This window comes from Trichomycterus rosablanca, chromosome 3 (assembly GCF_030014385.1).
Source record: "Trichomycterus rosablanca isolate fTriRos1 chromosome 3, fTriRos1.hap1, whole genome shotgun sequence".
NCBI classification, from domain to species: Eukaryota; Metazoa; Chordata; class Actinopteri; order Siluriformes; family Trichomycteridae; genus Trichomycterus; species Trichomycterus rosablanca.
The window spans coordinates 42476262-42548350 of record NC_085990.1 but is presented as its reverse complement, the minus strand read 5'-3'; the positions used below and the strand labels follow the sequence as shown (position 1 = coordinate 42548350).

The 72089-nt window shown below is 40.1% G+C and overlaps 2 protein-coding genes across 2 annotated transcripts; one reads left to right on the top strand and one right to left on the bottom strand.

Moving 5' to 3' along the window:
- Positions 1–23743: 23743 nt before the first annotated feature.
- Positions 23744–59296, bottom strand: trmt11 (tRNA methyltransferase 11 homolog). The gene is made up of 12 exons (XM_062992127.1): positions 59254–59296; positions 57622–57695; positions 57249–57330; positions 57071–57163; positions 56433–56567; positions 55612–55768; positions 51224–51304; positions 48817–48981; positions 44895–44967; positions 41239–41373; positions 28544–28664; positions 23744–23921 (listed from the first exon to the last, which is right to left on the bottom strand). The coding sequence occupies exons 2-12, from the start codon at positions 57642–57644 to the stop codon at positions 23778–23780; spliced, it is 1209 nt and encodes a 402-aa protein (XP_062848197.1). The 5' UTR covers positions 57645–57695; positions 59254–59296; the 3' UTR covers positions 23744–23777.
- A 5821-nt stretch (positions 59297–65117) lies between these two features.
- si:dkey-29b11.3 (actin-binding Rho-activating protein-like) lies at positions 65118–65584 on the top strand. Its single transcript, XM_062992312.1, has one exon. The coding sequence runs from the start codon at positions 65118–65120 to the stop codon at positions 65571–65573; it is 456 nt and encodes a 151-aa protein (XP_062848382.1). The 3' UTR covers positions 65574–65584.
- The last annotated feature ends 6505 nt before the right edge of the window (positions 65585–72089 follow it).

The following is a 72089-nucleotide window of genomic DNA, read 5'->3' as shown; positions in this document are numbered from 1 at the left end:
GCTGCTGTTTGAGTTGGTCATCTTCTAGACCTTCATCAGTGGTCACAGGACACTGCCCACAGAACGCTGTTGGCTGGATATTTTTGGTTGGTGGACTCTCAGTCCAGCAGTGACAATGAGGTGTTTAAAATCTCCAGCAGCGCTGCTGTGTCTGATCCACTCATACCAGCACAACACACACTAACACACCACCACCATGTCATTGTTAGTGCAGTGCTGAGAATGATCCACCACCTAAATAATACCTGCTCTGTAGTGGTCCTGTGGGGGTCCTGACCATTAAAGAACAGAGTGAAAGGAGGCTAAAAAGATATGTAGAGAAATAGATGGACTACAGTCAGTAATTGTAGAACTACAAAGTGCTTCTATATGGTAAGTGGAGCTGACAAAATGGACGGTGTGTGTAGAAACTAAGAGGTGGTTTTAATGTTATGGCTGATCTGTGTACATATAATGGATAATTTTTCTTGGATCAATTATTAACTTAAAAACAGAATTAGAAGTATAAGTGTGACAGAGTAGAATACCAGGTAATGTAAGTGCTGCACAGATTTAGGGTCCTGGGGTTACATCTTAGCCCCAATTATTATCTCTTTGGCATGTTTTTATCACCTATATGTGGGTTTACTTTCCAAAAATACACAGCAGGAATATTGATTGTAAGTGAGTGATACCCTGATGCTCTTGGACGCATTTTCAAGGGCACTCTTTATTTCTGGAGATGCTCCTGATGCAACATTACCATGATCCAGCTGAAGTGGTTAAGTAAAGAGTAAGTTAGTAAATACATTTGAACTGAGTGACAATCCATCACAAGTCAACTTCTTTTCTAGGAAACAGTATGCGAGTATGCAAAGGACACTCACACAGTCACGGGGAGTTAGCAGGGCAGAGCATCAATCCTGGTCATCAGGACCCATGTTGCATCATGATGCCACCCACATCCTTTTAATTTTCATACTCTGACATTTGTCAGAAGTAATAATGTCTGGGATTTCACATTGTTCAATCTTCACCTTCCAGCATGGTGAGCTGGCACTTCTCGCCAAATACCCCCCCCCCCCCCCCCCCCCCTTTACAGGCCAGTGGCCCACACTCTTCGACACCACACATTTCACTTTAACTCAGCAATAAGTCACTTTATTTTACATGACCTCTCCCACTTCTGACACCAGTGTAGCAATGCCAGAGTCAAGGATGAGGCAGTAGGAATTCTTTTGGCCATTTTATTTGGGAACACTAAACTCACACTTACATCTCGTGAGGATGATAAGGGTTATGTAGAGCAGAAGAACACATGACCACTTACACATTAAACAATGGTGAGATAACCCATTTTGCAGCTTGAAACAAAACATTTCCTACACCTAAGGGTAAGGACCATGGACCGAACCACTAAAACAACACCAGATCATTAATTCTCTACCAAACGTTACAACTTTGCATTCATATAGCAGCCAGACTTCCACCATCTACAAGGTAGTACAGCATGATTAATTTCCAGGGGACCATTTTCACTGCTCCAGATTCCAGAGGCAGGGCTTTACCCCATTCTATTTAAAGACTGGCATAGGGTATAGTTTTGGCTACAGTGCTTTCTGGCACTGTGTGCTTTCACTGGCAGTTTGAAATTTGTGTTTGTGTGGCATATTGCCTCAGAGCTGAGCTGTTGTTGCTCCTAAACATTTTTGCTTTATGGGAAAACACTTTTTCACACAACAGTTAAGTTAGACACCTCTAGCATAATGGGTTTCTCAAACTGCTTTGTTATAAAGGTGGTATCCTAAGGACTTGTACAAGTAAAAGCAAGTGAGCTTTTCACTATGTCTCCTGCTGCCAGTGTTTATCTGGGGAGCTTGCATAGCTAAACATATCACTTTAAACCTGTGTCCTTAAATGTTTGGCCATCAAGATCTATAAAGATCCTATTTACCTGAACAGCATCTGAACCATCTTTAAAAATGGGTTCACAGAGGACATAAAGAACCATTTATTTTAGGGTGCAGCAGTGTTTGGTTAGTTTTTGGTTTAGGATTTGGCAATGGCTACAGGTAGGTCTGTAACTCACCTGTGGGACGCTGGCAGGTGGGAGTCTGCTTACGCCAGTGAGAGCAATGTTTACCTACACAGATGTTCCTACCTCTATAAGGGTGTGAAACGAAAAGAGAAAACAAAATCTGAACAGCCTACGTATTTCCTGCCCTCACCTAATGCATGCCCCCATGACAAACACATTCCACCACGCAAGGCAGCCATGAGAGCTTAAGTTTGGCGGCAATGCCTCCCTACACTTTACACACACACAGCACACTGGTGCACCCTCCCCGTATGCACATAGCCGAAATTTAAACCCAGTGACCCTTACAGCAAACACTTTGTAACTTATAACTACAGACTGTTTCACTTGTAAACAAGTCATGTATCTTAGATCTGCAAACAACAACATTATGGAAAGTTGAGTATACCATATTTTACCATAGTGAGAGGGTTGAGGGCATTTACAATAAATAAAAATGTTGTCATTTATTCTTTTAGTTTATAAATCTAATTTAAATGTTCAGGCATAATGTATAAACCCCATTTCCAAAAAAAAGTTGGGACATTTTGTAAAAAGAAGACATGTTAATTCTACTGACAAAAATATTTAACTTCATGGTATTCTGTAGATATAAACACATTTAGAAGCTGATGCCTGCAACACAATCCAAAAGCATTATTTCATTTCACAATAAGCAGGTGAATTGGTATGAGGTGAGGGAATCATGATTGGGCATTAAAGAAAAATCTTTACAAGCAGCTGACCACTTTGTGCCAAACTTCAGGAGAGAACTGGCAATCAGTTTAAGAAGAACATATCTCAATGCAAAATTGCAAATAAGTTAGTCTTTCACCATCTACTGTTCATAAATGAATGTGCTCCCAGATGGCATTGCATGAGAAACCGTCAAGCTACTGTGATAAATATAGCCACATGGGCTTTGGAGTGCCTCAGCAAACCATTGTCACTTAACACAGTGCACTGCTGCACCAAAAAAAATGCAAATTGAATATCTATCAAACAAAGAGTAAGTCGTACATCAATTCTATGCAGCAACACCTCTGGACCTGAGCTCATCTCAGATGGTCTAGAAGGACAGTGGAAATGTACAATGATGAGGCATAACATTATGACCACCTTCCTAATATTGTGTTGGTCCCCCTTTTGCCGCCCCATACGCAACAAACTGCGATGCACTGTGTATTCTGATACCTTTCTATCAGAACCAGCATTAACTTCTTCAGCAATCTGAGCTACAGTAGCTCGTCTGTTGGATCAGACCACACAGGCCAGCCTTCGCTTCCCACGTGCATCAATGAGCCTTGGCTGCCCATGACCCTGTCGCCGATTTACCACTGTTCCTTCCTTTGACGATTTTTGATAAATACTGACCACTGCAGAGCGGGAACACCCCACAAGAGCTGCAGTTTTGGAGGTGCTCTGACCCAGTCGTCTAGCCATCACAATTTGGCCCTTGTCAAACTCGCTCAAATCCTTACACTTGCCCATTTTTCCTGCTTGTAACACATCAACTTTGTGGATAAAATGTTCACTTGCTGCCTAATATATCCCACCCACTAACAGGTGCCGTAATGAAGAGATAATAAGTGTTATTCACTTCACCTGTCAGTGGTTATAATGTTATACCTGGTCGATGTATGCTGTGGTCAAATAATTCCATGGTACATCAGATATGAAAAAGAACACCAGACTGTTATCAGTAAAGGGTCCAAAAACCACTTTCTCTTTCTCTTTTCATTTATAAATATGAACAAAAATGATGTATGAATACTTTTTATTTTTTACTTTTTGCTTTTAAATACATAAGTTTTTGTTTAGATTTATATAAGCGCTTCGTCAAGTAACACTGTGTGTGAATTGGAAGTCAACATATGTACGTTGTTTATATTAAACTTCATATTTGCATACATTTATTTATCTATCTTTGTAATGGCTTTATCTGGATCAGGGTAGCTGTGGGTAGCCCACCCGAAGACACAATCTGTAAGGTGGAATACAATCTGTTAAATGCAGTGCACAAAATGCTCACTACCCCTACCAACTTGTTTTTTTTTTTTTGTGAGGGCAGAGAACACCTGGTAGTCAGAGGAGAGATATCCTGGATTCCAGCTGAGTGGCAACAACACTATTTACTGTGACACCTACAATTTAGCATTACACTAAATACATTTGCAGGTGGTTACGAGATAACATCTAGATGAAGTCTACATTTACAGACTTTTTTATCCACCCTGTTTAATAATTTAGGAGTTTACATGACATTGACAGTGCTGTTAACATTGTTATTATTATTTTTAATTATTGCAGTTCTGAAATGCTGTTTTGTTCGCATCCTTTTTATGGGTAACAGTACACCACTTAGCTCTAGGGAATTGTCCAAAATATAAACAGCAAAGACACAGCACAGTTTTTCACCTTCACAAGTCAATTTTTCAACTGCATGTAATGTGTTTTCTTTACAAGACATAATATAAATAACATGTTATCTGGTGATTATGTTGCCATGTTTGCTTACATTCATGTAGATGACAGGGAAACAGTGTTTAGTTTTTGATTGCATTCTTGTCTGCCCCCCAAGCCTCATACTTCATAGCTACATTGTATCTAGCTTCATGTTGGTAGTGCACTAATTAGACCTACAATTTAATACCATAGGCTCATTTTTTTTTTAATTAAGCCAACAGTGTCCTAAAGACGATGAACACACACTGTGCATACGAAAAGGAAATAGCTTTAGGTTTTAACTGTACACCTACAACAAGTGGTAACGAGGTACAGCAGGCAAGCTGTAGCCTAGTAGTTAAGGTGCTGGACTAGTAATCAGAAGGTTGCTGGTTCAAGCCCCACCACTGCCAGGTTGCTGCTGTTGGGCTCTTGAGCAAAGCCATTAACCCTCAATTGCTCAGACTGTAACTGTACTGTAAGTCGCTTTGAATAAAGACGTCTGCTAAATGCCTAAAATGTAACTCAACGTCCTGTAAACTCAAAATGTTTGAAATTTGTCACCTTTTGTCGAGAATTTTTAACCCTCAACGAAGTTTCCCTTAAACTCAACATGTGTGCGACTGTTGCTTTACTTCAAATAAATGAGCATAAAAAAACCCTCAAATGCTTTGCTATCATTGCAAAATGAGAACACACAGTAAACAGCAGCACCCAGACCCAGATCAACCACACAGCAGCATAAAATCATAACCGCTGCTTACCTGAGCTTCTCTTTTTCAATTTGAAACCAAATGTACTGTACAGCCGCATGTTGTTCCATTAGAGATATAATCCACTTGTTTTTCTTCTTGGTGGCCATCTTGTATGTTTCCAGAATATTTCCAGAATATATAAACCTATATCCAACTGTGTTTGTTCACCTAACTAATGAAAACCATTATTTTTCGCGGTAAAAAAGCTGAAACTGGTCATTCGTTAACTAAGCTGTCGCTTACATCTCTACAACCAATAAAAAGAGTTTTTTTTATTATTGCTAGCTTACCTAAATGACGCACATTTAGCATTTATTGCTTTTGATTAGAGGAACAACTGAAATTCCGCCCAAATCTGAATTTGGAAGCTCTGATTGGTTTATTATTATTTTTTTTTTCAAAGCCTGAACCACGAATGAATCACTGAAACACATTGCTGCTGTTTGAGTTGGTCATCTTTGAGATCTTCATCAGTGGTCACAGGATGCTGCCCATGGGGCGCTGTTGGCTGGATATTTTTAGTTGGTGGACTATTCTCAGTCCAGCAGTGACAGTGAGGTGTTTAAAAACTCCAGCAGCATTGCTGTGTCTTATCCACTCATACCAACACAACGCACACTAACACACTACCACCATGTCAGTGTGACTACAGTGCTGAGAATGATCCACCACCCAAATAATACCTGCTCTGTGGTGGTCCTGTGGGGGTCCTGACCATTGAAGAACAGCATGAAAAGGGACTAATAAAGCATGCAGAGAAACAGATGGACTACAGTCAGTAATTGTAGAACTGCAAAGTGGTTCTATATGGTAAGTGGAGGTGGTTTTAATGTTATGGCTGATCAGTGTAGGTGTATCTAATAAAGTGCTCGTTAAGTGTACATGTGAACACTAAAGTGAACGGACAAGTAATTTATACAGTAATAATCTTCTAACATGATGTCAAAAACAGACCCCCTTAAATACCAAGTAAACCTTGTTTCATAATGGTAATGTTTTTGAGCCAGGATAGCGGAAGAAAGAGTTGTAAGACAGGCCGGTCATTGACTCTCTTCATTTCCAGATCACTGACCTGTCCACTTCCACTGTACTATCTTTAAAAGCAACTCGTATTCTCCACACTGGTCTGTGCTTTTTCAAAAAAGACACTTTTCTATTTCAGGATTATTTTTCATATCTTAAGTACTCCAGGCCTTTGTCACTTCAACTTGAGTAGAGAAGTGTGAAAATGTCTGGGTGGCATTGAAACAAATAACTGAACAAGGACTGACAAAATGTTTTGTTTCTTACATTTATCTTGACTTTTATTTGATTGCAGACAGGATGAACCTGAGATATTTCATGTTTTATCTGCTCAACTTCATTTCATTTATTAATAAACATCCATTCCTGCATTTCAGGCCTGCAACACATTCCAAAAAAAGTTGGGACGGTAAAGCATTTACCACTTTGTAATGTTGCCATTCCTTTTCACCACACTTAAAAGACGTTTGGCACCGAGGATACCAAGTGATTTAGTGTTTCAGCTTTTATTTTGTCCCATTTTTCCTGTAAACACGTCTTAAGATGTGTAACAGTACGGGGTCGTCGTTGTCACATTTTCCATTTCAAAATTCTCCACACATTCTCTATTGGGGACAGGTCAGGACTGCAGGCAGGCCAGTCCAGTACCTGTACCCTCTTCTTCCACAGCCATGCCTTTGTAATGTGTGCAGCATGTGGTTTTGCATTGTCTTGTTGTAAAATGTATGGACGTCCGTGGAAAAGATGACGTCTTGAAGGCAGCACATGTTGCTCTAAGATCTCAATGTACTTTTCTGCATTAATGCTGCCATCACAGAAGTGTAAATGACCTTTGCCAAAGGCACTGATACAGCCACATACCATGACAGACCCTGGCTTTTGGACTCGTTGATGATAACAATCTGGATGCTCCTTTTCATCTTTGTTCCGGAGCACACAGCGTCCATTTTTTCCAAAAAAGACCTGGAATGCTGATTCATCTGACCATATAACTAGTTCCCACTGTGTGATGGTCCATCCTAGATGCCTCCAAGCCCAGAGAAGTCAACACCACTTCTGGACATTGTTAACAAAAGGCTTCTTTTTTGCACAGTAAAGTTTTAAGTGGTATTTGTGCATGTAACTCTGTATTGTAGTGCTTGACAAAGGTTTGCCAAAGTAATCTCTCACCCTTGTGGTTATATCAGCTATTGTTGAGTGGCGGTTCTTGATGCAGTGACGTCTGAGGGATCGAAGATCACAGGCGTTAGGCTTAAGCTTGCGCCCTTGGCCTTTACGCACTGAAATTCCTCCAGATTCCTTGAATGGTTTAATGATATTATGCACTGTAGAGGGAGAAATATGCAAATCCCTTCTAATCTTTCTTTGAAATACATTGTTTTTTAACATTTCAATCATTTTCTCACACAAACTGGAGATCCTCTGATCATCTTTGCTCATCTAAGACTCAGCCTTTCCTGGATGCTGCTTTTGTACCAAACCATGATTACAATCACCTGTTGACATCACCTGTTTGAAATCACATCATTATTTAGTTTTATCACCTCATTACTAGCCCTAAATTGCCCTGTCCCAACTTTTTTTGGAATGGAGGTTTATTAACAAATGAAATGAAGTTGAGCAGACAAAACATAAAATATCTTGGGTTCAAACTGTCTGCAATCAAATAAAAGTCAAAGTAAATGTAAGGAACACTGCATTTTTATTTTATTAGCATTTTATACTGTCCCAACTTTTTCTGATTTGGGGTTGTATAACAGGTATTCCATGTTTGTTGAATGAATTTAGTGACAAACTATATTGAGTCAATTTTTATACAAAACAGGGTACTAATTGAAGACTAAGTAATTTTTATTTGGCCTGAATATTACTCTAGTATGTCTCCTGTACAGAGTATAGAACACATGTTCTCATGTTACCATCTGCAGGGCAGTGTGAGTAATCACAGGAGACCTTTATGGGATCAGTCAGAAGAAAACTACCACTCTTGGTCATTTTCTGTCTTTTTTTTTAAAAACTGGCAGAATCACTGGACATTATACCCTATCCATTTAGGGTTAAATATTAGTAACACTAGTTTTAGCAGTATGCACTCTTGTTGAGTACCCTCTTTTGGAGAGGTGAGATTTTCTTTGGACTACAAACCCCATTTCCAGAAAAGTTGGGACACTTTCTAAAAATGCAATATTAACTGAAACCTGGAATTTGTCAGACAAAAGGAGAAATAAACGATTTCCAGTGTTTGTAATGTCACACTTAATTCTATTAGTTAAATTTGTACAAATTTAGAAATTGATGCCTGTAACACACTGAAATGGCTGGGAAAAGGGCTTGTTAATCACTGGGTGCTCTGAGAATAAAGATACTATTTATTGAGTATCAATATTTTGCTGGTGGAATTTTTGGCTATTGTTGCCGTAAATAAGATTTGTGCTGCTCAACAGTCTGTGGTTTATGTTGTCTAATTCTCCTCTTCATTATGCACCATACATTTTCAACAGGAGACAGATCTGGACTGTAGGCAGGCCAGTCAAGCACACGCACTCTGTGTCTACGAAGCCAAGCTGTTGTAACTTGTGTAGACTGAGGCCTGACATTGCCCTAATGAAGTAGACATGGAGTTTCTGGAAAAAGTTGTTGTCTTGATGGCAGCATATATCACCTTTACATCAATCGTATCTTCACATATATGCAGATCACCCATGCTGTGGGCACTGATGCACCCCCATGCCATCACAGATACTGTTTTTCTGCTCTTTTTCATTGGTAACAATCTGGATGTTTTTTTCATCTTTGGCTTGATGGTTATGTACATTCAGCAGCAATTTTTGTCCTTAGCCTGTACGTACCAAGATTGACATGACTCCCTTAATCTTCTCATGGTATTATGAACTGTAGATGGTAAACTACCTAATATTGTCTTTAAACTAACTGACAATTCTCCTATGAAGTTTGGTACAAAGTGGTGAACCACCACCCACACTTGCTTGCAAAGTCTAAGCCTATAGTAGATGCTCATTAAAGGGCAGTTGTAGCCTAGCAGTTAAAATACTGGACTAGACTTGTACTGGACAATGTACATAACTTATACTCAGCGTGTTTTTTTTTACTATATCTAACTTTTATTTCTTAATTTAATTTTATTTTATTATTATCTTTGTACTTTGTTACATCATGTGTGGACAGCAAAATAAGAATTTCATTGTACAGGGAAACACGTTTCCTACTGTACATATGACAATAAAGCTTTGAATCTTTGAATCTTAGTAATTAAAAGTTCATTGGTTCAAGCCCCACCACTGCCAGGCTGCCACTGTTGGGCCCTTGAGCAAGGCCCTTAACCCTTAATTGCTTAGACCATATACTGTCACAGTACTGTATTTCGCTTTGGATAAAAAGCGTCTGCTAAGTGATCAAAATGTAAATATACACAATCTTGATGAGTATACCAGTATACTATTACTAGTTAAACTGATAATTGTGGAATACTCCAGAACAGTGTTACTTGTATTACCCAAGTCTTATTTTACCTCTGCTCCAACTTTTTTTCAGTGGGTTGCAGGCATCATATCTTTAGGTTTTTATTTTTACAAAATATAATTATGTTGTGTTTTGTACTTTTATCTGTTAAATAAGAGTTCAAGTGATTTAACAAATTAGTTTTTAGTTTTAATGCATTTTTAGAAAGTGTCCCAACTTTCTGAAAATTAGGTTTCTAGTACAATGCACAACAGACATGAGTGCTTCTTACAACTGCTGTTAGTCTTTGTGCAGAAAGGCATAGCACCAATAGTGGGAATTTATCATACTGGACACGGGCACCTAATTATTCCCTTCACTTCACCTCAAGCAGCCCTCCCTGAATCTCAGAGGGAGTGGTGACTACATCAGTTCGGCCCTAGTGGTTGCTGGTTAACCATGCCAAACGTCTCTTGGGTAGATCTGATTCAGCATTTCAGAGAGGTTTTTCACATGAATCAAATGGCAGTGGTTACAGAGCACATTGTCATGCTGACCAGAGAAATTCACCCCCTCAATCATGTAGAGCAGATTAAAGAAACTGTTTACTGAACCATTTAAAGGTGGTTACGTTTTCTTTTTAAGATAAAGAATTGAACTAAGAGAAATAATTATATGTAATAAAAATTCAATGACACCAAAACAAAACTTGGGGTCTACTGTTATATCTACTCACTAAACATTTACACAACATGTTTACAATACTACTTACCTTGATTTCACATTTCTATTTCCCAACATTAGTTATTCATCAGAAGTCTGAAGGTTATTTAAAGGTCACACAAACACACAACTAAAATAAAATGCTCTTATTTTTGGATGCTGAATCCAAAAATGTGCCATAGACTCAGAGTCTAAATTTCCAATAATATACAAATTAAATCAAGTCACCAATCAGATGCAGAGAAATCCCCCACTCAACTCAACGTGTGAGGACTTTAAACAAACAAGCTGCTCAGGCAGTTAAAAGCACATCATTAGAAATTAGAAATGTACTTACACAAGTACACAGGAAAGTTTTCAGATGAAGTCAGGGAATCTATAAAAAACACTATATGCTGCTGATTTTTCTGTTCTTGGGTCAGGTGGGGTCATGGCGAAGGTCATCTTGTTGAACAGCTTAAAGGAAAGAGGAAGGACACAACTACAGATTCCGTGGGTGCAAATACATCAGCATAACACAAGTTTCTTATGATAAAATAAATAAATAATTAAATAAAATAAAAAATAAACAATTATCAGAGATGACGCACGTGGCCCTGATGGAGCGATTGAAATGTTGCAAAAATAAAGCTCGGAGGCTTTTTCATGGGATGTGAAGCAGGTTTTAGAACAGATTAGGGGGACCTTAAGTCATTTTATTTTATTTATTTATTTATTAATTTTTTTTTCTTCTTCTGATTTGCTCATTTCTTATTCCTTGTTATTTTCATCGCTGTGTTAAACTGTTTGTGGGTGGGGAATAAATGGGGTTGTGTGTTTCATGTTTAAACTGATAAAACTATGAATGAAATATTTTTTTAAATTAAATAAAATGAAAGAAAACCCAATTAAGCTATTAATCCCAAGATCACTCAGCTGGCGCAGCGGTGAAAACACACGCTGGAACCAGAGCTGGGATCTCGAATACATCGTATCAGCTAGGGCTGAGCGGCCACATGAACAACGATTGGCCTGTTGTTCAGATATGGGCAGGACTAAGCAGGATGGGGTCTCTCTCTCATGACTGGTGCAATTACGACCTGGCGCCTGCACAGAGATGAGAAAAGAGTGCTCTCAGGGTGTGTCTCTCTGTACACAACGCTGAGCTGCACTGCACTCGCCAAAGTGCAGGTGATAAGATGTCGGAGGGGGCATGGGTTAGCTTCGTTCTCCTCAATCAGAGCAGAGATCGGCATTGGTGGAAAGGAAGCATGACACAATCGGGCAATTGGACGCGCTAAAACGGGAGAAAATATATTTTTTATAATTTTTTACAATTTTATACAATTTTATACAATTTTATAAAAAAAAGTTTTAGCACTGAAAATAAATTTAATAATATGTATTTTACTTGCAGTATAGTGATGAGTTCCCTATAAGGTAAGATTATGGAATATTCATCCTGTCCAAGATATTGGTAGGTTTGGTGGCACTCAAAACACCGGGAGCAAGATGGGAACACAGACTTGACTGGGTGCCAATCCATCAAAGAGCAACACAAATAATCACTCACTCCCACACTTTGGGGCAATTTAGCTCAGCTAATTAACCTTCTATTGGCTTTTGGGATGAGACAGAAACCTCGGGAGAACCCATGCAAGCAGCGAGGAAATGGGCAACCTCTTTAAGATAGAGACTACAAGTTTGGATCAAACCCAGGACCTCAGGAATCATGATGCTGGGCAGTGTCCTCTCTACCAGATGTATCACTATGCCACCACTATTACAAAAAAACTTTTACTGTATTAAAAAGCTTTACTATATTAATGGAGCGGATAATCATATGTCCTACTCTAAGTATCTTACAGTAGACTAAGTTCTTAAAAACAGGAATTCCTAAACCTGGTCTTAGTTGTCTAAAGGTGCCAAACTTCTATCTTGAGCCCGAGTAAAAAAAAACTTGGAGTGCACATCTGTTCCTGTGCAGGCACTGTTTGTTTACTTGGGCCGAATTGAGGGAGAGAAGGGGAAGTCCTCATAGCTTATCCCAGCGAGCCAGATTGGGAACTTGAAACTATGCACCCTGAGAAAACTGTTCATCCAACACCAAGTGACTGGCTTTCTTTTGGCCGGCACATCTGAAGTAATCGCTCATTGCTAAACATTTGCGGAAGCAGTGGGCACAGCGAATCGAGGTGGAGAATTCTGAGGTGAAGAACTGTGAGGCCACATGTAAACTGTGGTTGGAAAAACAAAAACTGCTGACGAACTGTGAAGAGAGTTGGAATTGGAGAAGGGATTTTTGGTCTCACCCTGGCTATTTGTTCCCTTCTTCCTCTAAACATATTGGAGAGGGTGGGTGAAGGAGAAGCGTTTGTTTTCACTAGCATCTGGATTGAATAAAGCAGTCTCAGCCGGCCTGCTCAGCATGCTCAGGAGCATGTGCTTGTTGTTTTTGCCGCTTATTAGTTTTATTGGCTGTTCATGAGCACCCAATTTAAACTTCACAGCTCATTTACAAACAAAAAGGAGGTATGCAGATTAACGTCTATTAGGAGATTTTTAAGCACTTATAATAGGGAAAAGCCCAGCCACACAAATAACACTCACACAGAGGGAAGTTAACATATGTGGCTTTTAATTCACGCAAACAAGGGCTCAAGTGCAGTTGTTAAACTCAAAAGTTTCCTAACACACTTCATTTAAGCAACACAGCTATTTGGTCTGCATGTTCATTCAATTTATTCATTAATTTATCCATTCATGTTCATAAATGAATGGATCATCCTAGAAACACTGGGCAGTGGTAGCTCAGTGATTAAGGTACTGAACTAGTAAACCGAAGGTCACTGGTTCAAGCTACAATTATTGACTGTAGTCCATCTGTATCTCTACATACTTTTTTAGCCTGATTTTACCCTGTTCTTCAAAGGTCAGAAACCACACCCCCCCAACCCCCAACCCCCAGGGCCACCACAGGGTAGGTATTATTTGTGTGGTGGATCATTCTCAGCACTGCAGTGACAATGACATGGTGGTGTGTTAGTGTGTGTTGTGCTGGTATGAGTGGATAAGACACAGCAGCGCTGCTGGAGTTTTTAAACACCTCACTGTCACTGCTGGACTGAGAACAGTCCACCAACCAAAAATATCCAGCCAACAGCGCTCCATGGACAGCATTCTGTGACCACTGATAAAGGTCTAGAAGACGATCAACTCAAACAGCAGCAATAGATGAGCGATCGTCTCTGACTTTACATCTACTAGGTAGGAGTGTCTAATAGAGTGGACAGTGAGTGGACACAACTTTAACAACTGTAAGTCGCTTTGGATAAAAGTTACTGCTAAATGCTATAAATGTAAATTTCACACTGACTTACTGATATTTCTTGGTGGCAGTGGTAGCTCAGTGATTAAGGTAATAGACTAGTAATCAGAGAGTTGTTGGTTTAAGCCGCACCAACACCAAGTTGGCACTGTTGGTCCCCTGAGCAAGACCCTAAATCTCAATTGCTTGTATTGTATTAGGTACAATTGTAAGTATCCATGGATAAAAGTTACTACTAAATGTTATAAATGCAAATTCCACACAGTCTCATTGATATTTCTTGGTGGCAGTGGTAGCTCAGTGGTTAAGATAATAGACTAGTAATCAAAAGATTGTTGATTCAAGCTGCACCACCACCAAGTTGCCACTGTTGGTGCCCAAGCAAGGCCCTAAATCTCAATTGCTTGCATTGTATCAGCTACAACTGTAAGTCACTCTGTATAAAAGTTACTACTAAATGCTATTAATGTAAATTTCACTCTGTCTTATTGGTATTTCTTGGTGGCAGTGATAGCTCAGTGATTAAGGTCATACCTAGTGATCAGAGAGTTGTTGATTCAAGCTGCACCACCATCAAGTTGGCACTGTTGGGCTCTGAGCAAGGCCCTTAACCCTCAAACCCTCAATTTCAGATCAATTGGTATTTATAGATCAATGATTAAGGTCATAGACTAGTAATCAGAGGGTTGTTGGTTGAAGCCCTACTACCGCCGATTTTCCACTGTTGGTCCCCGAGCAAGGCTCTAAACCCTCAAGTGCAATGTACAATGTCACAAGGTGCCAACCCATTACATAGTGACAAACACAAGGCAAAAACACTACACAGAAAGGGTGCCAATCTAAAGCATAGACAGTTATCAAACTGTTTAACATTTATTTATTCATCTACAGTAACAGAATCCTAACCAAACTGATGCAGCTATACTTACAAAACTGTTAATCATTCATTCATCTACAGTAACTGCTTTATGGGGGGTCAGAAATGCATCCTTATCAGGAAAAACAGAAACACCCCCTGGAGAGGGTACCAATCCAATGCAGAGATACACTTATATTACCTATATCATTCATTCATCTAGAGTAACTGCTTCATTCTGATTAATGTCCCACTGGGTCAAGATCGGTCTGGGTCCTTTCTGTGTGGAGTTTGCATGTTCCCCTAGTGTCCGTGTGGGTTTCCTCTGGGAGCTCCGGTTTCCTCCCACCTGTCCATGATTGTACAACCCCTGGCAAAAATTATGGAATCACCACTCTTGAAAGATGTTCTTTCAATTGTTTAATTTTGTAGAAAAAAAATAAATCACAGACATGCCACAAAACTATCATTTCTCAAACTGTCAACCCTCTGGCATTAAGAAACAATAAAAAAAGAAACAAATATAATAGTTGTGGTCAGTCACAATTGCTTTTTTTTAGATCAAGTAGAGGAAAAAAATATGGAATCACTCAAATCTGAGGAAAAAATTATGGAATCATTAGAAAACACTGCACCATTATTACTTTGTTGCACCACCTCTGGCTTTTATAATGGTTTAAACTCTCTGAGGCATGGAGTTAACTAATGACAAACAGTATTCTTCATCAATCTGCCTTCAACTGTCTCTTATTGCTGTTGCCAGATCAGCTTTGCAGGTTGGAACCTTGTCATTGACCATTTTCTTCAATTTCCACCAGAGATTTTCAAATGGATTGAGATCCGGACTATTTGCAGGCCATGCCATTGACATTATATGTTTTCTTGAAGGAAAGTTTTCACGTCCTTTGCCCTATGGCAAGATGCATCATCATCTTGAAAAATGAAGTCATCATCACTAAACATCCTTTCAACTGATGGAATAAGAAAAGCGTCCAAAATTTCAATGTGGACTTTGGCATTTATTGAAGACCATCTCCCCTGTGTCTTTACCCGTCATGCAGGCCCATATCATCAACAACTGTGGAAATTAACATGTTTTCTTTAGGCAGTTATCTTCATAAATTTCATTGGACAGACACCAAACAAAAGTTCCAGCATCATCACCTTGCCCAATGCAGATTCGCGATTCATCACTGAAGATCACTTTTATCCAGTCACCCACAGTCCACGATTGCTTTTCTTTAGCCTACTTTAACCTTGTTCTTTTCTTTTTAGGTGTTAATGATGGCTTTTGTTTGGCTTTTCTGTATGTAAATCCCATTTCTTTTAGGTGATTTCTTACAGTTCAGTCACAGACCTTGACTCCACTTTCCGGTCACTTGTTTCTCATTTGTTTTGTTGTGCATTTTCTGTTTTCAAGACATATTGCTTTAAGTTTTCTATCTTGATGCTTTGATGTCTTACTTGGTCTACCAGTATGCTTCCCTTTTACAACCTTCCCATTTTGTTTGTACTTGGTCCAGATTTTAAACACAGCTTACTGGGAACAACCAACATCTTTTGCGACATTCCACAATGATTTATCTTCTTGAAGGAGTTTTATAATCCTCTCATTTGTTTCAACTGACATATCTTGTGTTGGAACCATGATTCATGACAATCTGCTTTGTGCAACAGCTCTCCGAGGTGTAAGCACTCTTTTTAAACTGAAGAATAATTAGCAAATCTAATCTGCTGCAGATGTTTTGTTTTTAAACTGCAAATTACAGAGTGATTCCATAATTTTTTCCTTAGATTTGAGTGATTCCATATTTTTTTCCTCTACTTGATCTAAAAAAAGCAATTGCGACTGACCACAACTATTATATTTGTTTCTTTTTTTTATTGTTTCTTAATGCCAGAAGGTTGACATTTTGAAAAATGATAGTTTTGTGGCATGTCTGTGATTTATTTTTTTTCTACAAAATTAAACAATTGACAGAACATCTTCCAAGAGTGGTGATTCCATAATTTTTGCCAGGGGTTGTATAATGAGTGTAATGTTTCTGTCATTAATGTAACCAAAGTGTGTAAAACATCTGATGATGCAATGAACTCCACAAAAAAACATTAAATGAACACAGTACATTATGGTAAATTAGTAAATGAAATAATTGCGTACAAAAATGCATGTATACAGTGTATCACAAAAGTGAGTACACCCCTCACATTTCTGCAAATATTTTATTATATCTTTTCATGGGACAACACTATAGACATAAAACTTGGATATAACTTAGAGTAGTCAGTGTACAACTTGTATAGCAGTGTAGATTTACTGTCTTCTGAAAATAACTCAACACACAGCCATTAATGTCTAAATGGCTGGCAACATAAGTGAGTACACCCCACAGTGAACATGTCCAAATTGTGCCCAAAGTGTCAATATTTTGTGTGACCACCATTATTATCCAGCACTGCCTTAACCCTCCTGGGCATGGAATTCACCAGAGCTGCACAGGTTGCTACTGGAATCCTCTTCCACTCCTCCATGATGACATCACGGAGCTGGTGGATGTTAGACACCTTGAACTCCTCCACCTTCCACTTGAGGATGCGCCACAGGTGCTCAATTGGGTTTAGTCCATCACCTTTACCTTCAGCTTCCTCAGCAAGGCAGTTGTCATCTTGGAGGTTGTGTTTGGGGTCGTTATCGTGTTGGAAAACTGCCATGAGGCCCAGTTTTCGAAGGGAGGGGATCATGCTCTGTTTTAGAATGTCACAGTACATGTTGGAATTCATGTTTCCCTCAATGAACTGCAGCTCCCCAGTGCCAGCAACACTCATGCAGCCCAAGACCATGATGCTACCACCACCATGCTTGACTGTAGGCAAGATACAGTTGTCTTGGTACTTCTCACCAGGGCGCCGCCACACATGCTGGACACCATCTGAGCCAAACAAGTTTATCTTGGTCTCGTCAGACCACAGGGCATTCCAGTAATCCATGTTCTTGGACTGCTTGTCTTCAGCAAACTGTTTGCGGGCTTTCTTGTGCGTCAGCTTCCTTCTGGGATGACGACCATGCAGACCGAGTTGATGCAGTGTGCGGCGTATGGTCTGAGCACTGACAGGCTGACCTCCCACGTCTTCAACCTCTGCAGCAATGCTGGCAGCACTCATGTGTCTATTTTTTAAAGCCAACCTCTGGATATGACGCCGAACACGTGGACTCAACTTCTTTGGTCGACCCTGGCGAAGCCTGTTCCGAGTGGAACCTGTCCTGGAAAACCGCTGTATGACCTTGGCCACCATGCTGTAGCTCAGTTTCAGGGTGTTAGCAATCTTCTTATAGCCCAGGCCATCTTTGTGGAGAGCAACAATTCTATTTCTCACATCCTCAGAGAGTTCTTTGCCATGAGGTGCCATGTTGAATATCCAGTGGCCAGTATGAGAGAATTGTACCCAAAACACCAAATTTAACAGCCCTGCTCCCCATTTACACCTGGGACCTTGACACATGACACCAGGGAGGGACAACGACACATTTGGGCACAATTTGGACATGTTCACTGTGGGGTGTACTCACTTATGTTGCCAGCTATTTAGACATTAATGGCTGTGTGTTGAGTTATTTTCAGAAGACAGTAAATCTACACTGCTATACAAGCTGTACACTGACTACTCTAAGTTATATCCAAGTTTCATGTCTATAGTGTTGTCCCATGAAAAGATATAATGAAATATTTGCAGAAATGTGAGGGGTGTACTCACTTTTGTGATACACTGTACATACAAAGTTCAACACACTGGAAGTTTGTATAGGCTGAAGCTGATAAGCTTGCAAGCTACATTTGCCAACTGTTGGTTGCAGCTACACCAGCTGTTTAGTAAGCCAGCTCAAAAACCAAACAAGCAAACCAAACTAACAAAACAAAATATTTAGTTTTTCTTTTGCGACCTCCCAAATCACTCCTGACAATCTGTAATCCACCAAAGACCAAATACTACCAAATACTACACATTATGACAAGCAACTGTTATGAATACCTTATTTATTTTTTATTTGGAAATCTGCAACTCCAACAAAATGTAAACTCTACCACAAGTTCAGAACATGAATAACATGATGGGTTCATTTCCTTAAGAACACTGATTTTTTTATGCCATGCAAAAAGAATTGTCACATACTGTACTCACTGGGTATATATAGGTCACTATTCAATTACATGATCCTGTTGATAGTGGAAATCACCTGTTATTCTGCACAAAATGTATGCAAAGCTGATGCAAACAAAAGTGCAGCAACTTGACATTTTACTCTTTTGAAATGTTCCCTTCTTTCTTCTACATTTTTCTATCATTGAGTATTTCTACATTTTAATATGCACATTTTGATTACATTAAAGAAATTTTTTTTTTTTTTGGCATTTTTTCTCCCAATTTTCCTCCCAATCTAGTCGTATCCAATTACTTGATTGCATTACGCTTCCGCTTCACTGATGCTGATCTCCACTGCTGATTGAGGAAAGCGAGACTGACACACGCCCCCTCCGACACTTGTGCAGTAGCCGACTGCATTGTTTCACCTGCGCAAGGCGAGTTCATATGTGGATCAGCTTTTGTGTACGGAACCTGATCAACGCCACACCCTGATCAACGCATTATTCCTCGACTCCCAAATCACTCCTGACAATCTGTAATCCACCAAAGACCAAATACTACACATTAGGCCAAGCAACTGTTATGAAAACCTTATGTATTTTTGATTTGGAAATCTGCAACTCCAACGAAATTCAAACTCTACCACAAAGGAAATGTATTTCATGACTGGTTCATTTCCTTAAGAACACTCTGATTTTCCATTCAAGAAGAATTGTCACATACTGTACCCACTGGGTAGGTCACAAATTACATGATCCTGTTGATAGTGGAAATCACCTGTAATTCTGCACAAAATGTGTGCAAAGCTTGACATGACATTTCACATTTTACAGCAACTTCACATTTTACTCCTTCAATACAATTTATTTTGTTCTCTGTAATTACTTTGATCATGAGCTACAGTATTTACCACTTCATTTTGATGGAACACTGAATGCTCTGAATAGCTTACCTGCACTTTTACCTGTGAGCTGGAATAGGTGTGTGTAAAATGTTCTTTTTACTTGGTGCCTTTAATTGCTGAAGCAACTCTGTTTGCTTTATTTCCTTCTTTTGAATGTGTAGTTTGTGCTTCTGAGTGGAACTGTAGACCCTTGTTTTAGAAGTTCCTCTGACAAAAATTATAATCTTTTGTCATTTAACTACATTTTAACTACATCTTGTGTTTTTTACCCTGAGGTGGTTCTGACGGAGACCTGTTTACCCACCTGAGGTTGAAGCCAGCAAGTCGAGACTGCCAAGCCAACAATACTGCTCCTGCTAGATATGATGGGAACCTGGTGTGTTTGCACCAAAAATGCAACCAAACTCACTACAGACTTATCACAGACTGGACTGAATAATGAAGAACTCCAATTGCTTGTTTATTGTTTTTGCTAATTACTTTTAGTTTAAATCGATGATTTACGTAAATCTAATTCGTTTAAATTATTCTCCAGGCCACCCAAGGAAGATGGCTCCCTGCTAAGTCTGGTTCCTCTCAATGTTTCTTCCTGTAATTTAGTTTTTTTCTTGTCACCACTGCCCTCGGCTTGCTCAACAAGGGTTTTAGGTCTGTCGGTCCTGGATTCTGTTTGTTTGTTTATTTGGATTTTAACGTCATGTTTTACACTGTGGTTACATTCATGACAGGAACGGTAGTTACTCATTACACAAGATTCATCAGTTCACAAGGTTATATCAAACACAGTCCTGGACAATTTAGTATCTCAAATTCACCTCACTTGCATGTCTTTGGACTGTGGGAGAAAATCGCAGCTCCCGGAGGAAACCCACACAGACACGCGGAGAACATGCAAATTCCACACAGAAAGGACCCGGACCGCCCCACATGGGGATCGAACCCAGGACCTTCTTGCTGTGAGGCGACAGTGCTACCCACTGAGCCACCGTGCTGCCTTCCTTGATTCTGTGAAGTTGCTTAAAGACAATGTTTATTGTTATAGGCACTATAAAAATACATTTAATTTGACTTGAATTTGACTAGATGTGAAAAACTGCTCACAATTGTAATCCTGGGCAAACTGTGGCTTCATTCATAAATAATATTATTTATGGTTACAGTATAATCCCTTATTATTAGGGGTCACAATCAAGGACCTGGTCTGCATACCAGACTTGACAGATTATTTAATGTGGGCTTGGGACCAGTGCGGAAAGCACTTCTCTCAATGGCGGGGATGTTTCTCCCATTCTCCGTGACACTAGCCAATCACGTTCATGCAAATGCCTGACACTTTCACACTTCTATCCATATATATGGATACTACCCACTACTGCTGAGATCCGTTTGAATATTTTAAATGTAGAAATGCCCAAGCTAACCTTGTAAATTCCATAAACATGCAAAAACCTTCAGCATGATCATGGAGTTAACAAGAATAGCTACATTTAAATACACTGATCAGCCATAACATTAAAACCACCTCCTTGTTTCTACACTCACTGTCTATTTTATCAGCTCCACTTACCATATGAAAGCACTTTGCAGTTCTACAATTACTGACTGTAGTCCATCTATTTCTCTACATACTTTTTTTTAACCTTTCATCCTGTTCTTTAATGGTCAGGACCCTCACAGAGTAGGTATTATTTAGGTGGTGGATCATTCTCAGCACTGCAGTGACACTAACATGGTGGTGGTGTGTTAGTGTGTGTTGTGCTGGTACTCACTGTCCACTTTATTAGATACTCCTACCTAGTTGGTCCACCTTGTAGATGTAAAGTCAGAGACGATCGCTCATCTATTGCTGCTGTTTGAGTCGGCCATCTTCTAGACCTTCATCAGTGGTCACAGGATGCTGCCTACAGGGCGCTGTTGGCTGGATGTTTTTGAATGGTGGACTATGCTCAGTCCAGCAGTGACAGTTAAGCGTTTAAAAACTCCATCAGCATTGCTGTGTCTTATCCACTCATACCAGCACAACACACACTAACACACCACCACCATGTCATTGTCACTGCAGTGCTGAGAATGAGTCCTGACCATTGAAGAACAACATAAAAGGGGGCTAAACAAAGCATGCAGAGAAACAGATGGACTACAGTCATTAATTGTAGAACTACAAAGTGCTTCTATATGGTAATTGGAGCTGATAAAATGAACAGTGAGTGTAGAAACAAGGAGGTGGCTTTAATGTTATGGCTGATCAGTGTATACACTATTTGATTCAGTTAAACAAACATTTAATTTTCAGCTTTATCTAAACAGTGTGCAACAGGCATAAAAAAACAAAACAAGTTTTACTGAATCTACATACTACCATTACAAATAATGACTTTTGTACTTGAAAACAAGCTCATCCGCTTAAAAGGAACAACAAATAATGAAAAAAAAAAAACAAGAAAAATAGGTTGACTTTAAAGACAGTTGGAAAGTACAATCTGTAATACACACACACACACACACACACACACACACACACACACACACACACACACACACACACACACACACACACAAAATTAGTTCTCTCTGAAGAGAATCTTGCAGCAACTCTTGGATAAGCATCTGTTTGTTTTATTAAATTAAATTTATGTCTAACTAGAGTCGCACAAAGGCTTCACTTAATGTTCATGAATCCAATTTATGTTGAGGATAAATTTCCCAGATGATTTTCTTGGAATTAAAATCAAGAGAGATTCATTAATCAGGTGTTTAAACTGAGTTTATACAACAGGAAACAGTAGTCCATCATCCTCCCCTGATGTACAGTAGGTGAAACTGCTGCTACATCATCTCTAATGTCTTTAAATCACAGGGATTACGGCAATCCTCTTCAGAGTTTATCTAAATACTCGATGATAATGAAGCAATAAATACTGTGAGATCTTGGGGCTTGCATTTACGCTGAGTAAGAGAGGAAAGACAGCACAAACCAAGCAGCTTTTATAATTTTAATTGTAATTACATTTTAAAATAATGTAAAAGTAAAGATAAAAACTGAAGTAAAAGTAAAATAGAAGTTGAGGATTGTATTAAATCAGTATGTTGCATACATGGAATTACACCCATCAACCATATCACTAAAATCACCTCACTGTCCACTTTATCAGCTCCACTTATTATATAGAAGCACTTTGTAGTTTTACAATTACTGACTGTAGTCCATCTGTTCTCTATGGACAGTGAGTGTAGAAACACTCCAATTACATGATTTGTATTTCCGTCTCTACTGCTGACCGAACATGGCAGTAACTTGCATGCTTGGTTCCCAAAACTGGTGGAAACGTGGCCGGTTCTCAAAAAAAAACACCAAGGTTTGAGTTATTTTGGTGGAAAAGCGCTAAGAGAGTAACACACTGATCTCTATTATCCCCAGTCTCATTGTGCAGGCAGCATTGACCCCCTTTCATGCTGTTCTTCAATGGTCAGGACTCTCCCAGGACAACACAGAGTAGGTATTATTTAGGTGGTGGGTCATTCTCAGCACTGCAGTGACAATGACATGGTGGTGGTGTGTTAGTGTGTGTTGTGCTGGTATGAGTGGATAAGTCACAGCAGCGCTGATGGAGTTTTAAACACCTGTCACTGCTGGACTGAGAAAAGTCCACCAACCAAAAATATCTTGCCAACAGCGCCATGTGGGCAGCATCCTGTGACCACTGATGAAGGTCTAGAATATGACCAGCTCGAACAGCAGCAATAGATGAGTGATCGTCTATGATCTACAAGGTGGACCAACTAAGTAGGAGTGCCTAATAGAGTGGACACGGTATTTAAAAACTCCAGAAGCGCTGCTGTGTCTGATCCACTCATACCAGCATAACACACAGTAACACACCACCACCATGTCAGTATCACTGCAGTGCTGAAAATGATCCAACACCCAAATATTACCTGCTCTGTGGTGGTCCTGTGGTTGTCCTGACCATTAAAGAACAGCATGAAAGGGGGCTAACAAAGCATGCAGAGAAACAGATGGACTACAGTCAGTAATTGTAGAACTACAAAGTGCTTCTATATGGTAAGTGGAGCTGATAAAATGGACAGGACCTTAGTTTTGTTACTCATTCTCCTGTGTGTGGCGTGGTCCCGTCATTAGATTTTCCATTTTTCTTGGTGATGCCACAGAAGTACTTGTCTCTAAATGAGTTATGGCCCTGGTACGGCGTGAAGCGTGGGTCTGCTAAATGCGCAAGTGTATCGGACTCCTGCAACGGAAAAAAGACAAACAAAAAGCTGGATGAATGTTCCTGTCACGACTATATTTAAGCAACAATATTAATGTACAAATGTTTTAATGTATTATTTTATTACTTAATATTTTATCTTAATATTGGGTCACTCAATTTTGGCGTACTGTTAGCTACTTTGCCCGACTAGAAGTACTTCATGGATTTATCGTGTTTTTTTGTAAGAAGCAGCTGCTAGATGTTCCACACGCAAGGCTGTTATTCGAGACCGTTTTATTGTAGGTAATCAAATAACTGTCCAGAAATGATTTAAAATGAAACTGTTACTCTAAACCTTTGCACGAGCTGGATGGGTTAAGTAAGATGCTCGTTGTTTTTAATGGCAGATCAAATTGTTCCAAATATGTTTGCAGTTGAGTTTACATCTAGCATGTGATCCATTTCTAAATCCATTTTTCTTATTCTGCAATGAGGTCTGGTCAATGCCCTGAAGAGCCATAAATTTGTAATTCGTAATAAATATTTTCAATTAAAAAAACTGGCAGTGCACTTTCTGGTTTTATTTAGTGTAGCTTTGTCACTCAGTGATAGATTTACTTTTTAAATATTTTTGTAACTGCTTTTTAAATATGACTTCTGATTTACTAAAGTTTGGACACCAAGTGACAGCTGGTTTTAAGCCTAATTTTCTCACCAAACCAGGTGCACATGAGCCTTGGTGTTGATGGAAGTGGTTCCCAGGTTTCTCATTAAACCCACAGATTTATGTTACTTTATAAGCATATCTGGCAACCTTGCTCATGAACTACATGAAAAATCATAAATATATACAGCATGATTAACAGAGTTCTACACTCAACCACAAGAAAATGGGTTTAACACTTTACTAAGACTCTCATCCATCCACCTGCCATGCCAGATTTCATATTATTTCACAAGGGGTCATAATGTTTAATGTTAGGTATTATAACAATGTCACGTTACCATTACCAGTAGTTGTCATAAATGCTCTTATAATTTTTTTTGCCTCATTCTAATAAGCTGTTATAGGGCTGGGTGATATGACAAAAAAAACCCTCATATCTCAGATATGCTTTTGAAAAGTAGCGATATACAGTATGATGCAATATAATGTAAACTTATCAAAGTACAATGACAGGCCACTGCCATTTTACTTCAAATAAATTCACTTTACTTCATTTAATATCTGATAATGCTTTGCTATCATTGCAAAATGAGAGCGCACTGTAAACAGCAGCACCGCGACCCAGATCAAGCGCACAGCAGCATAAAATCATAACCGCTGCTTACCTGAGCTTCTCTTCTTCAAATTGAGACCAAATCTATATCTGTGTTGTACCATTAGGGATATAATTCACTTTCTTGTAAATGTTTTTCTTCATGTTTCCAAATATTTCCAGAATATAAATATCTATATCCAACAGATAATTTATTCTCTCTGCTTTCACGGTAAAAAAGCTGAAACTGGTAATTGGTTAACTAAGCTGTCACTTACACCTCTACAACCAATAAAGAGAGAGTTTTTCATTGCCAGCTCACCCGAATTTACACACATTGGAGAAATGCAAAAAAAATGAGAATATCTTGCTTTGGATTAGAGGAACAACTGAAATTCTGCCCACAATCTGAATTCGGAAGCTCTGATTGGTTTATACATCTGTTTTTTATGTGCACTGATCCATGGAGTTGTTTACACATGACACCATAATAAAATAGAATGAGAAAATGAATGAATCTTTACAATAGATAAAAAGCACGGCTCCCTGATTCGATTCCAGTGAATAAATCGTTTGAAAAGAGTCGTTCTCTGACTTGTTTTTATCGCTTATGCGCGAAAGAAAGTGTGCTGGACAGTGCTTTTGTCCTCAGTTTTAAACGTTCTCAAATGGTAACCTGTGTATCCTACACATGCTTGATATAATGAATATGGTCATTTTCAGTATTGTGTAAAAAGTAACATCAAATATATAGATTTTTTCAATATACCACCCAGACCTAAGCTGTTGTAACATTACAAATGGCAGCTGTCATAAGAATTCCAGATAATGGTAATATAACACGGTTATAATACCTGACATCGGTTGTAATGATCACTCATGGCGGAGAGCATATGACCTTTGGCATGACAGGTTTATGACAAAAAGGCCAAGATTAGTGCTACCAACAAATGCATTATAAGGTAATGCTAATTTTGGCAGGGTAACATTTTCCTAAGTGTAAAACAGCCATAGCAGTTCCATCCACATTATTTTAAAAAGTGACTTTCATTTCTTAACATTATCTTCATTGATGAATCTGCAATCTACATTTAGTCCTGAGCTTTGTATGGTTTAATGGTTAATTATTTCACAATTCCTCCTCAATTACAGTCTCAACAATTAATTCCCTTGTTAGGTACTTAGCTGAGCTACCTTTAGTATATTATAGTCAGTTTTTGTTTTTAAGGTAACATAAAATGAGCCAAAATAAATAACATTGCTGAAAAGTAGGCATTATAAGCTTTTATGACACACTACCACTGCTTAATTGCGATTTCCTCCTGGACAAAGAGAAATGAAAGTGTGGATATCAGAAATGACATCATACTTTAGTATCTGTGCTTGCTTTGGCTGATATTCATGCTGCTTGAGTCTTTTTTAAACAAACTTCAGTGTTTTTAAACAACTTGACAGCACAAGTGTAGATCTGATGTGGAGAATAACAGATACAGAGTTTCCATTTCTCCATCGGCTCTACGTGTGAACATACACCGATCAGCCATAACATTAAAACCACCTCCTTGTTTCTACACACATTGTCTATTTTATCAGCTCCACTTACCATATAGAAGCACTTTGTAGTTCTACAATTACTGACTGTAGTCCATCTATTTCTCTGCATGCTTTGTTAGCCCCCTTTCATGCTGTTCTTCAATGGTCAGGACCCCCACACGACCACTACAGAGCAGGTATTATTTGGGTGGTGGATCATTCTCAGCACTGCAATGACAATGACATGGTCGTGTTGTGTTAGTGTGTGCTGTGCTGGCATGAGTGGATCAGACACAGCAATGCTGCTGGAGTTTTTGATTACCTCACTGTCACTGCTGGACTGAGAATGGTCCACCAACCAAAAAACATCAAGCCAACAGCACCCGGTGGGCAGCGTCCTGTGACCACTGATGAAGGTCCAGAAGGTGACCAACTCATACAGCAGCAATAGATGAGCGATCGTCGCTGACTTTACATCTACAAGGTGGACCAGCTAGGTAGGAGTGTCTAATGAAGTGGACAGTGAGTGGACATGACATTTTAAAACTCCAGCAGCACTGCTGGGTGTGATCCACTCATACCAGCACAGTCAGTGTCACTGCAGTACTGAGAATGATCCACCACCTAAATAATACCTGCTCTGATCCTGTGGGGGTCCTGACCATTGAAGAACAGGGTGAAAGCCGGCTAAAAAGGTATGTAGAGAAAAAGATGGACTACAGTCAGTAATTGTAGAACTACAAAGTGCTTCTATATGGTAAGTGGAGCTGATAAAATGGACAGTATGTGTAGAAACAATGTTACGGTTGATCATTGCATTAAGAGCCATGACCTGTTAACATTTTAAAAAACCCATTGCTACAAACTCTTACTTACAGTTTCTTTGTGTAAATGTATGCACATTGTAATGCCATTTTAAAGTCTATTTAAACACAATTACATCTCAGTGTTTTATAGAGTTCAAAATACATTTCCCCATTGTGTACAGTACAGGAAAACAAGTATTAAACTTTTGTTTTTGTCATAGTATTACCTAATATTCTCATTTGCACATACACATATTTCCTGCCTGTCCATATGTCCAAATAAAGCATTGCACTTTTAATACTTTGTCGGCTGAACTACTTTGTATATATCTATACAAATATATCTTTGTATATATTCTATTTCCTAAGAAGAACGCACTAAATCTTGTTGTACTTGTACACTGACAACAAAGTTTTTTGTAAATATTTCTGCCATAAGGTATTTCAGCACTGTTGTTATAAGTGAGACACAAGCTGTGTATGTAAAGTACTGATATGCTTTGCCTGTATCATGTACAGTTGGTTATACTTTCATGAAAAATAACAAGTGCCATAAAAATTAAATATTTACATCTAAAAACTACAGACCCTCAATCAACCCTGGGCAAAACTATTCTTGGCTGAGAACTGTGGTCAAGATCACATGAAAGCAATCAGGCTCTACTGAAAATGAGAGTACAAACAGCAGCAGCAGCATAAGCTATGAAATGTGACACTTACAAGCTCATGCATTCCAGGTTTGATCCATGAGTAGCCCAGACACATGCCAGTCTGCACAAATAAAATAGCACTGCTTTGTGTGGGACTGATTCGAACGTGCCTTTATGGGAACAATTTAGGGTTTTGAAGTGAAGCGCTTGTCAAATCTAAAGATGGATTATTTTCCATACAGCATCTGTGATTAAGTCATTAGTGTGTAAAGTATAAAAAGTCAGTCAACCACAGCCAGATGGTGAGATTTTTTTTGCTGAGTGTTAGCACTACTTTTAACCAACATGCTCTAAACATAGACTGTTTTTTTAAAATAAAATCCCACTTCACGCATATGTGTGTACCCACACACCTCTGTCTCCTTGCTTTTCTCCATGGTGATGAGTCTGCGAGATGTGTGGCTGGACAGGATCTGTTCACAGTTGCTGATGAGGATAAGGCAGGGGTGTAATGGCACCATCTCTTCACAGTACCTGCAAGTCATATGTGTAGGCATGTATGAGGTCATACTGACTAAGTGGTCAGAAAACAAGACGCAATGCTACATAGACATAATCTAAAAATGTATAATTTATCACAGACCAGGGAATTTTAATTTGTGTGCTTTTGTTGCCTCACAGCAAGAGGTGACTTGGGTCTGATTCACCCGGCTGGGCAAACAGGGTCCTTTCTGTGTGGAGTTTGCATGTTATCCCTGTGTCCATGTGGTACCATGGTTTTCTACCACAAGTCCAAAGACATACAGTCAGGCCAACTGACGATACTACAAATTGCCCAAAGTGTGTGTGTGTGTGTTTGCTCTGTGAAGGACTGCTGTTTTTTACCCTTTGCCCAATGAATCAGAGCCGCCGCAATGTCCAGGAACCCAAAACTTAACCTTAATTACAGATCTGAAAGATAAAACCTTTAATTCATACAGACTTTGTCACTTTGGGGACCTTTTCTAGCACTCAGGTCCTAATTGTGTGTCTATTTTGCTGTTTTACTGTTTTAATACCTCAGGACTTTTAATTATTTCCATTTGAAATTAGCAAACAATCTTTTACCTTGTTAAGTGTACAAATGTGGGAGAAGTGCAGTGGTCGAGGTGCCATTTAGCCTCTGTACAAGTTTCTAAATGGTACTTTAACAAAATCTTAGGATTAACTCACATGCCTCCCACAAACGCAAATAAATGTTTTCACTTCATTACATTTAGGCTGGCGGGAAAGGGGAGATAAGTAAATTAAACCAGTGATATGCTGCCTCTACAACATCAAAAAGATTTGTCTATTTCTCTTTATGGAAGCCACTAAATTCTTGTCCAATCACTCATCATCTTGAGGCTTGGCTACTGCAACTCCCTCCTGGCAGATGCTCCCATGTCCACTATTAAACCCCCACTGAGTTTTCTTTACTTGCTTCCTATAGCTGTATACAGTACATTCAGTTAAACAATGATGCTCGCCTACACAGCCAAAAATGGACCAACCCCAAGCTACCTTAGAGAACTCATAAACTCTGATCTGTACCATCCATCCTTCGAGCCACAAGTCTCACTCATCTTGACCCTGTCCATTCAAACATCTTTGATGATTACAGACCAACCTCTTAACTAAGCACTTGACAACTAACGTGAACTTACTAATCTATACTGTCAGAATAACCCTTCATTTATTTTTTTATATACCTTTGTTCTAACAGAAGATTTGTATCCTTGGACTGTCTACTTGTGGAAGCACTTCTGTAAGAAAGCCTCCTTTGTCAGCTCAGTTGGTGGAGCGGAGGACTAAAGTGGATTGTGCTGGCATCCTTAAGTCGCTGGAAAGAGGCGAATGTAGCCTAGTGGTTAAGGTACTGGACTAGTAATGGAAAGGCTGCTGGTTCAAGCCCCGCCACTGCCAAGTTGCCTTTGCTGGGACCTTGAGCCCTTAATCCTCAATTGCTTAGACAATATACTGTCACAGTAATGTAAGTCGCTATGGATAAAAGCGCCTGCTAAATGCTGTAAATGTAAATCGCTCTGGATAAATGCTAAATGCCAAAAATGTAAATACAGTAGACCCTTGACTTATGAATTTAATTGGTTCCGAAGGGCTGTTCTTAAGTCAAAATGTTCATTAGTTAAACCTATTTTTCCCATAAGAAATCATGTAAATAGAATTAATCCGTGCCAGACCTCCCACACCACCCCCTTACCTAACCTCTCCAATGTCTTAAATGGTCTTTTTTGTTATAAATACAAGTACTGTATATTTTTCCATAAATATTAAATTATAGAATAGACATTCCTGTAATAAACAATAATAAACAACAATACACAGTAGTACTGTACATAAAAACACACATCACATTTCAGTACAGTAAGTGCGCTGTACCATACACCATAGTACATTTCCTTCTTTTTACATAAAATGTATCTACCAGAAACAACAACTCTCATATTTCTCTATTATTTCCTTAATTATTTCAATAGTGTTGTATTTTGTAGGTGTAATTGTACAAAATAATAACTTCCTTCTTCTCTCTCACTCACTGCCCCCTCTGTCTGATACACAGTGACAGCTACTGGCAGGAGTAATTATACAACAACAAATAGCAATAGATTTCTCACCACTAACATGTATAAATGTTGAGGACCAAACTATTTTTGTAGTACATTTAATCATAGCAAAGCTACATCTACATGAATAAATAGTAATCTAAAGCAAAGCATAATCAGTAAGTACTTTTAGTAAATAATCAATTGTCTTGGAGCAATTTTATATCATTTTTATATATTTATATTAAACATATCCAAATATCTATTGTAATAATATATCTTTTATATGGCCTATAAATCTACACTTTATGGTTGATCTGTTGTTGTTCCTAAATGTTTTTACTTCTTAACAGCACTTACAGTTGACTAAAGCCTAGTTCACACTACATGATTTTTGCCCTGATTTTCGCTGGCTGACAGGTCACTGCTAGATGTGGCAGTTCAGAAGCAACTCAGCGTTTGCTCGGGGCTCGGAAATTGGCTTTTGATTGCTGTGTGTGAACTTTTCAACAACTTGATCCGAGTGGCTCGCCTTGAGCTCGCAGACTTGAGAAAAAGCATTCTAGCATGTTAAATATCTGGACCTGTCGGTAACTCAAAATCGTGTAGTGTGAACTTGGCATAAGGCAGCATTAGCATGGCATACATTTGATAAACTGACCTATGATTCTGCTCTTCTGGCTTAAAAAGGGGCTTCCCCATAATTTTGAATTGTATTAAATGTAGCATCTAGTGTACAGTAGTGTTCAAAAAAATAGCAGTGACTTTAAAAAAGTGAATAAAGCACAAAATCATTATAATAACTTTTATTTCCATAAATGCAAACGCACTGAAAATACTACACTTTCAATTCTAAATCAAAACATTAACAAAATTTTGCCAGTTTGTGTTCATCCTTTACAGAAAGTTAAGAAAAATGAATATTAGGCTGTTCAAAAAAATAGCAGTGCCAGCATTTTTCTTTAAAAACTCAAAAAATGTATCTATAACATGAAATTTTTTTTGAGGTTTCACTTTACTTTAAATTACTGAACTAATATTCAGTGGCATAACAATTGTTTCCGAGATCTGTGTTGCATGGAGTCGACCAACTTCTGGCACCTCTGAACAGGTATTCCAGTCCAGGATGATTACACTACATTCCACAGTTGTTTCAGACGTCAGCCCACAAGTTCTCTCCGGGATTGAAGTCAGGGGATTGGGCTGGTCACTCTATTACCTCAATCTTGTTTGTCTGTAACCAAGATGTTTTGGGTCATTGTCATGTTGAAACACCCATTTTAAGGGCATTTCTTCTTCGACATAGGGCAACATGATCTCCTCAAGTATTCTGATATATTTAAATTGATCCATGATCCCTCGTATGTGATAAATAGACGTAACACCATGGTATGAAAAACATCCTCATATCATCATTTTGTACCACCATGCTTTACTGTCTTCACAGTGTACTGTGGCTTGAATTCAGTGCTCGAGGGTCATCTGACATACTGTCTACGGCCACTAGACCCAAAAAGAACAATTTTGCTTTCATCAGTCCACAAATGTTGAGCCATTTCTCTTTGGACCAGTCAGTGTGTTCCTTGGCAAATTTGAACCCATTCAGGACATGTCTTTATCTTAACAACGGGACTTTGCAGGAGTTCTTGCTGGTAAATTGGCTTCACTGAATCATCTTCTGTACTTACTGGTAACTTCAGATGTTCCTTGATCTTTCTGGTGGTGATCATTGGCTGAACCTTTGCCATTCTGGCTATTCTCTGATCCATTTGAACAGTAGTTCCACGCTTCCTTCTGCGTCTTTCAGGTTTTGGTTGTCACTTTAAGGCATTTTAGCTGAGCAGCCAATAATTTGCTGCACTTCTCTGTATGTTTTTTCCCTCTACAATCAAGTTTTTAATCAAAGTACGCTGTTCATCAGAACAATGTCTGGAACAACCCATTTTACCCAGTATTTCAAAAGGAAATGCGCTATGACCAACCTGTGCAACATTTGCCACCCTCCTACATTAAATAAGGGCCAAAATTGACACCCGTTCTTCTGCAGAATGAATGACTTCACCAATTGAACTCCTCACTGCTATTATTTTGAACAACCAGAACAAGCATGTCCTAATTGTTGGGTTTGTTTTGTTTTCATTACTCTACTACACTTTCAAGTGAATTATTTGCTATGTAGAAATATCACTTCTACTAAAAACAGTGATTTATCAAGTTAATGGTGTTGGACTGCTATTTTTTTTAACACTACTGTATCTACTACAATGGAAAAGCATGTTTAAACAGGGAAAAAAATGAAACATGTTGCATACATCTGTCTAGGGTGTAAGTCCAGTTCAAGCTAGACAAATGAAGAAGATTGTCTGTCAAAAAAAAAAAAGAAAAAGTTAAAAACCCTTGACGTAGACATCTTTTCGTCAGTGACCTTTACCCAGTAGAGTGTTTATAAAGCCGACTGAAAGATACACACACACCTCACCCAAGGTTTACATGGTGCTGCTGCTGTTACCGCGGAGAAATGTTAAACATGGCATCTTTCCGGGAAAGGGTGCCCTGGAGTGTGTTTGCTACAGAAATCACCCCACAGTTCTTCAGAATATAGCTGGGTGAGTCAGCGTGGATGGATTCCACTGCCTCCAGTCAGCTGGATGCCTCAATCAGACTGATTATGTCAGAACTCACATAGATTACATTCAGCTGGGCTTTAAAGCTTGTGCTGCCCTTGTTCTTTTAAGCTGGACATGCTTGAAGCATGTCATTGTTTGTTTGGCTTGACTAAAGTCCAAGACAACACTGATGAAAGAAGCATCCACACTATCCATGTGTTCACATGTTTTGGCTTCGTGCTAGCACGAGAAACTAAAAGATGTTTTGTGGATCTTTTCTACAAATGCCTGCAGATCGACTCGCTGTAATTAAAGTTATTAGCGATGCCAAGTAATTTCTCAATATCATTACAAAGTCAATAGCATTTATAAATAATAATTGACTAAATAATCACCTATCACACCAATCAGGCATACCATTATGACCACCTTCCTAATATTGTGTTGGTCCCTCTTTTGCTGCCAAAACAGACCTGACCTATCGAGGCATGGACTCCACTAGACCCCTGAAGGTGTGCAGCAGATCCTTTAACTCCTGTAAGGCCTCCATGGATCGGACTTGCTTGTCCAGCACATCCCACAGATGCTCGATTGGATTGAGATCTGGGGAATTTCGAGGCCAAGTCAACACCTCAAACTCGTTGTGCTCCTCAAACCATTCCTGAAGCATTTTTGCTTTGTGGCAGGGAGCATTATCCTGCTGAAAGAGGCCACAGCTATCAGGGAATACCGTTTCCATGAAAGGGGGTACATGATCTGCAACAATGCTTAGGTAGGTGGTACGTGTCAAAGTAACATCCACATGGATGGCAGGACCCAAGGTTTCCCAGCAGAACATCGCCCAAAGCATCACACTGCCTCCTTCTTCCCATAGTGCATCCTGGTGCCATGTGTTCTCCAGGTAAGCGACGCACACACACTCGGTCACCCATGTTATGTAAAAGAAAACATTAATCATTAGACCAGGCCACCTTATTCCATTGCTCTGTGGTCCAGTTACGATGCTAACGTTCCCATTGTTGGCACTTTCGGTGGTGGACAGGGGTCAGCATGAGCACCCTGACTGGTCTGCGGCTATGCAGCCCCATACACAACAAACTGCGATGCTCTGTGTATTCTGACACCTTTCTATCAGAACCAGCATTAACTTCTTCAGCAATTTGAGCTACAGTAGCTCGTCTGTTGGATTGGACCGCATGGGCCAGCCTTCGCTCGCCACCTCTGTACAACCAGGGTCCTGTCTTGTGTTGAAGACTCCGCCACATTTTTTATTGTCTTTTTCCACCCAGAAGACTAGAGGCCAATTTTGTCTGCAAAGGGGCACCAAGTCGACCTGTATCAGAGCCGAGATTCAAACTCAAAAATCAGAAAAGAGTACACCTACATAATTGAGCCAATTAGAGAGCAAAAATGTTTTACTCAGATTGCTTTATAAGAACAATATGCACTTAATCTAATTAAAAAAATATCTATATGAATTATTATTATTATATTACTGCTGAACATCTGATGCACTTTTTGAGGTCCTACATCAGACTATGGAATGGTCTGTCTCTAAAGCTGGTGAAAAATACATTGTTTTATACAAAAAAATTTTTTTTATAAAAATGTCCACTTGCTTTTCTGAATACGCATCAGTGGAAAAGTGGTAATAAATTCCCCCACACAACCCCATGCATGGTCAGCAGTTTGGGCAAAGTCAGCTAAATCAAATTGTTTTGAATTTTAAAATTCAACCATATACAGCCTGTGCTTTTAGTGTTCCCTCCAAAACCACAGCCTCAGAACACATGGATGCATAAATGCCAGCTTACATAGAGGGCTAATGAAAATTGCTTCATATTCTGCTTGGCTAAATGCTAATGGTTCACATAATGGTTTTTTGTTTTTTTGTTTTCTCGTGCTAGAGGAGCCTGAAGCAGCCACAGAGACCATGCTTACAGTCTAAGCTTGTCTTATTTACAGTGTCGGGAATTTGTGGAAAAAAATCTGCAAATATTACAAAACATTCTGATTTAAAACCCCCTAACCCCAGAATAAACCCAAAATATGGGTAAAACATTTATGATTCATTGTAGCAAATCAGTAGATGAGTACAAATTTATTCTTTCATTTTAATTAAGCATTTCATCCTAGTCAGGGTGGCGGTGGGTCAGGCACTATCTGACAATACTAGAATGATACTAATACTAAATATGACATTTACTTGTAAAGCAACTTATACTTACACATTTACATTTTCGACATTTAGCAGACACTTTTATATAAAGCGAGTTACAGTACTGTGACATTATATTGTCTAGGCCAGCGCTACCCAACCTTTTTTGCAGCACGTACCGGTTTCATCTAAGATTTAATTTCACAGACCGGCGGGGGTGGGAGGATTTAAAATACAACAATAATACTGCTCACAAATTAGCTTTTTTTTGCTGCAACGAGACGCTGCTTCCACCTGGGGGTGATATGAGATGATAAACACCCGTGTGTTGGAAAGGGAAGCAGTGTTTCTGTGCGGCCTGGTAATAAATTACCCATGGACTGGTTGGGGACCACTGGTCTAGGCAATTGAGGGTTAAGGACCTTGTTCAAGGGCCCAACAGTTACAACCTGGCTGTGGGGCTTAACCAGCGACTTTTCAATTACTAGACCAGTACCTTAACCACTAGGCTACAACATTAACACATACAGGGGGATTTTGAGTTGCCAGTCACTTGCATATTTGTAACAGGTAGGCAGAATCCATGTTGGACTTCTTACAGTCAGCAGAAACAAAAAAAGCAGAAACCCAGGACCTTAGAAACCATGCTGCTGGGTGTCACCCACTCTACCAGCTGCACCACAGAGCTGCAACCAGAAAGCTGAGGTTCACAAGTTGCTCAAAATTGTGCAGCTCATGCCTCATGTAGTAGGTATAAAGGTCACACTAATTAATATCTTTGGTGTTCTGGTGGCTTAGCAGACATGGCTCACGGCATTAAATATCCTGTGCCTCAGCTCTGCTATCGGTCAGCAGGGGCACCCCCTAGCAGGCACAATTAGCAATGTATGCAGCAGACAAAACTGTGAACCACTCTACTGGGTGGGAAAAGACCCAGGAGGGTAGGGCCTTCAACACTGTGTATGGACTTGAGCAAGACTGGCCTCATGTTTGAATCCACCAAAGTAGGGTGATGAAATAAGAAGGGGTTGGTGGACTGTGCATGAGTCAGAAAGAGCATGTTTTAGCCAAATGAATCCTTCTCAGATGCGATTGGGATACCCAGCAGTGGAAAACTAATTGTTTATGCTAAACTGGGAGAAAAAGAGAGAAAATGCATAAATAAAGTAGTAAAAAATTGAGAACCCTGCAGAAGCTATGGCATTAATAAAAAGTAACTGAGGAGCTCAAACATAATGCATCTTTCAAAATGAATCTTTTTGGGAGAAGTAATCCTAGTGCACAGACATCAGGGTGTAAAAACTTATTTTAAAAAACATGGGGAGTGGTGCCCAGGTGGCGCAGTGGAATATTTCACTAGCACACCACCGCCGAGATTCTGAACTCCTTTGTTCGAAACTAGGTGTTGACACTGGTCGGCTGGGCGCCATTTAGCAGGCATAATTGGGAGTGCCTGCAGCAGACACGGTTCTGCTAGGGTGGGATGACAGGACTGTGAGATTGGGGTCTTCAAACGCTGTATAAGGACCCTGATTGGCAGATAAAGAGGGGCCTGTGCAGAGTGCATAGGTGAAAAAGGGCTGCACGCGGGTCAGAGGAGGCGTGAGCAGCAATATACATACCTTGACTGCAATCAGGGATCCCACAGCAGTGGAAGATAAATTGACTACACTAAATTGGGAGAAAATGCATAAATAAATAGAAAAAAAAGAAACATGGGGAGCTAAAACTCATACTGAAACATGTAAAATATGTAAATGTAAAACTAGAAAATGTAAACAATAAATATATAAATACAGGCCATGTAACACTGGTCACAGGGAAAATGGGGTGGATGTATGCCAAACAGGGGGCATTTTCCATTTATATTTATTTAAAATAGTCAAATATTCTGCAGAAGCTGAGCTTGTTACATCATTAAGGTGTTTAACTGCCACATAAAGTTTGATGATCTCACCATCCAGGCCTTTGTGTTTTTTAAGGGGAAACTCCACTGATCCCACTAACTGTGTGAGTCCCAGTGGCAACGCAGTGCCACATTCCTGTGGCAGTTGCCCTGTTTTCTGACACTGTTGTTTATAAACAGTGTACCACAAACCTTTACTCCAGTCAGTCAGAGAGTCCCAAAAGAACTGCAGTTCTGTTAACCTTTCTTTATGAACATACTGGTGATGGAAACTCCAACTTCTAAAGTCTGAGGGTTTACCAGCAAGTCTGAGGTCATGGAACTTTCCAGAAATAGAGTGGGTGCTCCCTTCAGGTGAGAGGGTAAATTTTGCCCCTAGCAGAGGAGATTTTGTTCCCAAGCAATGGAAAAAGACAAGGTCAGTGCCAGCAGTTTTGCAGTCATTGTACCGGTCTTTGGTTGGTAAAGCAGGAGCTTAGTCCTCAAAACTCTCTTTCTATCGGTCAGTCTACATTACCATCCTCACCATACGTAAGCCTATGAGCTTGGTTTAATGACCGAAAGGGTAAAGTCGCTGGTACAAGTGGCAGAAATGAGGTTCCTATGTAGGGTTGCTGGGCTTACTCTCCTTGACAAAGTAAAGAGTTCAGCGATCCAGAGGAACCTCAACGAAGAGCCACTGCTCTAAGTCATGGAAACTTATAAGGATGTGCCATGATTGACGCCAACTAGAACTGTTCCAGGCACTTTACTCTGGACAGAGACCGCCAGGGCAGACCCAGAACCCACTGGAGGGATTATATAATACGGTTGGCATTAGAACGTCTTGTGATCCCCAGAAGGAGCTGGAGTATGTTGCTGGGGATAAAGAGGTCTGTCCTTTTCAGCTTGAACTTCTAGTCAAATCAAAATCAAGTCAAATTTATTTGTATAGTGCTTTTTACAATGGACATTGCAACTCTCAAAGCAACTTTACAGAATCCAGGACCAACAGAACAAAAACCACTGTTGAGCAAGCCGAGGGCAACAGTGGCAAGGAAAAATTACAGGTAGAAACCTTGAGAGGAACCAGACTCAGCAGTGAATCATCCTCCTTGGGGAACTTCTAGATCTGACAGATTCCCGGAGGAAACCCACACAGACACAGAGAGAACAAGCAAACTCCACACAGAAGGGACCTGGACAGCTCCCCCTGGGAATCAAACCCAGGACCTTCTTGCTGTGACCTTCAGTGCAGAGCACATTTTACGGACCAGCGCACCCACCTTTCAGTCCGTTATATCGAGGTTCCACTGTATATTAAAGCCTATGGCGTTATTACACTTGCATGACAGTGCACAACATCACCCCTGTTCCAGCTCTGTTAATTCATTTTAGGCCTGTTTTTAAGGGATGTTCCTTTAAACACTGTGAGTCAAAAAAGGGGACTTCTGTATTTTTGCCCATAAGTTTGGCAAATTATGATCAATTTTTTAAATTTCTTCACTGTTCCAGCACCACATCATAATGAATAATTCAGACTCACAATTGGCTAAGTCCAGTTTCCCTAGAAATTGGACGTGTTGACCAATGGGTCTGAGGTTTGTTCTCCTGGCTGAGCACCAGTATGCAGCAATGTTTCAAGTCCTTCTTTTTTCAGATTTTCTCTGGAAATTCAGCACATAATCTTATATGGTTTATAACCTTTAAACAGACGAGTTCTTAATTACAATTCTGCCCTCAGTGGTAAAAATCATTTTATCTCGTTTTACAGCATCGTCGTCTGAACAAACACAAATGGTTGTTATGGTAACCAATATTTTGAATAAGTAAAATGACCTGGTTGTTGTGTTTAACAGTAAAAGAATTTTAAAAGTTGATCAACATTCACAAAAATTTTCCTTTTTGACTCATAGTATAGTTTTAAAGAGGCCAGCTCAAGCTGTAGTCCATTATCATCACTAACAAGAAATTAGGAGGCCAAGTCATGAAGGTAAATGGCATTAAATGCTGTTTTTTAAACAAATAAGTATGTTTCAATCCACTCAGGTACAAAGGAGTAGCAGAACTTGTGCTGAGATAATCTGTAGCTGGTGCTGGTGGTTGACATGATGTAAGTGCTGACTGTAGTAGAAATCACCCACTCTGTCTCAGTCTCGATCTCCTACCCAGTAACCAGTTGCAGAGCAGGCATGAGATCTGAGGGAGCTGAATGGAACATCACTCATTCCCACCTGCTTCACAGCCAGCAGACCTCAGAAGGTCAAGCACCCAGCTTTACAGCTTTCAGAAAGTGCTATGCTGCCACCTCGTGAAACCACTGCAATTATGTAAGTTAAATAAGGTATGCTCCAGAATAAACAAAAACAAAAACAAAAAAACATAATGGGGGTGAAAAGTGTTTGTCATACATTAGATTAGGCTTAAATATATTTATTTTATTGCAAGAGATATTATGCTTCTGTCTGCTTATTTTAGATAGATAGACAGATAGACAGACAGATAGGCAGATATGATTATAAACAGATAGATAGACAGACAGATAGACAGACAGATATGTATAAACAAATAGATAGACAGACAGAGACCGAAAGACACATAGATAGACAGATATATAGATAGATAGACAGAGACAGATAGATAGATAAACAGACAGACATACAGAGACAGACAGACAGACAGAGATAGATAGATAGATAGATAGACAGACAGACAGACAGACAGACAGACAGACAGACAGACAGACAGAGAATGATAGATAGATAGATAGATAGATAGATAGATAGATAGATAGATAGATAGATAGATAGATAGATAGATAGATAGATAGACAGAGAGAGATAGACAGATAGATAGTTGGATAGATGGATAGATAGATAGATAGATAGATAGATAGATAGATAGATAGATAGATAGATAGATAGATATACAGACAGATAGATAGATAGATAGATAGATAGATAGATAGATAGATAGATACAGATAGACAGATATACAGACATAGATAGATAGATAGATAGATAGATAGATAGATAGATAGATAGATAGATAAAGACAGATAGCTAGATAGCTAGATAGACAGACAGACAAACAGATAGAGACAGATAGCTAGATAGACAGACAGACAGACATACAGACAAACAGATAGAGACAGAGCTAGATAGATAGCTAGACAGACAGACAGATAGACAGACAGACAGAAAGATAGATATCTATCTATCTATCTATCTATCTATCTATCTATCTATCTATCTATCTATCTATCTATCTATCTGTCTGTCTAGCTATCTATCTAGCTATCTGTCTATCTGTTTGTCTGTCTGTCTGTCTGTCTGTCTGTCTGTCTGTCTGTCTGTCTGTCTGTCTGTCTGTCTGTCTATCTAGCTATCTGTCTGGATAGATAGATAGACAGACAGACAGACAGAGACAGATTTACCTTAAGCCATCAGGCTTAGGTTAGGGCTTGAGGTACTTTAAACACATCTACTGTAAAGACTCACATAGATTCAAATCTATAAAATTTGTGTTTAACTTTGTGGCACGACTGCACAGATAACAGAGTCTGTACAGATTTAATCTGGAAATCCTAAAATGCAGAATGAAATCATTTTTCATCATCTATTATTTTTCAATTCCATAAGCAGTTCTTCTCTTTACAACCTGACCATTCATCATCTCCGTTCCTTTACGCTGTTCATATAATTTTACACTTCAAATAAGAACACATTTAATGATGATTAAATGATTATATTAAAGCAGATTTTTATTATAACTTTTTTATTATTTGTAAAGCACTCCAATACACTTTGTATGAATTTTTGCTACATAAATAAAACTGCCTCACTTTGCCCTAACTAAGAACTCAAGACTGACTTACTCTGGACTGTAAACAGGAAGCCAGTAGACCAGGCGTCCTCCAAGGACCAAGTGCCGGGCTGCAAAATTCAGCAGGTCGGCAAAGATGTCACTTAGATGATACGCCATGGAAACGGCGACATGACTCTCACCAGAACTACAGGGAAACAATAAGAAACAACAGCACATAAATAAAATGTGCTCACATTGTTGATTTATACAAAAATATTATAGGCATATTAGTACTAGAGAATATTAGAGAAATATTAGAAACATTAGCATTACAGAATTTATTTATTTTTTATGATTTTAACGCCATGTTTTACACACTTATGTTACATTCATGACAGAACAGGTAGTTTACTGGTTACACAAAATTCATTAGTTCAAGTTTTTAATGTCAAACACAGTCATGGACAATTTTGTATCTCCAATTCACCTCACTTGCACGTCTTTTGACTGTGGGAGGAAACTGGAGCTCCCGAAAGAAACACAGACACAGGGAGAACATGCAAACTCCACACAGAAAGGACCCAGACCGCTCCACCTGGGGATTGAACCCAGGACCTTCTTGCTGTGAGGTGACAGTGCTACTCAGTGAGCCACTGTGCCTAACCCTAACCCCTATGTTCTTTCCTAATTTTATGCAAACTGCAAAAAAACTAAATTCTTTATTGATATTGTGTTCTAAATTGCCACCCCATCCCAAATTACATTATCTCTCTCTCTCTCTCTCTCTCTCTCTCTCTCTCTGTTCAGTTCAGTTCAGTGGTGCTTTATTGGCATGAATGTAATTAGATACACTATTGCCAAAGCGGTAAACAATAAAAAATAAATAGAAATGAGAAAATAAGATACATATACAGTGTATCACAAAAGTGAGTACACCCCTCACATTTCTGCAAATATTTCATTATATCTTTTCATGGGACAACACTATAGACATGAAACTTGGATATAACTTAGAGTAGTCAGTGTACAGCTTGTATAGCAGTGTAGATTTACTGTCTTCTGAAAATAACTCAACACACAGCCATTAATGTCTAAATAGCTGGCAACATAAGTGAGTACACCCCACAGTGAACATGTCCAAATTGTGCCCAAATGTGTCGTTGTCCCTCCCTGGTGTCATGTGTCAAGGTCCCAGGTGTAAATGGGGAGCAGGGCTGTTAAATCTGGTGTTTTGGGTACAATTCTCTCATACTGGCCACTGGATATTCAACATGGCACCTCATGGCAAAGAACTCTCTGAGGATGTGAGAAATAGAATTGTTGCTCTCCACAAAGATGGCCTGGGCTATAAGAAGATTGCTAACACCCTGAAACTGAGCTACAGCATGGTGGCCAAGGTCATACAGCGGTTTTCCAGGACAGGTTCCACTCGGAACAGGCTTCGCCAGGGTCGACCAAAGAAGTCGAGTCCACGTGTTCGGCGTCATATCCAGAGGTTGGCTTTAAAAAATAGACACATGAGTGCTGCCAGCATTGCTGCAGAGGTTGAAGACATGGGAGGTCAGCCTGTCAGTGCTCAGACCATACACCGCACACTGCATCAACTCGGTCTGCATGGTCGTCATCCCAGAAGGAAGCTGACGCACAAGAAAGCCCGCAAACAGTTTGCTGAAGACAAGCAGTCCAAGAACATGGATTACTGGAATGCCCTGTGGTCTGACGAGACCAAGATAAACTTGTTTGGCTCAGATGGTGTCCAGCATGTGTGGCGGCGCCCTGGTGAGAAGTACCAAGACAACTGTATCTTGCTTAAAGTCAAGCATGGTGGTGGTAGCATCATGGTCTTGGGCTGCATGAGTGTTGCTGGCACTGGGGAGCTGCAGTTCATTGAGGGAAACATGAATTCCAACATGTACTGTGACACTCTGAAACAGAGCATGATCCCCTCCCTTCGAAAACTCATGGCAGTTTTCCAACAGGATAACGACCCCAAACACAACCTCCAAGATGACAACTGCCTTGCTGAGGAAGCTGAAGGTAAAGGTGATGGACTAAACCCAATTGAGCACCTGTGGCGCATCCTCAAGTGGAAGGTGGAGGAGTTCAAGGTGTAACCTGTGCAGCTCTGGTGAATTCCATGCCCAGGAGGGTTAAGGCAGTGCTGGATAATAATGGTGGTCACACAAAATATTGACACTTTGGGCACAATTTGGACATGTTCACTGTGGGGTGTACTTACTTATGTTGCCAGCCATTTAGACATTAATGGCTGTGTGTTGAGTTATTTTCAGAAGACAGTAAATCTACACTGCTATACAAGTTGTACACTGACTACTCTAAGTTATATCCAAGTTTCATGTCTATAGTGTTGTCCCACGAAAAGATATAATGAAATATTTGCAGAAATGTGAGGGGTGTACTCACTTTTGTGATACACTGTATATAAAAACAATAATAATAAAAAAATAACTTATAAAACAGATTAAAAATACAACTCTACAGTAGAATTAAAGTTATTTACAGGATTATTAGTGATCAATAAAGAAGGTCAAAGAAAAATTAATAAAATAAAAATAAAAACCCTGTAATATCAGTAAAAATCAATAATAATTTGTGCTCGGCCTCACTGGTTGTCCCTCAGATTGTGCAGCGTGTGTGATCAGTCCTCTCTTCTCTCCCAGTATGTAGGGCAGTTTGTGTGTGTTACTGCAGTGTAGGAACTCAGGGGAGATGCTGCTGATCTTCCCATAGTACAAACTCCTGATACCTACCTACCTACCTACCTACCTACCTACCTACCTACCTACCTACCTACCTACCTACCCCTCTCTCTCTCTCTCTCTCACTCACTCACTCACTCACTCACTCACTCACTCACTCACTCACTCACTCACTCACTCACTCCTCCCACTTCACTCTCTCCGGTTAATTACGTGATTTCATTTGGTTTATTTAAAGTCAATGTTATTTTATCCACACAAAGAACAAGGCAGCAAAGTTATTGTCAACAGAACACAATGGTTATATATCTAAATGCAAACTTCTAAAATGTTTAATCTTTTAAATTCTTGGTGCATAAATATAAGACGCAGTAGTAGTGGGTGCTATAATAATGAAATAAGACACTGGTGGAAATGTGCAGATATTTTTATGACTTGGCTAAAACTACAAATAAATCTTATGAATGTGCTCTAAAATGTAAAACTATTACTGGTGTTGTGCAGAGCAGAAAGCATAATTGTGTTAATAATAATGTAATACAGTTCCTGCAATAACTGGATCATTTACAGCAGTTGATAGTTTATCAGAGTAATGAAGTTCAGCAAAATATTCTATGAATGCTGAAGGCAAGTTCAAAAAGTATGTTTAACAATATAAAGGTGTATGGTCTGTCTGGAGCCATACATTAACGGTTTAATTGAATCTTAAGTACATTAAGCTATTTTTACATTGGGCTTGTGATTTTGTAATTGACGTTTAGTAAACTGACAAAGCATGTGACTTAACACTGTGGAACTGAGAACTAAGACTAGCATCCAATTATATGTGATTTATTGTGTCAGAACATTTATGATTCTTATTATTAATGTTATTATTTTAAAGGGCCACATTAAAGTGAATGCTATTTTATTCACACATTTCCCCTAATTATTACCAGTCAGTAATGTCTAAGCTTAGTGTCAACTCATTCTAATAAAAAAAACATGAGAAGGGTAAAATACATACAAGTTATCGGGTGGAGTTGTGGTTTGTTTGTGAGAACCTGTCCTTCTTGTTGACTCCCGAATGCCATATGGAGCTGGTAAAAATAACAAAACAGAGGATCTATATTAATACATCATGTACAAGAAATAAAAAAAGATTTAGTGCACTGAACTGAACATAGAATACAATTACATACAAATCTTTAAAAGCCAAATACCATATTTGCAATATAAACCTTAATGCCCTATGTGTTTTAGGGCAGTGGTAGCTCAGCAGTTAAAGTACTGGACTAGTAATCAGATCACCACTGGTTTAAGCCCCACATATGCCAGGTTGCCACTGTTGGACCCTTTAGCAAGGACCCAAACCTATGGTCACAAGTTTAATTTGTGTTTGGCAAAATGTCATAGGAGATGGATGGATGGATGGATGGATGGATGGATGGATGGATGGATGGATGGATGGATGGATAGATAGATACAGTGCCTTGCAAAAGTATTCGGCCCCCTTGAACTTTTCAACCTTTTGCCACATTTCAGGCTTCAAACATAACGATATGAAATTGTAATTTTTTGTGAAGAATCAACAACAAGTGGGACACAATCGTGAAGTGGAACGAAATTTATTGGATATTTTAAACTTTTTTTAGAAATAAAAAACTGAAAAGTGGGGCGTGCAATATCATTCAGCCCCCTTGCGTTAATACTTTGTAGCGCCACCTTTTGCTGCGATTACAGCTGCAAGTCGCTTGGGGTATGTCTCTATCAGTTTTGCACATCGAGAGACTATTTTGCCCATTCTTCCTTGCAAAACAGCTCGAGCTCAGTGAGGTTGAATGGAGAGCGTTTGTGAACAGCAGTTTTCAGCTCTTTCCACAGATTCTCGATGGGATTCAGGTCTGGACTTTGACTTGGCCATTCTAACACCTGGATACGTTTATTTGTGAACCATTCCATTGTAGATTTTGCTTTATGTTTTGGATCATTGTCTTGTTGGAAGATAAATCTCCGTCCCAGTCTCAGGTCTTTTGCAGACTGCAACAGGTTTTCTTCCAGAATGGTCCTGTATTTGGCTCCATCCATCTTCCCATCAATTTTAACCATCTTCCCTGTCCCTGCTGAAGAAAAGCAGGCCCAAACCATGATGCTGCCACCACCATGTTTGACAGTGGGGATGGTGTGTTCAGGGTGATGAGCTGTGTTGCTTTTACGCCAAACATAACGTTTTGCATTGTGGCCAAAAAGTTCAATTTTGGTTTCATCTGACCAGAGCACCTTCTTCCACATGCTTGGTGTGTCTCCCAGGTGACTTTTTATGGATATCTTTGAGAAATGGCTTTCTTCTTGCCACTCTTCCATAAAGGCCAGATTTGTGCAGTGTACGACTGATTGTGTCCTATGGACAGAGTCTCCCACCTCAGCTGTAGATCTCTGCAGTTCATTCAGAGTGATCATGGGCCTCTTGGCTGCATCTCTGATCAGTCTTCTCCTTGTTTGAGCTGAAAGTTTAGAGGGACGGCCGGGTCTTGGTAGATTTGCAGTGGTCTGATACTCCTTCCATTTCAATATGATCGCTTGCACAGTGCTCCTTGAGATGTTTAAAGCTTGGGAAATCTTTTTGTATCCATATCCGGCTTTAAACTTCTCCACAACAGTATCTCGGACCTGCCTGGTGTGTTCCTTGGTCTTCATGATGCTCTCTGCGCTTTAAACAGAACTCTGAGACTATCACAGAGCAGGTGCATTTATACGGAGACTTGATTACACACAGGTGGATTCTATTTATCACCATCAGTCATTTAGGTCAACATTGGATCATTCAGAGATCCTCACTGAACTTCTGGAGTGAGTTTGCTGCACTGAAAGTAAAGGGGCCGAATAATATTGCACGCCCCACTTTTTAGTTTTTTTATTTCAAAAAAAAGTTTAAAATATCCAATACATTTCGTTCCACTTCACGATTGTGTCCCACTTGTTGTTGATTCTTCACAAAAAATTACAATTTCATATCGTTATGTTTGAAGCCTGAAATGTGGCAAAAGGTTGAAAAGTTCAAGGGGGCCGAATACTTTTGCAAGGCACTGTAGATAGATAGAAATAATGAATTTACATCGCTACTCGTTTCCTAAGAAAGTTTAAAGGAAACAAAATTGTGTTTTTTCAATATTGACTGGAACAGTGATATTGTTCTTAGTTCACTATCTTAGGACATCCAGTGTGTCACAAAAGTGAGTACACCCCTCACATTTCAGCAAATATTTTATTATATCTTTTCAGGGGACAACACTATAGAAATGAAACTTGGATATAACTTAGAGTAGTCAGTGTACAACTTGTATAGCAGTGTAGATTTACTGTCTTCTGAAAATAACTCAACACACAGCCATTAATGTCTAAATGGCTGGCAACATAAGTGAGTACACCCCACAGTGAACATGTCCAAATTGTGCCCAAATGTGTCAATATTTTGTGTGACCACCATTATTATCCAGCACTGCCTTAACCCTCCTGGGCATGGAATTCACCAGAGCTGCACAGGTTGCTACTGGAATCCTCTTCCACTCCTCCATGATGACATCACGGAGCTGGTGGATGTTAGACACCTTGAACTCCTCCACCTTCCACTTGAGGATGCACCACAGGTGCTCAATTGGGTTTAGTCCATCACCTTCAGCTTCCTCAGCAAGGCAGTTGTCATCTTGGAGGTTGTGTTTGGGGTCGTTATCCTGTTGGAAAACTGCCATGAGGCCCAGTTTTCGAAGGGAGGGGATCATGCTCTGTTTCAGAATGTCACAGTACATGTTGGAATTCATGTTTCCCTCAATGAACTGCAGCTCCCCAGTGCCAGCAACACTCATGCAGCCCAAGACCATGATGCTACCACCACCATGCTTGACTGTAGGCAAGATACAGTTGTCTTGGTACTTCTCACCATGGCGCCGCCACACATGCTGGACACCATCTGAGCCAAACAAGTTTATCTTGGTCTCGTCAGACCACAGGGCATTCCAGTAATCCATGTTCTTGGACTGCTTGTCTTCAGCAAACTGTTTGCTGGCTTTCTTGTGCGTCAGCTTCCATCTGGGATGACGACCATGCAGACCGAGTTGATGCAGTGTGCGGCGTATGGTCTGAGCACTGACAGGCTGACCTCCCACGTCTTCAACCTCTGCAGCAATGCTGGCAGCACTCATGTGTCTATTTTTTAAAGCCAACCTCTGGATATGACGCCGAACACGTGGACTCAACCTCTTTGGTCGACCCTGGCGAAGCCTCTTCCGAGTGGAACCTGTCCTGGAAAACCGCTGTATGACCTTGGCCACCATGCTGTAGCTCAGTTTCAGGGTGTTAGCAATCTTCTTATAGCTCAGGCCATCTTTGTGGAGAGCAACAATTCTATTTCTCACATCCTCAGAGAGTTCTTTGCCATGAGGTGCCATGTTGAATATCCAGTGGCCAGTATGATAGAATTGTACCCAAAACACCAAATTTAACAGCCCTGCTCCCCATTTACACCTGGGACCTTGACACATGACACCAGGGAGGGACAACGACACATTTGGGCACAATTTGGACATGTTCACTGTGGGGTGTACTCACTTATGTTGCCAGCTATTTAGACATTAATGGCTGTGTGTTGAGTTATTTTCAGAAGACAGTAAATCTACACTGCTATACAAGCTGTACACTGACTACTCTAAGTTCTATCCAAGTTTCATGTCTATAGTGTTGTCCCATGAAAAGATATAATGAAATATTTCAGAAATTGCAGAAATGTGAGGGGTGTACTCACTTTTGTGATACACTGTATAAAGAAAGCCTTTGAACTTGACTTTACAACATGACAAAAATGTGAGGAATATAAATAAAATTGTAACAAAAATCTAGCAATAAAGCAACAGGTGTGCTGTAAAAGGGTGTGAAATTCTTCGGTAGAAACATACGGTCTGTGATGATGGCATCAAACAGAGCCTGCTTTCTCCATACAGGATTTGAGGCATCAGAGACCATGACGTCCACATAAAAGCTCTCTGTTCCATACTGCCGCAGATTTGCCCGGATATTCTCATCCGGTCCTCGCCATTTCTGATTCTTTCTACTCGCCTTACCTACAAAACATTTCCTGGGGTTATTATAATGCATTAGTAAATATGCTGTGATAATCCAATTGAATGTATAATTTATAATTATTATTATGATGTGGTGACAATGTGGATAGAACTTGTGAATTTCTCCAGAACATCATCTGATTGGGTCTTCAGGCTTGTTAATGGCTTGTTCATTGTTCCTCAAACTGTTTCTATACATCTTGTTGCTGACCATCCTCTTCCTCCTTTACTTCTAACTAATCCAGCTTAACTGTCTTTTCCAATGAATTGCTTCTTCGCATAACGTGTCCAAAATAAGGCTTTGAGTGATAGGTTAGGTTTGATATCCTTCCTGTCCGGTTTTATACTTTTATATTGACCAGCTTTCATATCCATAAAAAAATCACATAGAAGACCATAACCTGGAAAATTTTGATCTTTGATTGGAGAGACAAATCAATACATCTGAAGATCTTTTCTCGTTCCTTTATTCTAGTTCAAGTGCCAGTCTGTGGTGTACATTCTGACTGCTGGATCCTTTGCTGTTAATAAATAATCCAACTAGGCAAAAGCTGTCCACTATCTTCTCTATTAATGGTAAAGTTACTGGTGTTTCCTGTTGACACCCGTCTGTTCCTCTTGAGACATTTGACACGTGCCTAATCACTTGATACCAAAAAAGCTAGCTAAAATGAGCACAAAAAAAGCTCAGGGATCCCACTGATTTACCATAATTGGTAAGTAGTATCGTTATGCACTTGGTGTTTTTTATTATGCTCGTTGTATAATTTTATTTTAAATCCCCACGCCCCTGCCAGTCCGTGAAATTATATCTTATATGAAACTGGTCCGTGGTACAAAAAAGATTGGGGACCGCTGGCCTAGTAGGTAGAGGTTTGGTTTTTCTATTGAAAGGTTGTAGATTCGAATCCTGGCTCTGCCATGTACCCGCTATTGAGAACGGCCTTTAACCCTCTTGACTTCAGGGGCGCTGTACAATGACTGAACAAGCGCTGTGACCCCAGCTTCCAAACACGTGGACTGTACATGTGTATACACCGATCAGCCATAACATTAAAACCACCTCCTTGTTTCTACACTCATTGTCCATTTTATCAGCTCCACTTACCATATAGAAGCACAATGCAGTTCTACAATTACTGACTGTAGTCCATCTGTTTGTCTGCATGCTTTGTTAGCCCCCTTTCATGCTCTTCTTCAATGGTCAGGACTCCCACAGCACCACCACAGAGCAGGTACTATATGGGTGGTGGATGATTCTCAGCACTGCAGTGACACTGACATGGTGGTGGTGTGTTAGTGTGTGTTGTGCTGGTATGAGTGGATCAGACACAGCAGCGCTGATGGAGTTTTTAAACACCTCACTGTCACTGCTGGACTGATAATACATTTACATTTTCAGCATTTAGCAGACGCTTTTATCCAAAGCAACTTACAGTTATGACTGAACACAATTTTGAGCAATTGAGGGTTAAGGGCCTTGCTCAGGGGCCCAACAGTGGAAACTTGGCGGTGGTGGGGCTTGAACCGGCAACCGTTTGATTACTAGTCCAGTACCTTAACCACTGACCTATCCCTGCCCTAGTCCATAATAGTCCACCAACCAAAAATATCCAGCCATCGGTGCCCCATGGGCAGCGTCCTGTAACCACTGATGAAGGTCTAGAAGATGACCAACTCAAACAGCAACAATAGATGAGCTGACTTCACATCTACAAGGTGGACCAACTAGGTAGGAGTGTCTAAAAGAGTGGACAGTGAGTGGACATGGTATTTAAAAAAACTCCAGCAGAGATGCTGTGTCTGATCCACTCATACCAGCACAACACACACTAACACACCACCACCATGTCATTGTCACTGCAGTGCTGAGAATGATCCACCACCTAAATAATACCTGCTCTGTAGTGGACCTGTAGGGGTCCTGACTATTGAAGAACAGGGTGAAAGCAGGCCAAAGAACCATGTAGAGAAAAAGATGGACTAGATGGTCAGTAATTGTAGAACTACAAAGTGCTTCTATATGGTAAGTGGAGCTAATAAAATGGACAGTGAGTGTAGAAACAAGGAGGTGGTTTTAATCTTATGGCTGATCGGTGTATATATGACAAATAAAGGCTTTCTATTCCATTCTACTATTAAAATAAATGTTTCAAATGTATTGTTTGAGTGTCCACACTCTTCGGGCTATAAAGTGAACAATATGACAAAGTATGTTAAATAAACCTAATTCCACATTTACCCACTCCATGGATGGTGTTGTAATCAATGTCTGTTCCACACACATAAGCACCAAAGTGGGAGCATGCAACCAAAAGGCTACCTGAGAAGAAAATAAAAAGAGAATTATTCATTAAGTAAGAACAAAAGCTAGCTGTTTTGAAAATCATTAGAACATTTCATTTCTTAAATTTATCCATTTCCTTTAAAGCTATAAACACTACACGAGCTGAATTTTGCTCAGAGCGCTGGCACCCGAATCGCCAGTGGATTTCACTACAGCTAGTAGGTCATTAGCACATCTGGCCAGCAGATCTCACACCTCTCTCAGAGAACAACTAGTACCAAGGCAGACGCATATGATAAAGCCTGGCAAAAGCACAGGCACCGTGGCAAGCTTACAAACACACACACATGCTGCAGTCAGACTGGAAACAAGAGCAGAGAGAAACTCTAAACCGCACATGCAGGATTCTTTAATGTGGTTAAACTGATAGTTTACATTAAAACAACATATGACGTACTTTAAATAATCTGGATTTCTCTGACCTGAGTCAGTTTGTTTTAGTGAAATAGCTGTGTTTTTACAATGCATCCAAAGGTGTTAAGCCTCCACGAGTTCAGAACTGCAGACGCAGCAGCTATTTTATTAGGGCAAGACGCTGCAAGTCAGAAATTATAATTTTACATTATGCATTTTTTAAAGATTTTGTTTTATTATTCGCATCTGGAGTGCCTCAAAAATATTTGACTCAAATACTTCCATGTCTTGGACTGCACACTTTAAATAAAATGTTTTGCCCCATTTTCAACTGACAAGAAGTAATTAAAGACTATCTTTAAATGTTAATGCATGGTTACTTAATCTGGCAAATTAAAATAATAATAATAATAATTAGAGATGCATGAGTACCGATACTGGTATCGGGTATTTGCCCGATACCCCACTCATTAACTTGTACTCGTACTCACAAACGAGGCTCCGATACTAAACATCCGATACCGTGTGCCTAGTGCACGTTGCTGCGTTATGCCTAGTTCACACTACACGATTTTTGCCCTGATTTTCGGCGCTAGATTTGCAGGCTCGGGAGCAACTCGGCGTTCACTCGGCGATCAAAACTCGGCTCTCGATGGCTAAGTGTGAACTATCCAACAACTCGATCCGACCGGCTCGCCGACCGCTCGGCGACCGGATCGAGTTTTCTAGCACGTCAGATATCTGATCTGAGATGTGCGACTGGGAATGAGTGACATGTCGAACAGCCAATGAGAACGCAGGATACGGTGTGAGGGGAAACGCAGGAGAGGAGTGTAAACAGGTGGGACAGGGGGATAATATAGTTTATATCAGAATACACCAGCACACACACACACGTATTACAGTATTTCTGACCTGATCGTTCTCTACTAAAAAAAACATAACAACAAAACACCAACATTGCAAAAATATTTATTAACCTCCAACCAGGGATGGACTGGCCATCGGGAGGGTCGGGAGTTTTCCCGGTGGGCCGCTCTGTATGTGGGCCGCTGAGAGAGTGAAAAATAAATTCTGTTTTAAATATTCCTGAATAATAATCCTGAAGTGTGCATTGGCCCACCACAGTTTCCTCACTGCATGTCCATTGGCCAATCACAGAAATGTCCCTCCCCCAGGATAAACCGTAATCACAACCACCAGTACAAAAACTATGAATGAGTGCGAGATAGAGAAAGGGTCGAAAAAGCGTAAATGAGGTGCAGAAAAAGCCCGTGATAAAAAAACAGAAAAAGCTGCAAGCAGATGCAGAAAAGTGCAGGAAACTGGACAACCTGTTTGGCAGTGAGGAACTACAGCATAGCCAGAGAGCAGAAAAGGAAAAGTTAGTGTTCAGTGACTCTGCTTCGTTAGTAACGCCGTTTAAGAAGAGACTGTGGGCCCATCTCAAATGTCGCCTATGCTCTACTTAGGGTACTTCCTAACAGTACAAAACATTTCTTTTAACAGTCGCTGAATGATTAATAAGTAGTTATCTAAGCTACTGTTGGATATCAGGGGCTTTAAACCAGCCGTTTTAAGGACGATTTTTGTAAAAGCTCTATGATGTCATGTCCAACATAGTGCACTACATAGGGCGGTGGATATAATTTGAGATGGTACCATTAGTCTCTGCTATTCAGAAAAAGTAAACACTATCTTGTCCTCTATAATACAGAAAGGAAAATGCAGCTGTTCAGGACATTTTTAGAGTGATTATGTGCATAGCTCACATGGTTAATTTCCCTTGTCAACATATAAAGTATTTATTTCTTTGCTCATCGGAGCAATGCACTAATTTGGAACAAACGTGAATCACGTGTGAATAAAAGTGCGAAAAAAGCATATTTACCAGTGTTAAAGGTTTAATGAAAGAAAGGTTTAATTTTATTTCTTGCGGTTTAATGAGACAGGATGGGGAAATCCAATAGAACCATTTAAGAAATTGTAAATTGTATGTGTGATAGATGGATAGAACTATTAATCCCAAAGGAAAGTGTTGGAAATATATATATTTGTTTGTAGTTATTTTTTTATTATTTTACTTTTTATTATAGTGAGTTATTAACTTTAGTGGTAAGATAGATGAAAACTATTAATATCAATCATCTAACATTTGATTAGGGGGTGATATGTTGGCACGATGTGCTTGTAGTGGGCTGGTCAAGAAAAAAGTCCAGGGCTGAATTTTGTTCCCAGTCCAGCCCTGCCTCCAACTCACTACAGAACAATCCATGCTATTCGTGTTGCCAAATCCACTCAGATTCATTTATTTTTCCTCCTTGATTTCATCACATCAGCGCACAAACACTTTGATCACTCGCTACTTGTTGATGTGCATTTTTGGACGTGGTATCATTAAACTTCTCGTCACTTCTCACGTGTGTTTTTGTTTAAAAAAAAAAAACGGTATTCTAAATAGGTATTGGTATCCGTATCGGTATCAGCAAGTACAAAAATACATGTACTTGTACTCGTACTCGGTTGGGAAAAAATGGTATTGATGCATCCCTAATAATAATAATTGTAACAGTAATTGTAAATGTTTAGAAATGCTGCTAGATTGGTGGTTAGTAAAGACCCCTTTAGAGCATTAAAATCCCACCAATTGATTAAACAGCAAAAAATTTCCAAACACTCTCTTTAACCATATAATCCAATTAATTCCACTATGTTTACACACTAACCCACCAGGGCTGACATCTCGAGCTCACAGGTTTGAATCTCAGCTTTACTAAAAGCCAGTCGGGCGCCTACACTGACAACTATTGGGTAGTCTGAGAGAGGAAGGCTGTAGGGAGGCTCAAAACTGCTGCAATTACGACCTCTGCTGGCTGGTCAATGCTGCCTGCACAATGAGACTGGGGATAATAGAGATTCAGTGTGTTACTCTCTTAGCGCTTTTCCACCAAAAGAACTCAAACCTTGGTGTTTTTTTTAGAGAACCGGCCACGGTTCCACCACTTTTGGGAACCAAGCATGCAAGTTACTGCCATGTTCGGTCAGCAGTAGAGACGGAAATACAAATCATGTAATTGGATACGACTCGACTGGAAGGATAAAAGATTTTGTTAATATTAACCAATTGTTTACATAACTATGATTTCATGTGGACAACACTGGCACATATATGCAGGTATAGGTGTCAATGTACTATTGATGAGGAGATATATATGTATATACACTGATCAACCATAACATTAAAACCACCTCCTTGTTTCTACACTCACTGTCCATAGAGAAACAGATGGACTACAGTCAGTAATTGTAGAACTACAAAGTGCTTCTATATGGTAAGTGGAGCTGATAAAATGGACAGTAAGTGTAGAAACAAGGAGGCGGTTTAATGTTATGGCTGATCAGTGTATATTGCATTTTTACAGACATGCTGCCATCCCAGTCTTTTCCTGGGAGGTCCATGGTTATTTCAGCTAGACAATGTCAGACCTCATTTTCTACACACTACAACAATGTGGCTTCATAGACACATAGTGTGTACACTTGACTGGCCTGTCTGCAGTCCAGATCTGTCTCCAATTGAAAATGTGTGGTGCATAATGACAAGGAGAATCGGACAATGGCAACCAAACTTCAAGTCTAGCATCAAGCAAAATCCACTCAGTTCCCAAATAATGAAAAAATGTAAGTAAATGTAAATAATAGACAAAGTAACAGTGGTAAACATGCCTCATTCCAAACTGTTTTTGAATTTGTTAAAGGTATAAATATACAAAATACTATTTAGTTGTTCAGTGAAAACATTGGAAATATTTCTTATGTTAATTAAATAAAACTAACAATTTAATAAAAAAAAACGTCTTATGGATCAGTTTAAAAGAGGGTACACCTAGACTGTGATGAAAGATTTAGCTACTGCATGTTTTTCTCACCTGTTCCAACAAAAGGATCATAGACCAGATCATGAGACTTTACTTTGGCATGGTTAGCCATTATGAATGACAGGCCTGCATCCATGCTGGTGTTTCCGATGAAATGTCTCTTCTTTACACTGTGAGAGCGGATCAGTTCCCTCTGTCCATCTGCAATCTGACAGAAAGAATAATGGTTAAATAACAGTGGCTTATGTTCTGAAAACAAGCTGCAATTCAATCACGTCAAATCAATATCAAGTCATGTACAAATTACTATGTTGCTTATTTAACTTATTTATTGAATAGGGAGAAATGTTACCCTCAGGTTACCAGTAGTTGATGACCTTTATAAAACAGATGCTTAATAAAACACTTTTACAACAATACAATGAATCGGGCTAAACAAACCAGTTTATTAGGATTTTAACGTCATGTTTTACACTTTGGTTACATTGATGAAAGAACAGATAGTTACTGGTTACACAAGATTCATCAGTTCACAAGTTTAATGTCAAACACAGTCATGGACAATTTTGTATCTCCAATTAACCTGACTGTGTGTCTTGTGGGAGAAAACCGGAGCTCCTGGAGGAAACCAGCAGACACTGGGAGAACATGCAAACTCCACACAAAAAAGACCTGGACCGCTCCACCTGGGAATCGAACCCAGGATCTTCCTGCTGTGAGACGCCAGTGCTACCCACTGAGCCACCGTGCCAGCCATCTAAGTTATATCATGTTTGCTATTAGTTATGACATACTACTTTATAAAGTTTACAAAAAATTTAATCAATAAGAGTTCAATCCCAGAAATAATCCTAAACAAAATGCACACTCACCCATCTCCCAAAATACATGGATAATGGCTCGTCCGGAATGTTATTAGGATCCAGTCCATAATCTTCCAACAAGCAGAAAATGTGATCAGGATCCTTGAGACTGACTTTTCCTTGAAATGGCAGGAAGTTCAGTGCCTGTGAGGGAACATAGGGGTCACTCTACATTAAAACAAACTTGACAGTGCTCAGGTGGCACTGCAGTAAAACACACAAGCACATTAGAGCTGACATTTCGAACTTGTCAGTTCCATCTGGCAGGCTGGGCGCCTACATGAACAATTAATGGCTGTTCTTTAAAGAGGGAGCCGGACGGGACCTCATAACTAATAACTGATGCCATTATGACCTCTGCTGGCTGGTTAATGGCGCCTGCACAGAGTCGATGAATAATCCGTTGATCAGGGTGTGGCTCTCCATACACAATGCTGATCCACATATGAATTCAATGTAGTCAACCACTGCACACAAGCCGGGGAAGGGGGGGGAGCAAAATACAATCGGGTAATTGGATACGACTAGATTGGGAGGAAAAATCTGAATAATCTAAATGAGGTACATGGGAGTATTTAGTCCTGTTAGTATTAAAAGCCTGGTTAATATTACCCTAATTTATAAAGTGAAAATAAGAGCGTACTCACATCAATCTTCTCGATTCTGTCTTTAAACAGTAACGTCTTGTTGAAGGTGTAGACATTAATCTTGTATGTTGATTCTTGTTGTAGGAAGGGAGTCTGTCCATAAAAATGTACAGAGATATAAGAATTGTACATAAAACAATACTTGGTTAAATGTATTATTTAATTATTGGAGACACACCATGTTTTCAACAGGGTACTGCAGTAGTGACGTCTTCAGCTCTGCCACTGTTCTTCCATGACCCCACAGCTCAAAGGCAGACCTATGATTTATATATTAAATAAGAAAAAAGCATCAACTGAGTATAAAATATGTTACAAAATAAAGATAGGTTTTTATTCTAATGGCACAGTGGTACTTATGACACACAGCATAGAAAATCTTTAGTGGAATTTAAAGCAAGCAGTTGCAGCACAAAAAAAGCTTGCTGAGTGATAAAAAAAAATTGTACTTACTCTCAGATACCACAGTATATAGTAGCTTTTTGTCAGTTTTAAGATATGAAACTAATCACAGATTTTATTTATTTCTGATGAATATTAGTTTTACCTACTTGGCACAAACTGTTCTTGCCATAACTTTCCTGACATCATCCTCGGACAGGCCATGCAGGCGCCAAAATGGTGACTGGAGGAACAAAACAAATCACACATACTGATTCAGCAGAAAAGCCATAAGAAAACAGCTAAGGTGAATACAGCATTAAATACAGATAAAACAGTAATGCATTTAATTTCCTGTATGATTATGAGGGTTGCCAAATCATAACCTGAGATTGACAGATAACAAAGATACTGACAGTCTGCTAATTTTACAGCGGTGAGCCTTAAATTGTATTATCAATTACCCTTTGAAAATGACTGATGCACTGTCTATCATTTTAAGATCTATGAGAAGTTTTCCAGTCTACACCAGAGATAATGGCTGAAAACCAAACACATATGATGATGTGTTAATGACACAGTAACTCAAACCAGTGCAGAACATTATTGTGGATGCATCTAATGTCATTTTCCTCACACAATTTGGTTTACACCGATAAGGCATAACATTATGACCACCTCCTTGTTTCTACACTCACTGTCCGTTTTATCAGCTCCACTTATCATATAGAAGCAGATAGACTGTAGTCCATCTGTTTCTCTGCATGCTTTTTTTAGCCTGCTTTCACCCTGTTCTTTAATGGTCAGGACCCCCACAGAGCAGGTACTATTTGGGTGGTGGATCATTCTCAGCACTGCAGTGACACTGACATGACGGTGGTGTGTTAGTGTGTGTTGTGCTGGTATGAGTGGATCAGACACAGCAATGCTGATGGAGTTTTTAAACACCTCACTGTCACTGCTGGACTGAGAATAGTCCACCAACCAAAAATATATCCAGCCAGCGTCTTGTGACCACTGATGAAGGTCTAGAAGATGATCAACTCAAACAGCAGCAATAGATGAGCGATCGTCTCTGACTTTACATCTACAAGGTGGACCAACTAGGTAAGAGTGTCTAATAGAGTGGACAGTGAGTGGACACAGTATTTAAAAACTCCAGCAACGCTACTGTGTCTGATCCACTCATACCAGCACAACGCACACTAACACACCACCACCATGTCGGTGTCACTGCAGTGCTGAGAATGATCCACCACCTAAGTAATACCTGTTCTGTGGTACTGTGGGGGTCCTGAGCATTGAAGAACAGGGTGAAAACAGGCTAAAAATGTATGCAAAAAAACACATGGACTACAGTCAGTAATTGTAGACTACAAAGTGCTTCTATATGGTAAGTGGAGCTGATAAAATGGACAGTGAATGTAGAAATAATCAATTACTACTTAGAAAATGTAAATATGCTAAGGCCATTTTTGCCAGTAGTCATATTCCATGAGGACGGGACATGCCTCAGAACACACACTTTAATATACACTTTATTCTTTCTGCTGACATTCGTATAAATGATAAATAAACCTGTGTTATAAACTAGTTAAACTAGATAAATAAACTAGTGTTTTAAAACTTTATTAAAACATTGTGAAATGTAATTTATATATATGATTTTAGAAAACGCCACTCAGCATATAAATCATTTTGCCATCTAACTTATTTTCATATAATTTGTTGTCTGTATATTATGATTAGTTCTGATGTAAATATTCATTTTACATTGTTTACAGGTTGCATGTTGTTTTTACCCTTTCATTAAAGGCTTCTGATGGAACACACTGTCGACCCAGAAGAGACAGCAACGATTTAATCTCCTGCGAAGACAAAGACATTTATAACGATTATAATTATATTGAAGAATTATATTTATGTTTTGAAGAATGGGTTTTGAAACTAAGTATTTAAATAACAACCAAACACATGCAAGCTACTAACAATAAATCTCAAGCCGTAATTATTTTATAAAAAAAACGGTGTTATGTTACAGCATTAATATTGTGATATATGTTCGAGTTTAGATTTATCATACCGCTAATCTAAAGTCTACATTATCATGTGCTAAATGTAATAAATACTGTCGGCATGTTTTCCCACAGTACAGCGCCATGTTCACTGTAGCAAATAAAACTATCCGGGTAGGTTTCCCAGCTTCAGAAACACCGTTCCCACTGTGCCGTACTACTTGATATTTATGTTTTAGTGTTTTTTTTGTTTTTTTGTTTTTTCCAAAATTCAAAATGTTTACCATACAATGAATATGTTTGTAAAATATATAACATGTAATATATTTGTTGTTAGAAATTCGGTTGATTCGCGATAGTGTACTAGAGATGTGTCGTCTGTGGCAAGTCGGTTCTTTAATTGGGAACCGACTCACACGTCCTTACCGTTCCAACCGCATCGCATAGTGACTGTAACCTCAATCAGGAATTACCTTTTTGTTCTTATTATCATTATGTTTATATCATTAATGTTCAGGTCGTTCCTCTTACTGACCCAAATATTTTAATAGGATTCACCCTGAGATGGACTAGTTCATTTATTCAATCATTCTTTTATTCAAGGTCAGGATTGCAGTGGGTCTGATTAATTAGACTAAATGCAGGAAACATCCCACCTGGGGGAAATCCACATAGACACAGGAGGAACATGCAAACTCCACACAGAAAGGACAGAGTGGTGGCCAGTGCCCCTGTGACAACCAGCTTTGCCTCCCCTACGGCCCACCTCACTCTTGCGAACACACGGCGACAAAGCTGCACACCAAAGTAACCCACATTTTCCAGTTGGACCGTCTTAAGGGGTTTTTAGAACTGAGAACTGCATAAATAAAATGTTGAATCCTCTTAATGCCCACAATGCACATTTGGGCAGAAATTAATTGGCCCCTCTAATATAGCCTCAGGCCCCCCCACCTCACATGGTCTAGAACCGCCACTGAAAGGACCCTGGCCAGGGAATCAAACTCAGACCTTGCTTTTATTTTTTGGGGGGAAATGAGGGGGTGGGGGGGCTTGGCAACTAAGCAGTTTCTGACATACTCAACATCGTTTAGGTTGCATTGTCCTTATTTTAATATTTGATTTGAACATAAACTAGACATTGCTAATTCCTGTCAAAAATTTAGCTATCTTTGTTATTGCAAGTGGTTAAGATACTGGACAAAAGGTTGCTGGTTCAAGTCCCACCACTGCCAGGTTGCCACTAATGGGCCCTTGAGCAAGGCCCTTAACCCTCAATTGCTCAGACAATATACTGTCACAGTACTGTAAGTCGCTTTGGATTAAAAGCGTCTACTAAATGCTGAAAATGTAAATGTCAGTCCACTGAAAGATGTTTTAAGTAGGAGAGATGCCAACCACACACACACACAAACACAATGTAATAAACAAAACTATAACCTTTAACCTTGCTGCTGTTACAGATGCCTAATAATCAACCCATTACTGCTTTCACAGGGATTTTATATCCAATTTGTGCAGAATGTTCATGGTGCAGTTGCATTACAGGTAGGTCTGGCTTTTAATGTGTCATCCAAGCCTCTGTAAACAGTGCAGCAAAGTCTGGAATGAAGATGCAACACACAATATTCTCAAAACAGTAGCCTTGCCAGGTTGAAACAGAATGTTCCACACTACCTGGTATATAGAATGGTATTTGGAACACAATAGCTCTCTTTTGCTCTGGGTCCAGCCTGATAACATGGAGTTTCAGGCTCATATTTGTGTAAAGTGTTCTTTATCCATTGTATTAGCTTTATATTTCCATTCTCAAATGGAAATATAAAACTTTGGCACTGCCGGGGCTGTGGAGAATCTCGGGGGACTTCTTGCACCTATGAATCAAACGGCTGTTCAAAGAGTAAAATACATGTAGTCACCTTTTATGATTATGAATATTTTTACATTTGTTACATTTAGACACGTCTCCCAAAATTAGAAATTTACATATTCCACTCACTAGCTTCGCATAATGTTAGAACGTTCCCATCAGTTGTTGATATGTCAAAGTCAAAAGTCAAAAGTCAAAGTGAACTTTATTGTCATTCAGACTATACAGCTAGGAGTGCACAGCTGAACGAGATTGCGTTTCTCAAGCTCCAATGTGCAGAATATGAAAAAAAGAGCATATACAAGACAAGTTTTTAAAAAATATATACCTTAAGTAAAAAATAAATAAATAAATAAATATATATATATATATATATATATATATATATATATATATATTGCACAGACATTGTAGACAGACGTTAAGTAAAGTAAAAAATATATACACATTAAGTAAGAAATATTGCACATAATTTGCAGTGGTGAGGTACCAGTGTAATAAATAAATAAATAAATAAATAAAATGGCAAATTTTAGATGATAGTTTTGGTCCCACATGTTCAGTTCATAGCTGCAGCCTTCTTAAATGTGTTAATGACAAACCAGTAATGTAAATTGTCAGTGCATAAGATAAAATGATGTTGTTTTGTCAATTATAAGCTTTACATATGTGAGTGATAGACCAGCATGTTATGAAGAGTCGTTTTGGAATCGAATCGCTTAGCCGATTCATCTGATTCAAAGAAATGCTTGTGTGGATAACGTTCTTTCACTGGTTCTTGAACGAACCGATCAGTATCTGTAGAAGACTGGTGTAAAGAATCTGATACACTGTACCAAGCAAAACGGTAAGTTTACTTCTGATACTATTCTGATACTTTGTTTTACATTTGTCAAGCACATATGACACAGCCTAGTTCGGTTGGTCGTTCTTCCTTTAGCTTTCTAATTATAGTTTAAATATGTTGGGTAATAAAATGCTCAAATGTCTAGAAAGTATATTCCGCGTACTTAATAAAAACATAACTTTCTAAAACCCAGTTATAAAGTTGGTGATGGTATTTGTTGCCATATTGGGATAAAAAATGCAGGTTGCCATAAGAACAGAAAACATGCAATCATATTCCTCACAGCTCAACTCAACAAAGGAATATGATTCTCGCACAAACAGATGGAAAACATGCCAAACTTTTCACAGACAGTAAAAAGGCAAGGATGGAACCCAGGTTCCCAGGACCCATGTTGCTGTGTCTGTGGCAGCAGGACTTTGTTAAGACTGTTTATACTCCACTACTATATTTCTACACTTACTGTCCACTTTATCAGCTCCATTTACCATATAGAAGCACTTTGTAGTTCTACAATTACTGACTGTAGTCCACCTGTTTCTCTACATACTGTTTCATCCTGCTTTCATGCTGTTCAATGATCAGGACCCCCACATGACCACCACAGAGCAGGTATTATTTAGGTGGTGGATCATTCTCAGCACTGCAGTGACAATGACATGGTGGTGGTGTATGAGTGGATAAGACAGCAGCGCTGCTGGAGTTTTTAAATACCAGGTCCACTCACTGTCCACTCCTACCTAGTTAGTCCACCTTGTAGATGTAAAGTCAGAGACGATCGCTCATCTATTGCTGCTGTTTGAGTTGGTCATCTTCTAGACCTTCATCAGTGGTCACAGGACGCTGCCCATGGGGCGCTGTTGGCTGGATATTTTTGGTTGGTGGACTTTTCACACTCCAGCAGTGACAGTGAGGTGTTTAAAAACTCCAGCAGCGCTGCTGTGTCTGATCCACTCATACCAGCACAACACACACTAACACACCACCACCATGTCAGTGTCACTGCAGTGCTGAGAATGATCCAACACCCAAATAATACCTGCTCTGTAGTGGTCCTGTGGGGGTCCTGACCATTGAAGAATAGCATGAAAGGGGGCTAACAAAGCATGCAGAGAAACAGATGGACTACAGTCAGTAATTGTAGAACTACAAAGTGCTTCTATATGGTAAGTGGAGCTGATAAAATGGACAGTGAGTGTAGAAACAAGGAGGTGGTTTTAATGTTATGGCTGATCAGTGTATATACTGGGTTCGATTCTCAGGTGGAGCAGTCCTTGTACTTTCAGTGTGGAGTTTGCATGTTCTCCTTGTGTCTGTGTGGGTTTTCTTTCAGGAGCTCAGGTTTGTAGTCAGGTTTATTACAGATACTACAATTGCCCTAGGTGTTAATATGAGCATGTGCATGAGCAGGGGTATTTCTTACCTTTCACCCATCACAACCCTGAATAGGATGAACATGAACCACTATATACAGGGGTTGGACAAAATAACTGAAACACCTGTCATTTTAGTGTGGGAGGTTTCATGGCTAAATTGGACCAGTCTGGTGGCCAATCTTCATTAATTGCACATTGCACCAGTAAGAGCAGAGTGTGAAGGTTCAATTAGCAGGGTAAGAGCACAGTTTTGCTCAAAATATTGCAATGCACACAACATTACGGGTGACATACCAGAGTTCAAAAGAGGACAAATTGTTGGTGCACGTCTTGCTGGCGCATCTGTGACCAAGACAGCAAGTCTTTGTGATGTATCAAGAGCCACGGTATCCAGGGTAATGTCAGCATACCACCAAGAAGGACAAACCACATCCAACAGGATTAACTGTGGACGCAAGAGGAAGCTGTCTGAAAGGGATGTTCGGGTGCTAACCCGGATTGTATCCAAAAAACATAAAACCACGGCTGCCCAAATCACGGCAGAATTAAATGTGCACCTCAACTCTCCTGTTTCCACCAGAACTGTCCGTCGGCAGCTCCACAGGGTCGATATACACGGCCGGGCTGCTATAGCCAAACCTTTGGTCACTCGTGCCAATGCCAAACGTCGGTTTCAATGGTGCAAGGAGCGCAAATCTTGGGCTGTGGACAATGTGAAACATGTATTGTTCTCTGATGAGTCCACCTTTACTGTTTTCCCCACATCCGGGAGAGTTACGGTGTGGAGAAGCCCCAAAGAAGCGTACCACCCAGACTGTTGCATGCCCAGAGTGAAGCATGGGGGTGGATCAGTGATGGTTTGGGCTGCCATATCATGGCATTCCCTTGGCCCAATACTTGTGCTAGATGGGCGCGTCACTGCCAAGGACTACCGAACCATTCTGGAGGACCATGTGCATCCAATGGCGGTGCCGTGTATCAGGATGACAATGCACCACTACACACAGCAAGACTGGTGAAAGATTGGTTTGATGAACATGAAAGTGAAGTTGAACATCTCCCATGGCCTGCACAGTCACCAGATCTAAATATTATTGAGCCACTTTGGGGTGTTTTGGAGAAGCGAGTCAGGAAACGTTTTCCTCCACCAGCATCACGTAGTGACCTGGCCACTATCCTGCAAGAAGAATGGCTTAAAATCCCTCTGACCACTGTGCAGGACTTGTATATGTCATTTCCAAGACGAATTGACGCTGTATTGGCCGCAAAAGGAGGCCCTACACCATACTAATAAATTATTGTGGTCTAAAACCAGGTGTTTCAGTTATTTTGTCCAACCCCTGTATATTCCCAGCTCTCAACATGCAGCTTTATTTAAGAATGATTAGAAGAACTGATCACATCAGGTTAACCTTGTTTATATGTCTAATAAATTATTTACAGGTGGACTGTACTTGGGTTACTCTGGCCTCCTGTAGAACATGATCAGTGAAGAGTAACTCACCTGCTGTGTCACCTTAGCACAAATGCTGTAACGTGCACCACAGAGTGAGAAACTATGGAGACAGACAGCACATCTGAGACCTGTGATGAAACAAGTTCAGTGAAATGCCTGAAACAGAACTGGGAGAAATGGTCAGATGATCACAGGGAATATCAGAAACACAATCCCTTTAGTGACCATGATGTGCTGCTCCCTCATCCCAAGCAGGGTCAGGAAGAATACGGCCGACCTCTGGAAGGCTCCGAGACTGAGCGCAGGGGAAAGGAGGCTCACTCCCATATCCATAAAGAAGTGACAGAACTGTGTCAGATTATTTCAGCTATCGGACACAGGCAAGGAGACGGGACCACACAGGTGGAGTTCGGCACGTTGTTTGAACATTACATCTCCATCTCGAACAAGCTGGTGGGAGTGCTTCTGCGTGCACGGAAGCAGGGTTTAGTGCACTTTGAAGGGGAGATGCTGTGGCAAGGGCGAGATAATCGTGTCCTCATCAAGCTACTTGCATAAAGTATACATTGAGATAGTACTACAGTAGGGTGATAGTCATATGGTGTTAAAGGGTATTTTTATATAATCATAACAAAATAAATCCCAAACAGCCCATGTTGGTTTATCACAGGACTCAATAGCCTAAACATTTACATTTACATTTTCGGCATTTAGCAGACACCTTTATCCAAAGCGACTTACAGTACAGTTACAGTATACAGTCTGAGCAATTGAGGGTTAAGGGCCTTGCTCAAGGGCCCAACAGCAGCAACCTGGCAGCTGTGAGGCTTGAACCAGCGACCTTCTGATTACTAGTCCAGTACCTTAACCATTAGGCTACAGCTTGCCTAAAGTAAACAATCATGTAAATAAATTATTGGTATATGCATTATGCACATGTACAGTGTTTCCCTCAATGAACTGCAGCTCCCCAGTGCCAGCAACACTCATGCAGCCCAAGACCATGATGCTACCACCACCATGCTTGACTGTAGGCAAGATACAGTTGTCTTGGTACTTCTCACCATGGCGCCGCCACACATGCTGGACACCATCTGAGCCAAACAAGTTTATCTTGGTCTCGTCAGACCACAGGGCATTCCAGTAATCCATGTTCTTGGACTGCTTGTCTTCAGCAAACTGTTTGCTGGCTTTCTTGTGCGTCAGCTTCCTTCTGGGATGACGACCATGCAGACCGAGTTGATGCAGTGTGCGGCGTATGGTCTGAGCACTGACAGGCTGACCTCCCACGTCTTCAACCTCTGCAGCAATGCTGGCAGCACTCATGTGTCTATTTTTTAAAGCCAACCTCTGGATATAACGCCGAACACGTGGACTCAACTTCTTTGGTCGACCCTGGCGAAGCCTGTTCCGAGTGGAACCTGTCCTGGAAAACCGCTGTATGACCTTGGCCACCATGCTGTAGCTCAGTTTCAGGGTGTTAGCAATCTTCTTATAGCCCAGGCCATCTTTGTGGAGAGCAACAATTCTATTTCTCACATCCTCAGACAGTTCTTTGCCATGAGGTGCCATGTTGAATATCCAGTGGCCAGTATGAGAGAATTGTACCCAAAACACCAAATTTAACAGCCCTGCTCCCCATTTACACCTGGGACCTTGACACATGACACCAGGGAGGGACAACGACACATTTGGGCACAATTTGGACATGTTCACTGTGGGGTGTACTCACTTATGTTGCCAGCTATTTAGACATTAATGGCTGTGTGTTGAGTTATTTTCAGAAGACAGTAAATCTACACTGCTATACAAGCTGTACACTGACTACTCTAAGTTATATCCAAGTTTCATGTCTATAGTGTTGTCCCATGAAAAGATATAATAAAATATTTGCAGAAATGTGAGGGGTGTACTCACTTTTGTGATACACTGTATGTAAAGATCCGACCATGAGCTTGTTGGACATCTCATTTTAAAACCATAGGCATTTTAGTGGGCAGCACGGTGGCTTGGTGGGTAGCACTGTCACCTCACAGCAAGAAGGTCCTGGGTCCTTTCTGTGCAGTTTGCATGTTCTCCCTGTCTCTGCATGGGTTTTCTTTGGGAGCTTCGGTTTCCTCCCACAGTCCAAAAACATGCAGTCAGGATAATTGGAGACACTGAATTGCCCTATAGGTGAATGGGTGTGTATGTGATGGGCTGGCGCCCCATCCAGGGTGTTACTGTGTGCCTTGTGCCCATTGAAAAGCTGGGATAGGCTCCAGCACCCCCTTCCGCGACCCTAATCGGATAAGCGGTTAAGAAAGTTTGTGAGGCATTGTAGTACTGTACGGCTTTTACTCAAGTACGAACAAACCAGTATAAATGTAGTATTCTTACATAAAGCCTCTATACGTGAATTATTACTTCTATTTAAATATTAGAAATTTGTATTAATTATGTCTTGGAGGCAGTGGCAATGACAAAAAAACAGGAGAGGGAGCTGAACAGGCGGCAGAGATGAAGATGCTGCAATTCTAAATGGAGGTTACAAGGATGGATAAGATAAGTTTATTAGACAGGCAGGCCAGGCAGGCCAGGTAGGATGAGGTAGAAGAGGCAGGTCAAAGAGTTGTAGGAATGTTACAATTCCAGTTCCAGAAAAGCTTAGCATTAAGGGTGATTTCAAAGGTGTGCAAGTTACCCATGCCACTGGCACTCACACACCCCTATAGCATGACATCCTGGCTTTTGAGGAAACAAGGTGGTTCAGAACACAGTACAGTAGACCCTTGAGTTACGAATGGTTTACCATACGAACATTTCGGGTTATGAATGATCTTTTTTAACTTAACGTACGAACAAATTTCGGATTACAAACCGAAATTTGCGTAACACGTGACGTCACAAACAAGTTGACTCCGACCGTCTCTCTCTCTCTCTCTATATATACAGTGTATCACAAAAGTGAGTACACCCCTCACATTTCTGCAGATATTTAAGTATATCTTTTCATGGGACAACACTGACAAAATGACACTTTGACACAATGAAAAGTAGTCTGTGTGCAGCTTATATAACAGTGTAAATTTATTCTTCCCTCAAAATAACTCAATATACAGCCATTAATGTCTAAACCACCGGCAACAAAAGTGAGTACACCCCTTAGTGAAAGTTCCTGAAGTGTCAATATTTTGTGTGGCCACCATTATTTCCCAGAACTGCCTTAACTCTCCTGGGCATGGAGTTTACCAGAGCTTCATAGGTTGCCACTGGAATGCTTTTCCACTCCTCCATGACGACATCACGGAGCTGGCGGATATTCGAGACTTTGCGCTCCTCCACCTTCCGCTTGAGGATGCCCCAAAGATGTTCTATTGGGTTTAGGTCTGGAGACATGCTTGGCCAGTCTATCACCTTTACCCTCAGCCTCTTCAATAAAGCAGTGGTCGTCTTAGAGGTGTGTTTGGGGTCATTATCATGCTGGAACACTGCCCTGCGACCCAGTTTCCGGAGGGAGGGGATCATGCTCTGCTTCAGTATTTCACAGTACATATTGGAGTTCATGTGTCCCTCAATGAAATGTAACTCCCCAACACCTGCTGCACTCATGCAGCCCCAGACCATGGCATTCCCACCACCATGCTTGACTGTAGGCATGACACACTTATCTTTGTACTCCTCACCTGATTGCCGCCACACATGCTTGAGACCATCTGAACCAAACAAATTAATCTTGGTCTCATCAGACCATAGGACATGGTTCCAGTAATCCATGTCCTTTGTTGACATGTCTTCAGCAAACTGTTTGCGGGCTTTCTTGTGTAGAGACTTCAGAAGAGGCTTCCTTCTGGGGTGACAGCCATGCAGACCAATTTGATTTAGTGTGCGGCGTATGGTCTGAGCACTGACAGGCTGACCCCCCACCTTTTCAATCTCTGCAGCAATGCTGACAGCACTCCTGCGCCTATCTTTCAAAGACAGCAGTTGGATGTGACGCTGAGCACGTGCACTCAGCTTCTTTGGACGACCAACGCGAGGTCTGTTCTGAGTGGACCCTGCTCTTTTAAAACGCTGGATGATCTTGGCCACTGTGCTGCAGCTCAGTTTCAGGGTGTTGGCAATCTTCTTGTAGCCTTGGCCATCTTCATGTAGCGCAACAATTCGTCTTTTAAGATCCTCAGAGAGTTCTTTGCCATGAGGTGCCATGTTGGAACTTTCAGTGACCAGTATGAGAGAGTGTGAGAGCTGTACTACTAAATTGAACACACCTGCTCCCTATGCACACCTGAGACCTAGTAACACTAACAAATCACATGACATTTTGGAGGGAAAATGACAAGCAGTGCTCAATTTGGACATTTAGGGGTGTAGTCTCTTAGGGGTGTACTCACTTTTGTTGCCGGTGGTTTAGACATTAATGGCTGTATATTGAGTTATTTTGAGGGAAGAATAAATTTACACTGTTATATAAGCTGCACACAGACTACTTTTCATTGTGTCAAAGTGTCATTTTGTCAGTGTTGTCCCATGAAAAGATATACTTAAATATCTGCAGAAATGTGAGGGGTGTACTCACTTTTGTGATACACTGTATATATATATATATATATATACAGTGTATCACAAAAGTGAGTACACCCCTCACATTTCTGCAAATATTTTATTATATCTTTTCATGGGACGACACTATAGACAAGAAACTTGGATATAACTTAGAGTAGTCAGTGTACAACTTGTATAGCAGTGTAGATTTACTGTCTTCTGAAAATAACTCAACACACAGCCATTAATGTCTAAATAGCTGGCAACATAAGTGAGTACACCCCACAGTGAACATGTCCAAATTGTGCCTAAAGTGTCAATATTTTGTGTGACCACCATTATTATCCAGCACTGCCTTAACCCTCCTGGGCATGGAATTCACCAGAGCTGCACAGGTTGCTACTGGAATCCTCTTCCACTCCTCCATGATGACATCACGGAGCTGGTGGATGTTAGACACCTTGAACTCCTCCACCTTCCACTTGAGGATGCGCCACAGGTGCTCAATTGGGTTTAGTCCATCACCTTTACCTTCAGCTTCCTCAGCAAGGCAGTTGTCATCTTGGAGGTTGTGTTTGGGGTCGTTATCCTGTTGGAAAACTGCCATGAGGCCCAGTTTTCGAAGGGAGGGGATCATGCTCTGTTTCAGAATGTCACAGTACATGTTGGAATTCATGTTTCCCTCAATGAACTGCAGCTCCCCAGTGCCAGCAACACTCATGCAGCCCAAGACCATGATGCTACCACCACCATGCTTGACTGTAGGCAAGATACAGTTGTCTTGGTACTTCTCACCAGGGCGCCGCCACACATGCTGGACACCATCTGAGCCAAACAAGTTGATCTTGGTCTCGTCAGACCACAGGGCATTCCAGTAATCCATGTTCTTGGACTGCTTGTCTTCAGCAAACTGTTTGCGGGCTTTCTTGTGCGTCAGCTTCCTTCTGGGATGACGACCATGCAGACCGAGTTGATGCAGTGTGCGGCGTATGGTCTGAGCACTGACAGGCTGACCTCCCACGTCTTCAACCTCTGCAGCAATGTTGGCAGCACTCATGTGTCTATTTTTTAAAGCCAACCTCTGGATATAACGCCGAACACGTGGACTCAACTTATTTGGTCGACCCTGGCGAAGCCTGTTTCGAGTGGAACCTGTACTGGAAAACCGCTGTATGACCTTGGCCACCATGCTGTAGCTCAGTTTCGTGGTGTTAGCAATCTTCTTATAGCCCAGGCCATCTTTGTGGAGAGCAACAATTCTATTTCTCACATCCTCAGAGAGTTCTTTGCCATGAGGTGCCATGTTGAATATCCAGTGGCCAGTATGAGAGAATTGTACCCAAAACACCAAATTTAACAGCCCTGCTCCCCATTTACACCTGGGACCTTGACACATGACACCAGGGAGGGACAACGACACATTTGGGCACAATTTGGACATGTTCACTGTGGGGTGTACTCACTTATGTTGCCAGCTATTTAGACATTAATGGCTGTGTGTTGAGTTATTTTCAGAAGACAGTAAATCTACACTGCTATACAAGTTGTACACTGACTACTCTAAGTTATATCCAAGTTTCATGTCTATAGTGTTGTCCCATGAAAAGATATAATGAAATATTTGCAGAAATGTGAGGGGTGTACTCACTTTTGTGATACACTGTATATATATATATATATATATACAGTGAGTGAACATTCGGACAGCGGACGGTGTTTTTCCGGTATTTTCTTTATATTTTGTAAAATTCAATATTAAAATGTCCCCAAAGAAGGTGCATAGAGAGTGTAGTGTTGAAAAATTAAAACATCTATTACATTTGTTGTTGTATCATTACTCCTGCCAGTAACCGTCACTGTGTATCAGACAGTGAGAGAGAGAGAAGAAGAAACTCGGCTCAGTAAAGTATTCTTTCTTTCGTGCAGTTACACCCACAAAATACAACACTACTGAAATAAAGAAGGAAATAATAGAGAAATATGAGAGTTATTGTTGTTTCTGGAAGATACATTTTATAAAAAAAAAGAAGGAAATGTATTATAGTGTATGGTACAGCACATGTACTGCACTGGAATGTGATGTGTGTGTTTTTATGTACTGTACAGTACTACTGTATTGTTATTATTGTTTATTACAGGAATGTCTATTATATTATTTAAGATTTAAGGGAAAATACACTACAAATAACATATAACAAAAAAGAACATCTAAGACATTGGAGAGGTTTGGTAAGGGGGTGGTTTGGGGGGTCTGGCACGGATTAATTCTATTTACATTATTTCTTATGGGAAAAATAGGTTTAACTAACGAACATTTTGACTTAAGAACAGAACCAATTAAATTCTTAAGTCAAGGGTCTACTGTAAACATTTACCCTTTGCATCAATCCATCTCAGAGGAGCTTAAGCTCGGTGAAGTGTTTCTGGATGTTGTTTTGTGGCTTTTGCTAGTCCATCTGGTCTGATCCCACAGAAGAGCTATGATAAAATTAATTGCAAATTTTATCCTGGCTTTGATATAAAGCTGTCAGAACACACAGTACATCGTAG

Excerpts from the sequence above, each read along its gene's own strand:
- trmt11 (XM_062992127.1), bottom strand. The coding sequence starts at position 57,644 with ATGGCAAGAACAGTTTGTGCCAA. Across the intron at positions 48,982-51,223 it reads CAACACCATCCATGGAGTGG|GTAAGGCGAGTAGAAAGAAT; the intron begins GTAAATGTGGAA and ends AATGTTTTGTAG. Across the intron at positions 44,968-48,816 it reads TGATGCCATCATCACAGACC|CTCCATATGGCATTCGGGAG; the intron begins GTATGTTTCTAC and ends TATTTTTACCAG.
- si:dkey-29b11.3 (XM_062992312.1), top strand. The coding sequence starts at position 65,118 with ATGGAGACAGACAGCACATCTGAGACCTGTGATGAAACAAGTTCAGTG.